Source organism: Phytophthora infestans, genomic scaffold (genome assembly GCF_000142945.1).
Source record: "Phytophthora infestans T30-4 supercont1.14 genomic scaffold, whole genome shotgun sequence".
Classification (NCBI taxonomy): domain Eukaryota; phylum Oomycota; class Peronosporomycetes; order Peronosporales; family Peronosporaceae; genus Phytophthora; species Phytophthora infestans.
Window position 1 is genome coordinate 1,326,100 of NW_003303745.1, and position 60,948 is coordinate 1,387,047.

Below are 60,948 nucleotides of genomic sequence, written 5' to 3' on the forward strand. Positions count from 1 at the left end.
TATGAAGTCGAGGCCATCCTCGACGACAGAACACCACTGTCGACGAGCACGGAGCGTGCTGTACGCGAGTTCAAAGTCAAGTGGGTTGGTTATGAAGATCCAACTTGGGAACCAGCATCCAACTTGTCATGTGGATTTGCGAGCCAAGAAGAGCGTGAATCGGCTGCAGATGGCGCAAGTGGCGGACGAAGACTAGCGTGACTGAATCACGTGTGAACTGTCCACAGGGCGAAGCAGCCTGTGGTAACAGATGAAAAACGTTACTGCAACTACAAATTGTATATGCATTTGAAGAACAACATGAACATGATTACGCTGTGAAAGTGGATTAAGAATAAGAAGACATGAATGCCGACCGGGGAGCGACCACTGAAAACGAAAACTCGCTGGACCCCTCAACAGCTAGCTAAGCTGCTGGAGAACGTCGTGGAGCATGCAGCGAAAATTCAAAGCGATTCCAATTGCCTGGCCGCGGTGGCCAAGAGTGCCAACGAAGTCGAGGCACCACTAACCTTCTCCTCTTCTTTAGGAACCTGAGCCTTGGCAGCTGGAGCTGCAGCCGGACCCTGCGAATCCTCAGCACCAGCTTCAACAGGAGCAGCAGCCAGAGCGGGACGTGGAGTAACCGGTGACGAGTCAAACAACGAACGCCAGGTCGGAATAACTTCAGTAGAATCCAGAGACGGGTCAACGAGCACGCTTCGGTACACATTCACGAAACGGGTACCACGAGGATTGAAGAGCTCCTGGTTACACTGGCACGGGAAGTACGTGGTGTTGTACGGGTGCTGATGCGGCGCATTCATCCATCCAGTACGCCAGGGTTGACGAGCATCGAGAGCCGGAACTTCGGAAAGCCAGTCGGGAGTCCGAGGTGCAAACGGCAAGTTCTCGATCGGGTACCATGGCTTTGACGGCTCCAAAAGCAACTCAGGACGAATGAACGGCGCGCCGGAGGTACCAGAGGAAACCGAGTTACGACTCCACGCCATGTACTGTTCACGGTACTTGTTACGAAGACGATCGGCACGACGGTCGCGCTCACTGAAGAGCTTCTTCAACAGAGCTTTCAGTTCCTTCAAGCGCTCCTTGTGGTGGCCAACCTTTTTGGCTTCTTCAACGAGACCTCGCTCAATGCCAGCGAACGGAAGCCAGTGGAGACGCTCCCACAACGCGAACCCGAGGTCACCTTGCTTACCGCCGTCACCCCGAAGGTTCGCCCAGATCATCTTGAGACGAGTCTAAATCGGAGCACGCTTTGAGATGGGAACGCTTGGATCGAAGCCGACAGTGTCGAAGAGACAGGCTTGAAGAGGATAGAGCTGCCGAAGCTGCTGGTACGGGTGATCAGGATGCGAATGGTCAAAGTACGCTTGGAGACCCACCAACGTTGTACGTACGGTCACCTCACCAGCTGGTTCGGGAAGGGTTAAGCTCAAGAGCCGCTCGAAACACTTCTTGGCACCTGCGTCAGTAAACTCCATGTCCAAGTACGGAAGAACCCACGGTGGCAAGGTGGACGAAGCCGGTACCGTGGGGCGAGAACCGAAAAACACCCGGTGGGGTAACGGTTCACCTGACGGTGAACCTCCACGATGCGGCACCGAAGTATAGGTAGCCGTGATCTTGCGCCCATGTCCAGCATCGAGAGTCCAAGTAGACGGACGAGGAGACACCGGAACAGGAGGTGAAGATGATGGTGCTTGGTGACGAAGCAGACTTGCCTTGTGGGACAGTTTGGTCCGACTCTTCACCTTCATCACTTGAGCCGAACATGAGTCGAAATTGCTCGGCCTCACGCAGAGCTTCTTCAGTGGCACGTATGTCGGCTGGAGAAGGAGAGATCGTTGAAGCTGGGGGCTTGGCCACATCGGGAGGACCCTGAGGCGGGGGCGAAGGCGCGTCAGGAAGACCTGGAACATCGTTGTGATCCCCAGGATCCACACCTTTACCCGAAGACACTGTGGCAGTTTCTTGACCCGAAGAGACACTGCTTGGACCAGCATCCACCATGCTCACGTCACTCTGGTCGCCGCTGAGGTCGACCACGGCGGGAGTGGAAGAAGACGCTGGTGTGGGAGCTGGCGACCATGAGCTTGGAGAAGACGGTACAGACTTGGACCGAGTCTTCATATGACGTCGGGGCGACTTGGCGGGAGAGCGAGGACGAGTCTTCTTGCGCTTCTTCTGGGCTGCTTGCTTCCACGCCTTAGGGCCGAATAGCGACCTACGAGCCGACTTGGGAGTTGAAGTGTCGGCAGGTGGCGCATCACCGAGACCAGCAGCTGCCATCGAAGTACTGGCCTTGTCCGTCGGGATGGGAGCCTTGTCTTCGTCGGAGTCGTCCGGTTCGTCGTCTGAATCCAACCTGGTCGAAGGCGCTTGTGGGACTTCCCATGAGCCACTTGGTGAGCGGCCTTGGCCAAAGCTGGAGGGAGAGCTTGAGGATCGTCTGAAGACGCGGCAGCAGACTGTATGCGCTGCAAAGCGACCAACGTCTCTTGATCCAAGTCCAGGGCGTTCAAGTCCAGCTCACCCGCAGTCAGACCTATCACGAAGGATTGCGAACGGACGTTAGTTACTGAACACACGGTGGAAAGAGCAACATTAGGAACGTACCATCAACAGCCAGACGCAGTACCTCGGGATCCATCCCGGCCAGACTCACGTGTGCACGGAGGGTGCGATTCACTTTAAGGAGGCGACTGTTACGGTCTAGCTGGTTCTCGAGGACCTTGAGCGTGTCGTTATCAACATACTTGCCCTGGGCAAGCTTTACCAGAAGGAGATGAAGCTTCCGAGTCTGCTCGGTATTTGCTCCAATGGAAGACTTGTACACCTCGCGTTCGCGTGCCAGCTTCTTGTGCAACGTTGTAATGAAAACGTTCCCAGCTTGGACCTCGCAGTGCAGACGATTCAAGTCTTCTGCGTGTCGCTCCATGGTTGCTTGAGCATTGGGGAGCATGGCGTCGTTCTTGGCGTTCTACGCGCGGAGAATTTTGACGTTGTGGTGAAGGGCTTCGATCTCAGCGTTGGCAGCCTTGAGGAACGCCTCTGCGTTCTCACGAGCCATGATTTCGGATGCCACCGAACGTACGGCGGCAGCAGCCTCGGACTGAGCAAACCGCAACTGACGCTCTAAGCTGGCAACCCATTCGGGTAATGCCGACAGCGCGTCAGGAAGAGGCTGTACAACAGCGAGGACATCATTGAAACCAACAGCAGTCTCAAGGCGACGTTGAGCGTGGGCATCGCCGTGGAGAGGAGGCGCAACGCTGAGCTGCACTTGGTGACGAGCCATGGCAGTCAAGTACGGAATTATCGAGGTCATCATGTGATCGACCGATGCCTACGTACGTTCAGCCAGCATGGCGCGCAGCGAATCCTCGGTGAGTGGTGGTGGACCACCAGCAGGCACAGGAGGAGCAGTAGGAGCCATCTCCATGGATTCAGCGGCGACAGGGAGTGCCGCAGGAGCTACCGCAGGGGGTGAAGAGTCCGGGGCAGGAAGTGCCGGAGGACCGGCTGATGACGCTGCTGTCGGAGGAAGTGCAGCAAGCTGAGGGGCGTTCGAAACCTCGGTCTTGCCCTCCTAAGAAACAAGACGAGTAATGCATGGTGATGAGCAAGGCGCCGATGATTCAAGAGGAGGATGAGCTGACGTACCTCCAGCTGTTCACGTTCGCGACGTCGGCGTGAATTGAGACGCTGAAACGCGTCGGACACGGCTGGATTCAGACACTTGGACATACGGTGACTGGATGGTGAATTGGAGAATGAAGAAATGTCACAACGGGCACCAGTACCGTGGCTTCCATTGCGACAGGGGCAGTTGTGGTGTAGTGATTTTTCCGTAGTTGCGGATTATCACCCGTCGACAAAGACGTGACACTGCCCAAGATGTTCAAGCGACGAACCCTCGGTCATGTGATGTACGGAGACGCCAAGGTGTAAGGGACTCGACGGCGTCACTTCCGAACTTCAACGAGTATTGGATACGGCCCATATGTCACTATATCCAGGCTGTCCTTATTATTAATAATGGACTGGCCGGATTCGCATTCAGCGGACCATCTACGGTACGAACCCTCAGTGGCGGTTGGGATGAGTTCGCGGAAGACTCAGCGACCCTTGGAAGGCACGTTCACCGTATGGGACAGGGCGCGGACCGTTAAAGATGCTCGTGCGACGGAGCAGACGACGCTTGGCATGCAAGAAGATCCATAACGGATCATTGTTCACTTGATATTTGTATACTTGATTAGGACTTCTTATTAGGAATAGACCCGAAAGGGTAAGCTTAAATACAGAACAGAATTTCCACTCAAGTACACAGAGCGACGTCCGGCTTCAAGGTAAGCGTCAGGTCAAGCTTGTTTGAGTGTGTTATGCCTGTCGGTGAACTCGAAGCTCTGTAGCGAGGGTTCATCCGGCAAGACCAAAAGACTTTGTGTATTGGCCGATTACTATCGGGAGGTTTTACGTGACGGCTTATTGTTGCCTATTTGCACGACTGGGATTGCTTGAATTGCATCCCTTTTATTCTTCCAACCGAGTGTTGAACACTCGGTGACCTCGTACGAGGCTTACCCCTGCCTGGTACCCTTCCGCTGTTGGAGCCACGAGTATTCTTAACACCTGCTAGCTTTGCTCGTGCTAGTAGCGTGTTCTTATTTTTACTGGTTGGCCTATATAAGTAGTTTACCAGGTCCAGTTTGTCCCGGTGCAAGGGCAGAACTGGGGTCTTCAGGTTCGCCCGAACGATCGTTTACTATCCTAGTACACGTATTAGTGTGGGAACGTCCTAACTACATTTGTAGCTAGAGTTCACGTGGGAAATCCAACACCACATTGGCACTGCTGAGCGTATTAATATAGCGTTTTCGTTTGCAGGTTTATGAATGCACGATGTCGACAAGGCTTTCGGCAGAGAACAGCAACAAATACCTTGATTTCGCTTCAAAATGCAACCGCTTGTTGTTTACCATCTAAGTCCGCTTTGTCTGTGCCATAGTGAAGCACTAGAGCAAATTCGCGTCAGTTTTAAAACCTGCTATCACGACTGCTCTCTTATAACCTGACCAAAATATACTCAGGAGTGTCAACAAACGAACTTAAGTGGGATACTATCAGAAATGTTATCTAGTGTCCAAAACCTTTAAGTATCAGCAAAAAACATGACTTAGCCCTGACCTTGTGTCCTTGCTTTCGCTGATAGCGGCGAGAATTGGATGTTATCTTCAAGAAAACACAATTAGGTCCTGACGTAATTTAACCCCTTGGACGTGGAGGCTTGCAATACTGTCTTGTGCTGTTCAGAACAGCATTAGAAACACTTGATTTCACTATGGCTTGAAATCCGCAAACCACCCTCTTCGGCACTTCGCGGTATTTAATAGGTTTGATTGGTCCATGTTTTGAAACCAACTGATTATGTTGGATACCATTTACAACCGGATTGAAGTACCGAAGTACCGCGGGTAAGCGTCAAACTATATATTCTTAAAAAAATTAAATTTCGGTCCCCTTTCGTGGTCACCGCTCATTCTTCATTCCGAGCCCAACCAGGAAGATGGAGTGCGTCAGGGATTTCAAAGTGGGTGGCCGCTACTGCGCAAGGAAGGGTGGACATGGAAGCCAGCAAAGGGTTACAGATCTAGTAAGCGTTATGATTTTGCTCCGTTTATTCAAACTAACTTTGATAATATATTGCTGTAATTTTAACTACTTGAAGCCTGGCTGCAAGATGCAGCATATAGGGAGTGGACTTCTTCAATGGTGAAGATGCGTTGCTTGCGCACGTAAAGGCGGACAAGGATCTGTGCGCCCGCCTCAATCTCTCCAACATCATGGTGCGTCCCAAATGCAGTTCCACTTGGTAAGTGTATGTGTCCTTCACCCTTGTTTCGAGCTTTATGATGCCATTTTGAGTGTTTTCGGTGCAGCGCCTTTACCATCTTCGGTCTCGAGTGCCCCAGGTACCTCGGGAAAGAGACAAGATCCTACAGATGGGAAACAGCCACCGAAGAAGCGTTCAAAGACGGTGGAGTCTCGCAAGTCTGCAGACAAGAAGAACGAAGATATGATATAACGCCCAATAATAAGAAGAAAACGAAGAAGCAAGAAGCCAAGGAAGCCACAGAGTGACGCCGCCAGTTGTCGTCGCTTACAAACATCTGGGGTGATGTCAATACTCAAGGTATGTTGCGTGGTGTCTACAGTTGATTAAAACTTGGTGAATGTATAGACATGGACGGTAGACATGTAGAGGCTCCGAATCAACCTTCAGTCGAGCAAGGGTACCACCTTAATGTTGACACGGAAGGTATAAACTGATTTATTTACGCTGACTTGAAACGTTATGTTGACGCGGGTGTGTTTCTAATCGGCAGACCGTGTTTACACCCCAAACGACGTTGACGGTCACGCCGGTGATGGCTCGGAAAGTGAATACGAAGACGATCCAAACGCTGTTGAATCTGAAGGGGATGATGAACACGAAGTGGTTCCGCATAATTTAGTAGACAAATGTGATTATCGAGAGCACGATGAGGGTGGAGAGGAGGCTGAAGACGCTCCGAGTTGGCATCCAGCTGCTGTAGAGACCCATTTCGAGCCCCTTTGGATTTGCCGATGCAGAGCCAAGGGATCCCAATCTCGTTCTCGCCGATGTCGAGAAGAGCATCGAGTCGGATAGAGAGGGCGAAGACTCAGTCGGCGTTGCAGATATGCTGGACACAGACGATGAAGCCGAATCTCTTGTTGATGAATCGGTTGTCGCCGAATCAAGTCGGATCGCCAGCTTGTTGAACGAGGTCGAGTTGGAAAGACTACATACGGCAGTGGATGGTATGTTGAAATACGTTGTGTGTCGTGATGACAAAATCAACTTATTAATCTGGATTTATGCTGACAGGGTCATCCGAACTCTTCGACGACAACCAAGTAGCTGATATGGCGGCTCGAGGCTGGACCGTGTACCCTGAAAATGGGATTGCGGACATTGGCGACGACCCGGAAGTTGACAAAATGTACGAAGGTTAGTGCGGACCGTCGAAATATGTCTTAGCATCGGCGAAATCACCACTGTCTCTGTTCTTCTACTTCCTGCCGAGGGCATTCTGGAGGCACGTAGTGCGCGAGACACATCGCTACTGGGAACAGACGTTTTTTCGACGTTCGCCTGGAAAAGGCTGTCGCGAAAGAGGCGCAAGTGACCCATCGACCACAAAAGCGTATAGACAAGTTGATTAGAAAGCTGGGGTGATTTGAGAAGATTGCGCCGCATGAAATTGTTCATGGATTGGTTTGATATCGGCGCATAATTCGAGACCTCGTAAAGGTTTTGAAATGCACGGGTCTACAATGGAAGACGGCCTGATTCCTGCTGGAACTTTCGGCAAAGTGATGTCACGAGATTGGTTTCGAGTCATTACTGATTTCTCCATTTCTCGGACAATCAGGACGCTGACGCAGCTCGAGATCGTGCATGGAAAATTAGACCAGTCTTGTCAACGGTGGAGAAGATATTCAAAGAAGGCTACGCTCTCGGCTCTCGTGTGGCTATTGACGAAGGTATGCTGTCATCAAGGAACCGCCAGAATCCGACTCGTCAATACCTGAAGCATAAACCCCACAAATGGGGTACCATGACGTGCTACGCGGAATCAGGATCTGCGAAAGGTAAGTTGACGCTGTCATCTTTTACTCTCAAGGTTATGCTGACGTGGCATGGGTACGGCAACGTGTTAGAGTGGAAGTTGATATTGGCAGGAAATACGACGTCGAGGGTGCACAGTCCGTCGATACAAAGAGCGGGCCAGTCGCGGTTGTACGAAATGTGGCGTGCGTATTCCGGGGACTTCTATATTCGGGACGCGGTGTGGTAATTGCTGATCGCTTCTACACTTCTATTCCCCTGGCCCAGCAGCTCCGTACCACGGGATTTAACTACGTAGGCCCAATGCAGACAAATCGAAAAGGCTGGTGCAAAGGCGCTCAGTATCCGTTCGAGAAGCGACCAGCCAGGTACAAGCGAGGAGCTTTCACGATGGCCGTAGCGAAGAGTAATCCGGGACTAGCTGCGGTCGGCTGGGTTAAAAACCGTTCGGTGTATTTCCTGTCGTCTCAAGTGACTGCGGCATCGACAACGGTGCAACGGAGGGAGAAGGGTTGAGCGGCGTCAACGGTGCTGTGTCCTGGTTTGGTTGATGGATATCAACGCTACATGGGTGGCGTCGATCGACACGACCAGTTGCGACTCCAGTCGTACTCTATGCAGTTGGCGACAAGGTAAGTGGGGTGTTGTTTATGTCAGTTTATTAAAAATACTTAATGCTGTCCTGAACAACATGTTCCAGAAATACTAGAAAGGCCTGTTGCTTGGAGTGGTCGACATGGCTGTGGTGAACGCCTACATTGTACACGCTCACGTCTGGGAGAAGGAACGCAAGAAGAAGATGTCACACTACTCGTTCTTGAGAGCTCTACACAGACAGCTAATTCAGGAGACGGAGTCATCCTTTACGGAGGCAGATATTTCAACTGAAAACCTACGGCTGTAGTGCGTGAGAAACCTATCGCTATCCAAGGTGACCATTCCCTCGTCCAAACTACCGACACCCGTCTAAACAATGGTGTCCATCGTTTGCGACAAAGGCAATGCAAGGTATGCTCCTACTTCAAACCGGCAGACGAGAAGAGGAGTATAACGTCTGCAACAAGGTGCGGGGACACCAAGTAAAACGAGGGCATGACATGTGCTCAGATTTGGCATAATCTGTGGCAGAATGGCTTGTTCGCCCCAAAAGCAAGTCATATTCGAGATCGTAGCCTAGCTAAGCCGTAGGGAAATACATTTAGCTGAATTGCAACGCACAGGAGAACCAAAACGTCAATCAGCTTGCTAAGAGCACCTTCTACGTAGTTGCTAATGCCCCTGTTAGTCTCTTTTGGGGGCGCATTGTCGTGTCCATCCTGCCAGCCTTCGCTCTCGTTTTGCTGTGTTGATGCGGTGGTGAATGGGTGGTCTCTCCTTCTGGTCTCTAAATATCAAAATTGCATAAATAGACTGGCAAACAGTTGATTGGAGGAATTTTATCCGCAGATCGTACTAAGCCCCTATACCAGAATAATCACCGAGGAGCTTAGCAACAAGCTCGTCAAAAAAGATGCATTTAGCTTCTTCGCTAATATATGTCTTACTTTGTTTAAGTAAACTCCTTATACCCTCCGGGGAGGTATAAGGAGTTTTTTTAGCCTATCCCTGTCACCCCTCCGCGTTTAAGGGGTTAAGGAATTCTATTGGTCATAAAACTAACTAATGTGCTCCGATAATAGAGGCATTGCAACCTGAAGATTTCTTTCCACTAAACTTTTGGCACTTGCTGCGCCAGCCGAAGCCTGAGCTCTATATTGCTGTAAAGATTCCTCAAATACAATATGGTCACGAATGCGAACAGGGAGATGCTCAAAAAGAACAGCACAGTCTTGAAAAAGCATAGCACGAAAGTGTGGAAGCAGATCTAGGAGTCCCCGAGCAGCCAAATTGGGATCCCAGTTGCCACCTCAAATTTGTTTTTGACAATTTTCGATGTAAGGGAAATCTAGTCGCTGTAAATCCAAGGGTGGTAAAACTATTGCTCTCTCAAGAAAATATAAGCGCGAACGAGCTGGGTGACCAAATAGAACGCGCATGGCCAAGAGGGCAAGAGGGGCAGAATAGACAGCCTCGTATGTATCCATACCCCATCAACCACGCCGGGTTGGAAAATATCCACATCGGCTGCTTCCAGTTGACGTACGCCCTACTGGTGATTTATGTGTGTCCTTTTATTGAATGTGAGAATGTGCTGGAACACAGCTTTATTGCTCTTTTTATGGGTGTTGCACGTAATAGACTGGGTTTTCTGTCGACCGCGTAAGAACTTAATATCATACAGTCTTTAGCTTGCTTAAGCGATGGAAATGGTTCTTGCATCACATGGAATAGATCATATAGGTACAAAGCGACGCTGCCAGCTGGACAAACGTGTACTTCCTCTGTCCGAAAAAATAAGCAGGATGGACGGGCAAAATTATTTTAAGAACAAAAAACCTTTGATCGAGCAACTAATTGGTTTAAGTTACCGTTTATATTACGGTGTTGATTTGATCGACTTTAGAAGCAAATCGGCCACCTGGTCGCAAATTTATCGTAATGCAAAAAAAGTTCGTGTGAAGATGTGAAATTTGAAAATTTGTCAAATTTTATGAAATGTTATAAGAAATTGTAGAGATGTAGCGCGTGCGATTATCTATTGAACGGCGCCGCGTAGAGTGCTTAAATATACTTAGGGCTGGTTTGTAAGTGAAATGTGACAGTACTATCAAGTGACTTGAATTTGTAACCATAACTTTTTTCGGACACGGGTTAAATAGATACCCCGCTTATATTTTCGGACGGTGGAAGTACAGCTAAGACCAACACATTTGGCAAACTACAGCATGTCGGGTATATGTGCAACATATACCCGACATGCTGTAGTTTGCCAAATGTGTTGGTCTTCTCATGCTGAATCAGCAACATAAGAGCTATGTAGGGCTGAAAGCCTTCGTGATCTAGTTTCTGCGAGAACATGGCAGCTAGCTCCAAATCGCGCACATTCTCACCACGCAACCGACCAAAATGTGAAAGAAGAAGAGCAGAGCGTCCTCGTACATCATCCATCGAAAGAACAGTATTACAAATTTGCTGGAATTGTTCGGCGAAGGAGTCGCCGTCCAATAAGGATCCAATTCCTCTATCTTCGTAATTCGCTTTTCGTGTCTTTGTCGATTGAGCTTGAGCAATCTTTATTAGCTGCTTTTTCGAGGTGGCTCTAGTATGCAGGTTAAAATTTGTGCGCGGGGTAGCTTGCTGATTGTAAATATCGACAATAGCGCTCACGTATCCACAAAACAGTGGACCCTCCGATGGTTTATCCTTGTATTTCTTCGGCTTTCGGTGTAGGATAATGCGTCCTAAGGCACGTCCTAAACTGTCCTATTTGTCCTAAATTTTACAGGGATATTTTGGAGATGTGTCCTAAAAAGCGACTAATCCTTCGTTACAGAATATTATAATTTGTGTCCTCCAGATTGTCCTAAACCTAAAATATTAACTTTTTCCGGACTATCTACGTAAATTTACGTAAGAGTTACTTAAAACTCACATTGGCTTTACTTATTGTCCTGGGGCACACCAACCATTTCTGAATCTCCACTACTGCAGCCAAGCATTATGGACCATTGCGGCTACTCCTTCTGCAGCTAGGGCGCTCGCCTATCTGGCCTCTGCTGCCACCTGTCTTGTCCGCTCTGCTCACGAGCGCGAACATTCAACAGTGCGGCACGGACCACTGAGATCCCGGACCAGGCCACCATTGACAAGATGTGCGCCTCGACTGCCTGCAACACCCTGCTCGCTGACGTGAAGGCCATGAACCTGGAGGAGTGCCAACTGCCGGTCGGTGTCGGTTCCAACCTGAAGGCCGACCTGGTAGTCTACGTGCCGTCCAACTGCCCATCGATGTCGGCTCCCAGCCCGGACTCGCCTGCCACAAACGCACCTGTTGTCGACACCCCGACGACGCCAGACAACTTGACGAACCAGGCCGAGCACACCGCCGCGCTAACCAAGACCCCCATCGCTTGCTAAAACCGCGTCTTCGGATCGACTTGCAGCCAAGTAGCCCTTGCGAGTACTTTGCTGCTTTTTGAGCCCCCCCCCCCTTTGTCGTCACGTTCTGATTATTAACCGTCGTTTGCTGTGCATGTTGAAGTCGCTCAACCGTTATTAGCGGCTATTATTACCTTCAATGACTATCATCCTTTGAAACACTTTAAAAATATTGTCACACACTTTGTAGTAGAGATGTTTTGTTGAGGTGCTTTTCGCGCACAACAAAGAATCGGCTGCTCTTGGAGAGAGGGGCTTTAAGATGTTTATTGTTTCTAGCTAGGCCAGTTGAGGATATGGCTTGAGGACAGTGCATGTTGGGCTTGGTGTTGTCCTAATAGGACAGTGGTCTGAAGTGCAGTCTGTCCTATTAGGACAGACTGAGTGTCCAGTTGTCGAGTGTTTTATTAGGACACGCGGACCCTGGCTTGTTTCATCCTAAAACTCATTGTGTTGTCCTAAATATGGGTTTGTTTATGAGCCGAATTGCTAGTTTTTATCCCAGGTTTTAGGACAATAGGACACTTTAGGACTCCTAGTAGGACGCATTCTCTCCTACCCGGCTTTCGACCTATCACAGTACTAGGAGGAGAGATGCAGTTTCTTCCCGGTCACCTTGTCATGATCACGAAAATTCCGACCAGCACACCACTGCATTAATTCGTTTTGATATCTTTCGTACTTTCGCTTCGTATTGACCGGCCATGAATTCAATGTTGTCTGTATTGTCGCTCACTCGCTTTCGTCGATCTCAAAGTGCACAGTGCAATCGTGTCCTGCTTGAGCTGGTGTCAATGCTGCTGCAGCGGCAGCACACGAGCGAATCGACATTCCCGAATTCCGGGCCATTTCTGTCTATGATTTGTGGCTGAGCTCGTCTTTCTCGAATTGATAATAAAAATGGATATTTAAATTAGGTCTACAAATTGACAGTGACTCGGGTCAGCTACAACAGACTGCCTGGTACAATACTTATCAAGCTCATATTTGGATAATAGGTTAGCTTCTAAAAACTGTAATATGCTGTCTACTTCGAGTCACAACAAGTTCTGCTTTGAAAATATGACTTCATTTTAGCGAAATTGCCGCTTTTCGTTTAGAAATTAGTAAGAGTGCAAATATTGACTCTTACCCAGATCAAATCACTTCGACAACAAATATTTAGCCGATAGAAAATTAGAGCAAACCAAATTGTGATCTCAAATTGGCTAAAATAACTGGCACGAAACGGAGTTGCACGTAACTGGCATAGCACCTGAATACAGTGTGATTCAGAGCCTGGATCACATTAGGAGTTACGGGATACAATTTAGCCCAAATCCGTGGCTCACGTCCGGCGCAATTAGTAGTCCGGATTTTTCCTATAGAAAACCGGCCTTCAAAATTCGTCCCGTCACTGAAGAAAGCGTGATACTGAAGTACATGTTTTAAATAAGCAAATCGTGAGAGCAAGCGGCTCGATCCTGTACGTACCGAAAACCCTCAAGCATACAATTCCCAGTCGTACTCGATGGCCACCAGGAGTCCAAGACTCCTGGTCGCTCAGCGATGGTAGCCCGTTCTTCTGCGTCTATGTGCCAGGACCGCTTGATACTACGTGCAGCTACGAGCTGAGTAGCGGTGTGTCCTTGTAGATTAATATATGGCGCAGACTGAGGCGTGATTTCTTAGTGAAGCTTTGTTTTATGCCAGGTCGACGTAAGGACTACGATTCGTAGTACGAAGGGCTAAATACCGGCATCGATAAGGCCGTTGAAATGCATAATCACAAAAAAGTCGTAAGCTTGTAGAATTATTCTTACCGGTAAGCCGGTTTAGTAGACCGTCTACCGGCACAATTTGCTTCGACAAGGCTCAGTTGCAACACAGACGAAGGCTGTAACGCTTTCGTATACTATTACGAGCGGGGTCCTGCACTTGAAGAAATATGAAGAAGGGTATCCGTGTCATCCTTTTCGCTGTGGTACTCGTGATCGCCAATGCTGCCTCTAACGTCGCACAGCAAAAACTCACCGGTGTATCTACAGCGATTTGTTGTTTCAACGTTTACGAACAAAAGTGCGTGTTATTATCATTTGCAGGTTGCTCGTAGACAAGATTTATCGGCTTTCAAAGCCCGCACAACAAACGTGAATGGAACCGTAGTTGCCTCATCAACTTGTTGGCATTATCCACTACAGTACTCGAGCTATAAAATCAACAATTCACTTCATGGAGTCTAAAAAATGCGGCAGCTGTCCGAACCGATTAACACTAAATAAACTTTTTACTTACGAGCTAGTGGAGTCGAAGCTACGGTTACCGCTAAAATCAGCACCAATGACACACTCGGACGACACTCGAGTATGCTCAAGCACGTTCGATACGTCCTTCAGACTGCCGAGCACCTCATAGAGAGGCGTCGCCAAGTCGATGCTCACCTCCAGACGTGAGACGCGCTCGCTGTCTTCGTCAAATAGGAAACTCAAAGAGCAGTCGCACTCCAGACGCTGACCCAAAAGACGCTGGAAGAGGAGCACGCGGTCCTCTCCACCCGCGGGCTCTTCCAAGTGAGGAAACGCATGCCGAAGCGTGAGCTCGGTCACCGTCACACTGAGCTTTGCTCGGGCAGCCATGACACCTGGAGCTACCGACTCAATCCGCTGGAGCTTCAGGTGGGGCTGTCCAAAGTACTGCGAGAACAGCAGCAGCTGCTCCATCAGCGCGTCGACACCTCGCAGCTCTCCCATGGCCGCGTCGTGGGCGAACGCTCGCTCCAGGATGGCCAAGATCTGGCGCGTCTCCGAGTGGTTCTGCATCTCCCGAGTGCTGGCCACACGCCAGGGCGAGCGGAAACTGGTCTCCAGCAGTCGGAAGACCTCAGCCACGATACTCCACGGGCTCTGGTTGCTCCTCTCGAGAGAGGCCAAGTCCCGGTATCGACGCTTTAGAGTGTCCAGCTCTGTGCGCAGTTGCTCGACACTCCGCTCGAGTTGCAGCTGGGCGTTCCTCTGCTTGTCTCGGTATCGCGCCTGGTTGGCCCGACATTGTTCTCTACGACGGGACTTGTTGGCGTCCTCCCGTTTGCGCTTATGTGTCTCTTTGAGTCTGGTTGGGCTTTGGTCCATCGTTATCTTCGGCTTTCTACTCGACTCTCTAGTTAAAGACAGAAGCGTGTTTGAGGCCTCACCCTTGGCTCGTAGTTCATCGCGCATCGGCGGGCAATCAACTTCTGGCTTCCCAGCTCTCTGGTACGTATCGTACGGACTCACTGCAGCTTCGAAAGGTGTCGTGAGCCCCACTACACCGGCGTGGTAACGGCCTCGTGGACGCACGAAGCTCGTGAGGCTCTCGCTCAGTGGTCTTGGGGCAAAAGGGTGGCTGTTCATCGAGTCTTGGAGGCGCCTTGTGATCCAGCGAGCAAATTTCGATCTGAAGTATCACGTGGCGTTGAGATTGAGCTGGGTCGTTAGGAATCCCTGAAGGCGTGAGCTCAGGGCTAATAATTCTTGCAATCAGCTTGCAGTCTCTACCGGGAAGAACCGGTAAATATTCGTATTAATGGTTTAGTCCTGGCTGTTTACCGACCGCCACTAAACGTGACCAAGCGAGGCTACTTGCTTGGTACAGCGTGCAGAATGTTTATCTACAGCTGTAACTAAACATACCACCGTTGAATGTGTACAGCGGTGTATGTACAACACTCTATCATGTCGCCCCAGCTGCCTTCTAACTAGAAGACTTCTAGTAAAAGCATTCTCTAAGAAGTTCCTAACGTTGGAGGCTGCTTTTCTTCGCTGCAATGCAAAACTTGGTTGCAAACTGCAACGCAAACCTACATGTATTATTATAATAAGGCCTCATGCCAAGTACAGTTGCTGGCTGACCACAAAATACGAGGCGAGTGGAATCAGCTCGGGAGGCTGGGGGAGAGCTCGATTGGCGTTCGTAATCGTCTTGGAGGTGCAATCGTCAACTGCCCACCAATCGACAGAGTTACGTATACCAAAGTATACGCACCGATTTAATAAATCGTACGGGCGCGTTACTGGTATAAAGTAGCATCAAAGACTTCAGCAGGGACGTGTGCATTCGAGTTTTCTTCGAGTTACTTTAAGCAGGTGGGGTTGCCAGTTATTAATACTGTAGTGCATCGTGAATGGCGCGTATTATTGATAATAGGTTTTGTACGTTACTGCGGTTTTGCGGTAAAGTAAGGTCCGTTCAGCGTTGTTTGTGTTATGGCGCGTTAACGCGGTGCCGCTCGTAAACTGTGACAGAACATGCCAAACACATGTATTTACTGTTTCAGCACACAGCAAATCATTTGACTTGACTTCTGTATACTTTTGACCTTCTTAGTGTCGCAATAAGACATAATCGACGATTAGAGGTCACAGCAGAAAAGGGACCAGCCGCGCTGGGCGCCCCTTTGGCGCCCCCGCGGTTCGCTGCGCTCGCAATATGGAGAGATAATGTTCTGGAAAGTGTAGTGCTCGGCTCGCTGGTGAGCTCAGCGCTGGGCCCGCCTCCGCAAATACCGCGCGGGTTTGCTGCGGCTATGGCACCCACGTCGCCCAGCCCCGTGTGTGTTATCCCAGCGATGGACGTGTGTTTCTCCTATTTTCTCGTAAACCAATCTCTTTGGAATATTTTGAACCGGTTTACCGGTCGCCGATGGCTAAATTTCGATGTCAGTCAGTTTTAGACAGCCCGCAAAGTCCATGGTGCAGCGTTACAAAGCTGTTTTGCAACCTGAAAAGCTCGTTTCGGTCTGAGTGGAACAGGACTAGCGTCGGAGAGCATACAACGATACCGATGTCTGCATGTGCGCCTACGATACCTCTTCGAAAGAGAGAGATACAGTTTCTTCCCGGTCACCTTGTCATGATCACGAAAATTCCGACCAGCACAACAATGCATAAACTCGTTTTGATATCTTTCGTACTTTCGCTTCGTATTGACCGGCCACGAATTCAATGTTGTATGTATTGTCGCTCTCTCGCTTTCGTCGATCTCAAAATGCACAGTGAAATCATGTCCTGCTTGAGCTGGTGTCAATGCTGATGCAGCGGCAGCACACGAGCGAATCAATATTTCCGAATTCCGGGCCATTTCTGTCTATGATCTGTGGCTGAGCTGGTGTTTCTCGAATTGATAATAAAAATGAATATTTAAATTAGGTCTAAGAAATTAACCGTGACTCGGGTCAGGACCGCTACAACAGACTGCCTGGTACAATACTTATCGAGCTGATATTTGGATAATAGGTTAGCTGCTAAAAACTGTAATGTGCTGTCTACTTCGAGACACAACAAGTTCTGCTTTGAAAATATGACTTCATTTTAGCGAAATTGCCTTTAGAAATTAGTAAGAGTGCAAATCAATTGACTCTTACCCAGATCAAATCACTTCGACAAAAAACGTTTAGCCAAAAGAAAATTAGAGCAAACCAAATTGTGACCTCTAATTGGCTAAAATATCTGGCACGAAACTGACTAAGAAATCACGCCTCATTCTGCGCTACTCCAAGGACGCACCGCTACTCAATTCGTAACTGCATGTAGTATCAAGCGGTCGACGCTACGTCAGACCTGACACATAGACGCAGAAGAACTGGCTACCATTGCTGAGCAACCAGGAGTCCTGGACTTCAGCACGACTGGGAATTGTATGCTTGAGGAATACGGTACGATTTCGGCATCGCAACCAGCGGTTGTTGACGAGCTGCTTGTTTTCACGATTTGCTTCTTTAAAACATGTACTTCAGTAAAGCGCTTTCTTCAGTGACGGGACGAATTTTGAAGGCCGGTTTTCTATAGAAATCTTTGGAACTAACTGCGCCGGACGTGAGCCACGGATTAGTCACGATGGGCTTAATTGCAGCCCGTACACCTCCTAATGTGATCCAGGCTCTGAACCACACTGTATTCATACATGTACCTTACATTGTAAGGTGCTGTGCCAGTTAGGTGCACTCGTTTGTTTTTTTGCCAGGTCGACGGTAAGGGTTAAATACCGGTATCGACAAGGCCGCTGAAATGCAAAATCACAAAAAGTCGTTTGCATGTTTTTTAAAGTACTGTTGAATAAAAATTTAACCGGGCTACCGGCTCAAAACTCACCGGATGTATCTACTGCGATTTGTTGTTTCCTGTGCCACAACGTTTACGAACAAAAGTGCATGTTACTATCATTAGACAAGATTTATCGACTTTCGAAGCCCGCACAACAAACGTGAATTTGCCTCATCATCTTGTTGGCATTATCCACTACAGTACTCGAGCTATAAAATCAACAATTCACTTCATGGAGTCTAAAAAATGCGGCAGCTGTCTGTACCGATTAACACTAAATAAACTTTTTACTTACGAGCTAGTGGAGTCGAAGCTACGGTTACCGCTAAAATCAGCACCAATGACACACTCGGACGACACTCGAGCATGCTCAAGCACGTTCAATACGTCCTTCAGACTGCCGAGCACCTCATAGAGAGGCGTCGCCAAGTCGATGCTCACCTCCAGACGTGAGACGCGCTCGCTGTCTTCGTCAAATAGGAAACTCAAAGAGCAGTCGCACTCCAGACGCTGACCCAAAAGACGCTGGAAGAGGAGCACGCGGTCCTCTCCACCCGCGGGCTCTTCCAAGTGAGGAAACGCATGCCGAAGCGTGAGCTCGGTCACCGTCACACTGAGCTTTGCTCGGGCAGCCATGACACCTGGAGCTACCGACTCAATCCGCTGGAGCTTCAGGTGGGGCTGTCCAAAGTACTGCGAGAACAGCAGCAGCTGCTCCATCAGCGCGTCGACACCTCGCAGCTCTCCCATGGCCGCGTCGTGGGCGAACGCTCGCTCCAGGATGGCCAAGATCTGGCGCGTCTCCGAGTGGCTCCGCATCTCCCGAGTGCTGGCCACACGCCAGGGGGAGCGGAAACTGGTCTCCAGCAGTCGGAAGACCTCAGCCACAATACTCCACGGGCTCTGGTTGCTCCTCTCGAGAGAGGCCAAGTCCCGGTATCGACGCTTTAGAGTGACCAGCTCTGTGTGCAGTTGCTCGACACTCCGCTCGAGTTGCAGCTGGGCGTTCCTCTGCTTGTCTCGGTATCGCGCCTGGTTGGCCCGACATTGTTCTCTACGACGGGACTTGTTGGCGTCCTCCCGTTTGCGCTTATGTGTCTCTTTGAGTCTGGTTGGGCTTTGGTCCATCGTTATCTTCGGCTTTCTACTCGACTCTCTAGTTAAAGACAGAAGCGTGTTTGAGGCCTCACCCTTGGCTCGTAGTTCATCGCGCATCGGCGGGCAATCAACTTCTGGCTTCCCAGCTCTCTGGTACGTATCGTACGGACTCACTGCGGCTTCGAAAGGTGTCGTGAGCCCCACTACACCGGCGTGGTAACGGCCTCGTGGACGCACGAAGCTCGTGAGGCTCTCGCTCAGTGGTCTTGGGGCAAAAGGGTGGCTGTTCATCGAGTCTTGGAGGCGCCTTGTGATCCAGCGAGCAAATTTCGATCTGAAGTATCACGTGGCGTTGAGATTGAGCTGGGTCGTTAGGAATCCCTGAAGGCGTGAGCTCAGGGCTAATAATTCTTGCAATCAGCTTGCAGTCTCTACCGGGAAGAACCGGTAAATATTCGTATTAATGGTTTAGTCCTGGCTGTTTACCGACCGCCACCATTGTGACTAAACGTGACCAAGCGAGGCTACTTGCTTGGTACAGGGTGCAGAATGTTTATCTACAGCTGTAACTAAACATACCACCGTTGAATGTGTACAACGGTGTATGTACAACACTCTATCATGTCGCCCCAGCTGCCTTCTAACTAGAAGACTTCTAGTAAAAGCATTCTCTAAGAAGTTCCTAACGTTGGAGGCTGCTTTTCTTCGCTGCAATGCAAAACTTGGTTGCAAACTGCAACGCAAACCTACATGTATTATTATAATAAGGCCTAATGCCAAGTACAGTTGCTGGCTGACCACAAAATACGAGGCGAGTGGAATCAGCTCGGGAGGCTGGGGGAGAGCTCGATTGGCGTTCGTAATCGTCTTGGAGGTGCAATCGTCAACTGCCCACCAATCGACAGAGTTACGTATACCAAAGTATACGCACCGATTTAATAAATCGTACGGGCGCGTTACTGGTATAAAGTAGCATCAAAGACTTCAGCAGGGACGTGTGCATTCGAGTTTTCTTCGAGTTACTTTAAGCAGGTGGGGTTGCCAGTTATTAATACTGTAGTGCATCGTGAATGGCGCGTATTATTGATAATAGGTTTTGTACGTTACTGCGGTTTTGCGGTAAAGTAAGGTCCGTTCAGCGTTGTTTGTGTTATGTCGTAAACTGTTCAATGCACAATCTTTGGAATATTTTGACCCGGTTTACCGGTCGCCGATGGCTAAATTTCGATGTCGGTCAGTTTTAGACAGCCCGCAAAGTCCATGGTGCAGCGTTACAAAGCTGTTTTGCAACCTGAAAAGCTCGTTTCGGTCTGAGTGGAACAGGACTAGCGCCGGAGAGCATACAACGATACCGATGTCTGGATACAGTTTCTTCCCGGTCACCTTGTCATGATCACGAAAATTCCGACCAGCACAACAATGCATAAACTCGTGTTGATATCTTTCGTACTTTCGCTTCGTATTGACCGGCCACGAATTCAATGTTGTATGTATTGTCGCTCTCTCGCTTTCGTCGATCTCAAAGTGCACAGTGAAATCATGTCCTGCTTGAGCTGGTGTCAATGCTGATGCAGCGGCAGCACACGAGCGAACCGATATTTCCGATTTCCGGGCCATTTCTGTCTATGATCTGTGGCTGAGCTGGTGTTTCTCGAATTGATACTAAAAATATATATTTAAATTAGGTCTAAAAAATTAACAGTGACTCGGGTCAGGACCGCTACAACAGACTGCCTGGTACAATACTTATGCTAATATTTGGATAATAGGTTAGCTGCTAAAAACTGTAATGTGCTGTCTACTTCGAGACACAACAAGTTCTGCTTTGAAAATATGACTTCATTTTAGCGAAATTGCCTCTTTTCGTTTAGAAATTAGTAAGAGTGCAAATCAATTGACTCTTACCCAGATCAAATCACTTCGACAAAAAACGTTTAGCCAAAAGAAAATTAGAGCAAACCAAATTGTGATCTCTAATTGGCTAAAATATCTGGCACGAAACTGACTAAGAAATCACGCCTCATTCTGCGCTACTCCAAGGACGCACCGCTACTCAATTCGTAACTGCATGTAGTATCAAGCGGTCGACGCTACGTCAGACCTGACACATAGACGCAGAAGAACTGGCTACCATTGCTGAGCAACCAGGAGTCCTGGACTTCAGCACGACTGGGAATTGTATGCTTGAGGAATACGGTACGATTTCGGCATCGCAACCAGCGGTTGTTGACGAGCTGCTTGTTTTCACGATTTGCTTCTTTAAAACATGTACTTCAGTAAAGCGCTTTCTTCAGTGACGGGACGAATTTTGAAGGCCGGTTTTCTATAGAAATCTTTGGAACTAACTGCGCCGGACGTGAGCCACGGATTAGTCACGATGGGCTTAATTGCAGCCCGTACACCTCCTAATGTGATCCAGGCTCTGAACCACACTGTATTCATACATGTACCTTACATTGTAAGGTGCTGTGCCAGTTAGGTGCACTCGTTTGTTTTTTTGCCAGGTCGACGGTAAGGGTTAAATACCGGTATCGACAAGGCCGCTGAAATGCAAAATCACAAAAAGTCGTTGCATGTTTTAAAAGTACTGTTGAATAAAATTTTAACCGGTCTACCGACTCAAACTCACCGGATGTATCTACTGCGATTTGTTGTTTCCTGTGCCACAACGTTTACGAACAAAAGTGCATGTTACTATCATTAGACAAGATTTATCGACTTTCGAAGCCCGCACAACAAACGTGAATTTGCCTCATCAACTTGTTGGCATTATCCACTACAGTACTCGAGCTATAAAATCAACAATTCACTTCATGGAGTCTAAAAAATGCGGCAGCTGTCTGTACCGATTAACACTAAATGAAATCTTTACGAGCTAGTGGAGTCGAAGCTACGGTTACCGCTAAAATCAGCACCAATGACACACTCGGACGACACTCGAGTATGCTCAAGCACGTTCGATACGTCCTTCAGACTGCCGAGCACCTCATAGAGAGGCGTCGCCAAGTCGATGCTCACCTCCAGACGTGCGACGCGCTCGCTGTCTTCGTCAAATAGGAAACTCAAAGAGCAGTCGCACTCCAGACGCTGACCCAAAAGACGCTGGAAGAGGAGCACGCGGTCCTCTCCACCCGCCAAGTGAGGAAACGCATGCCGAAGCGTGAGCTCGGTCACCGTCACACTGAGCTTTGCTCGGGCAGCCATGACACCTGGAGCTACCGACTCAATCCGCTGGAGCTTCAGGTGGGGCTGTCCAAAGTACTGCGAGAACAGCAGCAGCTGCTCCATCAGCGCGTCGACACCTCGCAGCTCTCCCATGGCCGCGTCGTGGGCGAACGCTCGCTCCAGGATGGCCAAGATCTGGCGCGTCTCCGAGTGGTTCCGCATCTCCCGAGTGCTGGCCACACGCCAGGGCGAGCGGAAACTGGTCTCCAGCAGTCGGAAGACCTCAGCCACAATACTCCACGGGCTCTGGTTGCTCCTCTCGAGAGAGGCCAAGTCCCGGTATCGACGCTTTAGAGTGACCAGCTCTGTGTGCAGTTGCTCGACACTCCGCTCGAGTTGCAGCTGGGCGTTCCTCTGCTTGTCTCGGTATCGCGCCTGGTTGGCCCGACATTGTTCTCTACGACGGGACTTGTTGGCGTCCTCCCGTTTGCGCTTATGTGTCTCTTTGAGTCTGGTTGGGCTTTGGTCCATCGTTATCTTCGGCTTTCTACTCGACTCACTAGATAGACACAGAAGCGAGTTTGAGGCCTCACCCTTGGCTCGAAGTTCGTCGCGCATCGGCGGGAGATCAACTTCTGGCTTCCCAGCTCTCTGGTACGTATCGTACGGACTCACTGCGGCTTCGAAAGGTGTCGTGAGCCCCACTACACCGGCGTGGTAACGGCCTCGTGGACGCACGAAGCTCGTGAGGCTCTCGCTCAGTGGTCTTGGGGCAAAAGGGTGGCTGTTCATCGAGTCTTGGAGGCGCCTTGTGATCCAGCGAGCAAATTTCGATCTGAAGTATCACGTGGCGTTGAGATTGAGCTGGGTCGTTAGGAATCCCTGAAGGCGTGAGCTCAGGGCTAATAATTCTTGCAATCAGCTTGCAGTCTCTACCGGGAAGAACCGGTAAATATTCGTATTAATGGTTTAGTCCTGGCTGTTTACCGACCGCCACCATTGTGACTAAACGTGACCAAGCGAGGCTACTTGCTTGGTACAGGGTGCAGAATGTTTATCTACAGCTGTAACTAAACATACCACCGTTGAATGTGTACAACGGTGTATGTACAACACTCTATCATGTCGCCCCAGCTGCCTTCTAGCTAGAAGACTTCTAGTAAAAGCATTCTCTAAGAAGTTTCTAACGTTGGAGGCTGCTTTTCTTCGCTGCAATGCAAAACTTGGTTGCAAACTGCAACGCAAACCTACATGTATTAATTATAATAAGGCCTCATGCCAAGTACAGTTGCTGGCTGACCACAAAATACGAGGCGAGTGGAATCAGCTCGGGAGGCTGGGGGAGAGCTCGATTGGCGTTCGTAATCGTCTTGGAGGTGCAATCGTCAACTGCCCACCAATCGACAGAGTTACGTATACCAAAGTATACGCACCGATTTAATAAGTCGTACGGGCGCGTTACTGGTATAAAGTAGCATCAAAGACTTCAGCAGGGACGTGTGCATTCGAGTTTTCTTCGAGTTACTTTAAGCAGGTGGGGTTGCCAGTTATTAATACTGTAGTGCATCGTGAATGGCGCGTATTATTGATAATAGGTTTTGTACGTTACTGCGGTTTTGCGGTAAAGTAAGGTCCGTTCACGCGTTGTTTGTGTTATGGCGCGTTGACTGACTAAGAAATCACGCCTCATTCTGCGCTACTCCAAGGACGCACCGCTACTCAATTCGTAACTGCATGTAGTATCAAGCGGTCGACGCTACGTCAGACCTGACACATAGACGCAGAAGAACTGGCTACCATTGCTGAGCAACCAGGAGTCCTGGACTTCAGAATACGGTACGATTTCGGCATCGCAACCAGCGGTTGTTGACGAGCTGCTTGTTTTCACGATTTGCTTCTTTAAAACATGTACTTCAGTAAAGCGCTTTCTTCAGTGACGGGACGAATTTTGAAGGCCGGTTTTCTATAGAAATCTTTGGAACTAACTGCGCCGGACGTGAGCCACGGATTAGTCACGATGGGCTTAATTGCAGCCCGTACACCTCCTAATGTGATCCAGGCTCTGAATCACACTGTATTCATACATGTACCTTACATTGTAAGGTGCTGTGCCAGTTAGGTGCACTCGTTTGTTTTTTTGCCAGGTCGACGGTAAGGGTTAAATACCGGTATCGACAAGGCCGCTGAAATGCAAAATCACAAAAAGTCGTTTGAATGTTTTAAAAGTACTGTTGAATAAAATTTTAACCGGTCTACCGGCTCAAAACTCACCGGATGTATCTACTGCGATTTGTTGTTTCCTGTGCCACAACGTTTACGAACAAAAGTGCATGTTACTATCATTAGACAAGATTTATCGACTTTCGAAGCCCGCACAACAAACGTGAATGGAACCGTAATTGACCGCCACCATTGTGACTAAACGTGACCAAGCGAGGCTACTTGCTTGGTACAAGGTGCAGAATGTTTATCTACAGCTGTAACTAAACATACCACCGTTGAATGTGTACAGCGGTGTATGTACAACACTCTATCATAAAGAGAGATGTCGCCCCAGCTGCCTTCTAACTACTTGAAGTAGAAGACTTCTAGTAAAAGCATTCTCTAAGAAGTTCCTAATAACGTTGGAGGCTGCTTTTCTTCGCTGCAATGCAAAACTTGGTTGCAAACTGCAACGCAAACCTACATGTATTAATTATAATAAGGCCTCATGCCAAGTACAGTTGCTGGCTGACCACAAAATACGAGGCGAGTGGAATCAGCTCGGGAGGCTGGGGGAGAGCTCGATTGGCGTTCGTAATCGTCTTGGAGGTGCAATCGTCAACTGCCCACCAAGCACTTTTGCGACAGAGTTGCGTATATACACACCGATTTAATAAATCGTATGGGTGCGTTTGTGGTATAAAGTAGCATCAAAAACTTCTGCGGGGACGAGTGCATTCGAGTTTTCTTCGAGTTACTTAATCAGATTAAAGCAGGTGTTGCCAGCTATTAATACTGTAGTGCATCGTGAATGGCGCGTAGGTTTTGTACTTTACCGCAGTACTGCGGTAAAGTGCGGTCAGATTACGCGTTTTTTGTGTTATGACGCGCTTACGCGGTGCCGCTCGTAAACTGTTCAGTGCGTAATCTCTTTGGGATCGTTTGAGCCGGTTTACCGGTCGCCGATGGTTAAATTTCGACTTTAAACAGCCCGCAAAGTCCATGGTGCAGCGTTACATGTACAAAGCTCGTTTCGGTCCCAGTGGAACAGGTCTAACATCGGAGAGCTTACAACGATACCGACGTCTGCGTGTGTACCTACGATTCAGTGTACAGTGCTATGCTGAACTATTCGTATTAATAGTACTTCGGAGATTCTCAGATCAGCCTCCGACGGATCAAAGCTGAAGCTCCTCGTGTTTTTGGCTGTTAGCGCCACTCTGAGTATTATCGTGACGAAGATTGCGACATTTGCTTAAAGGATAGCAAAAATGAACTGTGGAAGCGCCAACGATCGTCGGCTGGAGTCCAGCCTGGACTGTAGTGTTTCGATGCTCAAGCTTGATCTGGAGACCACACGATTCGTGTGGCGACCTTGGAGCACTAACATTAAACGCATGGCGGGTAGGGGGCTGGGAAGACTGTTTGTGCTACACTGCATGTACATGTATTATAGTAGGTCTGATAAAATGGCCAAAATTTTTAAGTATGAATCTCAGTACAGTTCGGAAACATAGTGAGCTGACGTAGTGTACTGACAATGCAAAGTGAGTACCGTCCGTTGCCAGCACAGTTCGGAAACAAACGATAGAGTGTACTGCCAATGCAAGTTGAGTACCGTCCGTTGCGAACCTCGTTCCTGCAGCACAACTGCAACACGACGACAGTTTTATCTGCAACACAAGACGCGCCACAACACGCAACATAAGTTCATGAATGTTATGATGTGACAGCAACACGACGACAGCTCTTACCGCAACACAAGACGCGCCACAACACGCAACATGATGTGAAGGATCGCTAATTATGAAAAAGACACCATTGTTTTTCCAAAAAAATCAATCGGCAGATTCCACCAATAAATTCACTGTAAGTAAACCAGTACGTCGGACAACCGGGCACTAGCACCAGGCCCCGACTTAAGTCTTTGCTTCGCCGCACTTACCTCCACCGCTTTGTTGCTCATAATTCAGAGTACACAGCACGGGTTTTCTCGAGGAATATTTTGATTAGCAGTAAATTACTGTAAGGCTTCAAGATGTTAAATTAATGTGAAAAAAAAAATAACGATACCATATGTGCTGACGGAGGAGTAAGAGGAAGAAATGTGCCTTTCAGCAAACTAATTCGTCTCGATGGCTGTGACGCAGCACCGAACATTGCTTGGAAAACGTTGCATCAGTGTTTTCGACACGCATTAATACAACCGAAAGAGAGTATCTACTTAAACAATACGATGATAAAGCATTCATTATTAGTTACTTCACAATGGCTGCGAGTCATTCTACATCCGTTGCTTCTACTGGCCGAGACCGTCTTTTAGTTCTGGTTGCTACCTCTAGCTGCATGAGGATCATCCACAAAATTCGTAGGCGCATGACAGCAGCATCGTCATGTGTAAAAGCGACCCTGAGCAGTTGGAAAGTATCTTTCAGATGCATACCACACCGCAAGACGTTCCATCAAGTTGCTTCGGAGCGTCGGTTTACACTCTGCGCTCCTCAGTTGGATATTCAGTCGCTGGCATTGGTTTCGCATGCCACGAATAAATGCCACGACCGTTGTGCTCTCAATGGTTGCTTGATATGTTGCGTACCACAACGACTTCCAAAAGTAAGGCGTCAAAGTCGGTACATCCGAGTTGTGCGACAAGCTCGTGATGATAGTTCCACAGTGACAGTCGTTCTTTTAATGGAAAGGCAGCACAACGTACTGGAATCTCGAAGTTCGGGTGTCGGGTGGGTTTGGGTAACCCCTCAATGGAGCGAACGAATCTATAGCGTAACAGTAACCACGTGTGCCACAAAATGCAGCAGCTGCAAAAGTCAACGATAGCGTCATTGAGCATCCGATCTCGTGTCAGTGCTCCAACCAGCTGCTCCATCTTTACTGCCCCTCACACCGAATAAGTCCTTGACTTTTTCAGACTCGAGACACGACTCTTTGAGAATTTTGAAAGCATTATGCGCAAGATCCTTGTGTTTCGCACTTGCTGTTGTAGGAAGCAAGTCATCAGAGCAGGTTTCTTCACCAAAGAGCTCAGGAGCTGTCTTTGTTTTTCCCCCACTTTGCTGACAGAAGTCACTCTGAGTAGGCTTTCCACGCTTTACACTGCTTACGGACGTTGTAGATAAGCTCCATTTCTAAGGACAGCCTCACAAAGCACACAGAACATGACGAACCAGTTGTAAATTCTAAAAGGCACCACAAAATAGCACCATAATAAAAGCAACAACGGTGCAGCACTGGCATCATCAGCAACATAGGAAGCAACACTACCTCAGGTTGCAAGGTAATCATAATTTCAAATCAAACTCTGGACAAATTCACGGTTTAATCTCCCGAACCAAAAAAGGCCCACGAATTTCCTTTTGCCCGCAATGTGGGTTCAAAACGCGAGAAACGGGTGGGCTGCACTTCATCTTCTCATCCTCCACGACAGTGTCCAGCTTTTATATCATATGCTGTGGAATTACAAAGCTGTAGTCATAGTTCTTAACATGGATGCACTCGTAGCGGCAGCGTGCAGTCCGGGCACTCATGATGGCATCATCCATAATCAGCGGGTAGCTCGAGAATAGTTCGCTAACGCGGTACACGTTCTTGGTATTGCGTGCCAACTCCAACGACCGGGCAAGCGATAGCACAAGCTTGTTTGGCAGTGTAGCAACCGCCAGTCGTTGTTGTTTTTATCGCCCCTTTGAGCTGCGTTTGTTTCATTTTCTTCCGTCGGTTGTGCCGGGGATTTGGTTGCCGGGAAGCGCAGCACCTTCACTTGGGTGTGTTTTCGCACAGCAGGCTCTGTCTTCACTGGGTTCGATTCCAATTTTGGTTGCCCAGGGTTGCGACACTGGTGGATTTCTTGTAACACATGTACTGCGCATCGGACTAGAAGGAGCTTTAAGAATGTACACATCGGATACGCTTTAAGTGTTTAGAGAAGTCTCCTTATGCTCAAAGACACGCGGACTTTTTAACCCAGCTGTGCCTGATTCCTCTTCATCGTGTCGTTCCAATGCACGAGCCATGTCCATAGTATCAATAAAGTCTGCGAGGGGTATGTCGGACGAGGTATCCTAGTCCCCTTCATCATCAACGCAATCAATCTCACCACTCTCGCTTGGAGGTCCTTCTCCATACGATTGATAGCCACTCCAATCTTTTAAATGCCGTCAAACTAATTATTTTCATGACCTCAGTGCCACACAAAAACGCTTGACTAAATAGCCCTGATAAATGCTCCATCACTGCCTCAAATACCGCTTTTGCATAGCAGTATTTCTCCTTTGAAGATAAAACCGCGACATTGGCACGCTCGCGACGGTTCATCTGCACGTAGATTACGCGGCGTCTCGGGTTTCACGATAATTTTACGCTAGATGCTTGTGTTGTGTCTTGTGGTGCGCCCTGCGCTGCTTCTAGTATTGCCTTAAAGAATAGTGTTGCATCTTGTGTTTCTCCGACATCTTCGCTTGCGTCTACAGACTTCGCTAAACCATCGTGCGCGAACAATTCGCCAGCGTCTTACATAGTGGCCTAAGAATTTCGAAGTGAAGCAACTCCCACTTTGAATTCCGCATGCATTATATTCGTCGCCACCATATCCCAGCGCGGAGGAATACTAGATACCGGAAGACTTTCGAATTTATGCGCGCGCGCTCACTGATGTACATCAAATGCTGACATGGCAGTCTGTACGTGCAGTTAAATAGAAACGAGCAAGTCCACTCGAATTCGTTGCACTGGTAGGAGTGGCCATGCACTCGCACTTCCCTTTCATCTACATCGGAACCCTTCACGCAGCTGGTTTTCGCTGTCTTTACCATGAAATAATCCCATTGATAGCGAACATTTGTCAGTATCCCGTCACTCAATCGGTTTGAAACAAGCGCAAAACAAATTAGGGACGCAATGTGGGTTCCGTGGAACAGTTTCAAGCACAATCGGTATGTGTATAGGAGAATGTCTTGCTCCAGCTAAATCATAATAATGTTGCTTTAGTCGTGCAGGAGCAACGCAACTTCCGGAAAACATGAAGCACAGCTTCAAGCGGATGTGGTGTACGGATGGGTCTGGTCAAGCTTCACGAGGAAAGGATCTTCGGGATCACGACTATCGGTATACGAGCTGTGAGGCTGGACTTCTTGCGCGCTCGGAAAAAGTTGTCTTGAATAGACAAACAAAATGGAGTGTCTGCGTTGTGCTCTGATCAGAGGTAACCGAACGCATCTTTTGTGATATTAAAATGAGTCTATTAACTTTTATGAAACGTTAGATCTCGGTGCACAACCACAAAACGAGCAAGGTCATTTTTGTTTCCTATAGGGGGGGGCATAATCAATGCCTCTTCCGCCGCAGGTCCGTCATGAATTGAAGCTTTTGACCCAGGTGAAAACCAGCACCACTGACATCAATCGGTACCTGTCGGATAAAATGGGATGGGTGTTACTGGTGAACTTTGAGAGCTGCGCACACAGCTTCTATGTGTTTTAATATGTGTCCTACTTGAGCTAGCAATTTAATGGTATGCTTCAACTTTTCTACTAAATACATATATTATACTGACACTACAACAGACAAGAAGCATGGTTCGTCAAGTCTTAGGCTCAGCAACGCTAAAACGTAGCAAGACAATCCTTGATACGTTTGCTGGCGCTAATATTCGCAGCGACGTGCTGTTAGCACAAGATCAGATGGATATTACCTGCGTTATTACGATGCAGCCGTCAACTCAAAAGACGTGTTTATCGCAAGGGGTGATACATTCGTGATGGACTGGAACTAGTATAGGAGAACGCTTACTGCTTCCGAAGTTGCAAGCGTGCTAACCGAGATTTTCGCAGGGTCGAAAATGGTCTTCGTGCTGGTGAGACGATCGCTGTCCTAGGAAGTAACTCGGATCAAAGGGATGTAAAGGTGGAGGTGACCCTAATCTGAAAAAGGCCCCCCTAACATTTGTGGCGACAAACGCAGAGATTGTCGAGGCTGACGAGAACGGATAAGAAAGAACATCGCAGTTGATTTCAGCACCTGCAAGGAAGACCGTTCTGATGCGGCTGGCAGTGTAGTCGAGATGACTGAAGACGAGAGCAGCCTACCCTCGCGCTGGCGAGTGTGGGTACGGCGAGTGGTGTATCTACTGATGAGAGAGGAGACGGAACGGAAGGGTTAGTACCCGTGTGCCACCTGTGATTCTATGCGGGGTGAGGAAGACTGTGAGCGCGGTGTCGTGATGTCTCTCGGGGCGGATTTGGGTGCCCGCGTACGCGAGAGACTCGATAGCGTAGGTGATCGACTAAGCGATCGTTTTTTTTGAACGAGTGGTGGGAGCTGTCTTAGGCGCTTACAATGACGGAGCAAAACTGACTGGGTGGGTCCTGCAAGACAAGTCGGTTGTCGAACGGAGGTGAGTGACGCCACAAGCCCGTGCGTTTTTACTGCTCATCACTGTTTGCATAACGCTCTGAGGCCTTCGGTTCGCACTGTTCGTTCGAGTCGGGGAATGGTATCGAGCCCTATGTGTACGCGATGTCCGATGCTGATGCGGTTCGGCTGACAAAGCCGAGGTTGGGTGAGACTGTTGCAACATCCAAGACAGACGACCCGAGGTGTGACGCTGACGCCGTCTTAGCGAGGTTGGGGAGCACAGTACATCGACTATTGATGCGGGTTGGTTACGCACGGTGACGGACGATGCAAGTGAGTCAAATAAACAGCTGATGGTGGCTCCGAAGAGCGTGTTCGGAATCGGTTGATCGAGGACGACAACCCTTAGGTCGAGAAGATTGTCCCGTGTCACGATTAACGGGGGCTAAGCCAGGAGGGTTGAGGTCAGGCCAAGATCCGAACGCGCAGGCCGACCGTGCACCCTGGGTGATCCTCCCACCTGCACTGATGACTTCAGCTTCGAGTGGGTACCAGGCTTAACTGTACCGTTCCTGGGGTACTGGGACGATCTCTTCGTTTAAAAGTTGGTAGGTGGCGGCTTGGTTTGCCTGACGTCAAGAGGATGGTGCGTCGCCAGGGTGATTGATGCGAGGGCGGATGGCATCCAGCGTCGAGAAACTACACACAGCAAAGGTGGAGGAGGTGTCACGCGGAGGAAGGATGGCACACCAGGGAGCTCGAGGTGACAAGTCGGCGGAGTGTCATCTATAGGAGAAGTTTGGAAGTGTTCCGACAAACACTTAAGCAGCTTTATTTTTACTTAGCGCGTCTCCCTATTACGGTCTGACTGTCACCCAAGTCGAGGTCTCTTCTCATCCAACAGCCCGCGAGTGCCCGACCCCGAACCGAGAGGGTGTGCGACACCATACTGAGTCGGTTGCTGATATTCCATCAGGTCCATCCGTGATTGACCATCGAACGCTGCGCTGGTACTGTTTGTGGTTACCGGTACGGTAATGAAATGAAGTGTAGGGAAAGTCCCCTCAACCATAGTAAATTCCTTTTTGGAAAAATTCCGATTTATTCTGCCCGAATACGACTTCATGGAGCTATTAGTCTAGCACTCAACACGATAATATTAAAATTTAGAGGTCTTACCGTCATTCATTATCTGCTACTGACCTTGAAAACGAAATTAATCAGTAATAACACTTTTCAACTGCTCGTATAGCAGCATAAAACTCGGGTCGATAAAGTATACAGCCAAACCTACTGTAAAACTGTAATCGTGCCCCGCGGGTACTCAGATAGTACATTATCAAAGGATGGGGTTCTTTACTAACCAAATGCCAAGAGTCATGTTGGCTTAGAAAACAAGCGAGTGAGGAGGGACATCAATATCTGCTATCGCTTCTACTGCCGTTATTTTCGTTACCGTCCACACTTTCAGCTGTTGCTTCATTAGCAGCTGTAACAGCTGAGCAAGCGGTTCTTTAAATGCCGCTATATACATGATGTTAGTTTGAGAATTTAACGTGAAGATGTAGAAGTGTCATTGCAATTAATTATCTACTCCTTGCCATGTACAAGGCAGCTATCCGTGCCTTCCTTCTCTGCAAATCCTAGATCCGGCGCCTGAACCGGTCAAAGAAACCGCCCAGACAATCGTTTTCCAAAACTCCTCCTCGGTCGTCGCGCTCTTGGATCGCCTTACTTCAAGTTGAAGATCTTGCGTAACTCGGTCACCCTCGACACTGGAAGCACCTTCGTAAGGAGGTCAGCCATCACCGCACGTTACTCTACGTTTTCGTGCTTAATCGCGCCCTTTCTCGCGTTGTCGCGTATGAACTTCACTCGAATATCTGCATTCGCCATGCTCTCCTCAGACCCAGCTGCTTTATGGCAGCCTGATTGTTCATCTTCATGAAGCTCCACCACCCGGAAGCGCAGCTCCCGTCCAACGTGCGATGCCGACGTGAACTCCGCCTCTATCGTTGACAACGTCACTCCAGACTGTTTCTTACAGACCCATTGCACTAAAGCGCCATCCAGCGTCACCACTTCTCCAGTAACGGGCTTCTCGTCTCATTTTGTCTGCCGCAATGTCTGCGCCGATCTAGCTTTTCATCACGACCTCGCGCTCGTTCTTTGCCGATGCCCCATCACGAGCTTCAAGGCCTTCGTCTCTTTCAAATATTGCGCAATCCTTTTTGCCAGTTTTCAGTCGCTCGTCGTAGGTTGATGCGTGCGACGTGCGGCCTTGTGGACTGCAGAGCTAGTGTCAGGTCGTGTGTAACGTGCAATCCACAGGAGACTGCCGACAAGCGACTGAAAGCTGCGCACTGTCGGGACTGCCGGTGCTCCCATCTTCGTCAGCAGCTCCGGCTCCTTGACATCAGCGTCGTTGCTCTTCTCGCCGATGGGCACCCGCACGCCGTTCGCGCATGCGAGCCTGTGCTGCTCGAGTAACTTCTGAATGATCGTTTGCAGGTTCAGCGAATATCCCTCGCTTTCGTCAGGCCCCACGCGCATCCCCAAGAACCTGCGCGCCTCACCAAGGTCCTTAATGGACAGCACGCTCATCGACTCGAAGAGCGCGTCAACCAAGGACGGTTTCGACGCCGTGACGAGTAGATCGTCGACGTACACGCCCACGAGAATCCTCTCCTTCCGATGGCACTTGTAGTACAGGCAAATGTCTGTGACGCAGCGCGTGAATCCTGCCTCCTCCAGCTTGGAGTGCAATAACTTGCTCCACAGCCAGCCTGCTTGGCGTAGACCATACAGTGACTACTTCAGACGCAGGACCAGCTTGCGCTTGCCACTAACACCCAGCTTGCGCAACCGTTTCTCGTCGATCTCCATTTCCTGCGGAATTCAAGGTAGATATCCGGGTGCTGTTCCTTGTCTAATTTCGCGTATGCATTGGGGACATTTCCGTGCCTTGCCGGCACTCCCCAACGCAACGCAAACATTGCCGCACGCGACCAGCCTCGCTTTGAAACCTCTCTTTAGCTCCGTCAGCGTCTGTCTTCGTCTTGAAGACCCATTTAGTATGCAATACATGGCTGCCTACTGGCGACACCACCACTACCCACACTCCATTTCCCTCCAGTGCTTTGAGCTCCTCTGCAATTGCTATCAGCCATGTTCTTTACAATCGGCTCCTCACTGCTTGGAGGTAACGCTTCGTATCCGCCTCGCGCACACTGTTCACCACGTTCGTTCTCTTATTCCCCTTCAGTACCTTAGCTCGCTGCCGTCTCTGCAGTCTTCCGCGTATCCGCGCGTGTCTGGTGTTTGTTGCGTGTCCAGCGGTTTCTCTCGCCTCCACGCTTCTTCTTGCCCTTCGACTTTTCTTTCGAAGTTTGTTCCCTCGATGTCTCCGAGTCCTCAACCCCCTCAGCCTCCTCGATATGTACTCGTTTAAGTTGCTCATTTTGAGCTTCACTGAGTGTCTCCACGTTGCTCATGTGCTGGGTCACTACAGCTACCTTGTCCTTGGGAATGTACACATGATAGCCATTGGTCTCGTCGCTCTTGCCCACAATCATGCCCGGTTTTCCTCGTTGAGCAAACCGGCCAGTTTGAGTATCGTATTTGAGAGGGCTCATCCTAGAAACTCAAAAGAAGACTGAAACTCAACAAAAAACAGGTTGCGAAAGGTCTCTATTAGAGACCTTTATAATAAAGAGAATGACTATTTTGCCAGACTGGAAACACTCTACTCATAGCAAATCTTTCCTATCTTCCGATTATCTGTGTATGCACTCATCCGTACTAGGTATAGCGTATAGATACTGTATACCAGTATGCCACCGTTTCCTGAACCACAAAAAAATCTCCCCCTCCAGCAAACGCGTGGCTCCAAACGCACGAAAATGGCACCACGGCCACGCAGCGCACAGAAGCGCCCCCTGGCACTGGAGGGTATCGACAGCGACAGCGCCAGCAACGACTCCGACGGCTCCGTGAGTGACTGGCAGCCAGTGTCGAGCCCGACTTCTGCTGAGGCGGAGGCGGTAACCAGTAGCGCAAGTGAAGAATCGGGTCAGATTTGTGTCCTCGCCTCGTCACCACAAGAGACACAATTTCAGTCGTGGAAGGACTTCGAGGCCTATCTAGCGCTGTACCAAGCGCAGTCACTCCAGGTACATTATTAAGTTATCTGTTGTGTTTGTCTATACCGTCTCATCACGTTTTGCTTGTCTGCTAGATATTTCGAGTGAGAACAAACACTTCAGTGGCTGTACGGAATGCTAGGATAGATGCTCAGGGCTCCGCGGCGACTAAAATCCCGGCCGAGTGGGATCAGTACGCGAAGACGTACGTGTGTACACACCACGGCACATACCGATCGCAAGCCACAAGCAAGCGGCCGCGTCAGGAGACACGGGCCCAAGGATGCTCAGCACAGGTATGCGATTACTATAGTTTTGGTTTGTAGCGAAATAAACCCAATCTGGCATAATCGGGCTCAGTTGGGATGAATCGTGCATCACCGGTGTAAGCTCAGCCACTAACGTGTTTGCTGGCATGACAAACCAAAAGATTTTGATTCCTGTCATCTGCAACAAGAATCACTGGTGTGCGGTTATGATGGATCTGTCGCTTAAAGAAGTTTTTATCTATGATCCAATGAGCTCAAGCTACGGCGTAAAAGTTCGACCTCTCGCTGAGAAGATGGTAGCATTGCTGCCAGATTTCGCTACAAGAAATTACCGAATTCGACCATACACGAGCGAGCTTGGAGTGGAGGTTGATAGCTACAATTGTGGCATGTATATGCTGTTAGCTTTTGAGATATTTGCCGGTGCTGAAAACCTATATCTGCTAAGTCGGAAGGAGCTACAGTATTTGCGCTATCGGTACCTGTGCATGTGCATTTAATGCAACTAGTTTTTCAATGATTTGGTCTTTTGTTAGTGTGTTTGATGCGTTGACTACCTCCAGGTTATTCCCCCTGCACTTTGTCTTGAGAGTTAGATGCTGAATGTCTTGCGGGTTTCAGTTTCAAAGCCAACACACTGACATCCGGTTATACGTATACTCCGAACACACGTCAACTGATGACACGTCCGGCTCTTCCTGAGTCTGGCATATTCGGGCATGCTAATCGGTTGCATTCTGGTGTAATTGTACTGTCTGTTGTTACATAGTCTGGCTAAATAACGAGTGCCTATAATAAATTATGGACACTCGGATTCCAGTCCAAAATGATTATGGGTAAAAAAACGGAGATTGTTTCCGGTTTTTTTTTAACGCACCCGCCATGTTCGCGTTTCTTGGCGCCAAAGGTACGCAATGCACCACGCTAGCAGTTCCCGGCCATTCTCCAATCTTAAGCGCCCAGGCAAGATCCATCGCGTTCTTGCTCCAGCAGATAGCTGTGGCTTACCTCTTGTTATTTCCTGTAGCTCGCTAGAATTCAAAGCGTTTTGCGCTCTGCAAAAGCCAATGCTGGACATTCACCTAGGAGTGCTCCAGTAGGAACGATATTACTTTCGAGTGCTTTTTTTAGGAAATCGAGTGCACCGTTTAGTTTTTTGCTCGAAAGGTGTGAAACCGAGTGTCCCTTGTTCAACTTGAGGGAATGACCGAGTGCACTGCTGAGGTTAAGGCTTGAGCACGGAAGAAGATGCGTCAAGGCTCTGCCTTCATTAGTTCAGACGTAGCTAATGTAAGCTACATGTTGCAGCAACGATAAGGAGGCGGAAGACATCAGCATGATTGGCACAATTCAAGCCTACTCAAGTCGGGGTGGTAGATATAGATGGCTTGTCGACTTCGAGGGAGGCAAGCAAGTCTTCCTAGAGTGCCAGGAATTGGTGCAGCTGATCGTAGAATCAAGACGTACTGGCCTCGATGTTACGAAGAGTGCTGCCGCCCACGCAAGCACACACGAGTCGCATCCCCGCAGTGTCGACCGTGACGCCGACGACGATCAGGACTTGGACAGCTAAGACGATCAGGAGTGACAGTTGGCATTGAGCATGTGAGCGTAGGACTGGACTAGCGGAGCTCAGCGTACCTTGTGTAGGAAGTGAACCAGGATCCAAGCCTCATTCATGTTTTCTTCTCACAAATACATGTATTTTTCTCCTCTTACATCCTGGTGAGCTCTGCATCCGGCCCCAAGGACAGTGTAGTAAATTCAAACAAGCATGGACCGGACAAGACAAGTATAGAGCCGACGATATCGCCATGTGTTATCTGCACTCGGCATGCCGCCATTTCGTGGCAAAAATGTCTGCACTCGAAAACCCCTCAACGTGCACTCGAATACCATCCGCGCCCGCTCCAGTACGGCATCGCCAACGTGCAGGATGAGGATGGTGCGATCGTCGCACAACGGATACAGGTGGCTCTCGTGCTGCCTTCGCGACTCAAAAAATGGCTCTACGCAATCTCGCGGTATATCCAGTCCAGATATCTCTACTCGCACTGAAAGAAACAGCCTACAATAGTCTCCGCTAACGCAGCGCCATAAAACGCTCCAATAGCGTTGAGACTATCTCATAAGTCTCGTTTAATAAGTTAGCAGATCAGATTTCTATTCACAAATGTGTATTACCAGTAAGGAATACTACACACTCTCTTCCTCGTCAGTGTCCTCTTGCAATTGCACAATAAAGAAATACGCTCCAGCGCCCATAACGCCTCCGAGAAGAGGACCAATGATAGGGACCCAGAAGTAGTGGGCGTTGGAAGAAAACACCTTGGGGCCGTAGCCAGCTAGTAGAGTGAACAAACGAGGACCAAAGTCACGTGCTGGGTTCAAAGCGTAACCGGTATTCATTCCCAATGCCATGCCGAGGGCCATGAACAGCATGGCAAATGCAAACGGAGTTCCCACGGGGCCTGCACCTCGGTTACGCTCGTCGGTGATGGCGTAGATGGCCATGAGTAGCAATGCAGTTCCCAATGTTTCACTGTAAAAAACCAGTGAGGTTCGAGATGCCGTCCTTGGGGTACGTCACGAAGTTGCCTTGTGTGGTCACTCCGTTCGGGTCGATCTCCATAAGACGCTGGCAGTGCAGCACGTAGACAAGAGCAGAGGCACAGAACGCGCCCATCGTTTGGGCTACTGCGTAGCCTGGCACTTTCCACCATGGAAGACGTCCAAACACTGCGTGTGTGAACGTGACGGCGGTGTTCAGGTGCGCACCGCTGATGCCTTCAGCGACGTAGACACCGACGAGAACGCCAATGCCCCAGCAAATGTTGACACTGAGCCACGTGCCGTTGGCGCCGTCCGAGAGATTTACTTGGTTGTTGACCCCGATACCAAAGCAGAGGAACACGAGAGTACCAGGAAACTCGGCCAGACACTCCCGCATGTGTACGCTCTTAGTCACAAACGGGATATGCTCTCGGGCGCTTCCAGTGATGTATACGTGGCTGCGGTTGGTTTCGTGCAGCATGGAGTGTGTGGAGTACGATCGTGGCATCCGGCGACGGTGCCCGACGTTTTCTCCGCCTGTTCCTACTGTCTTGATGTAGTACGGAATCTGGTATCCGGACTTGTCGGTGAGAGAGAAGATATCTCCACTGTGTGCGAAGCTTGCTTCCTCCATGTTGGTTGAGGTGTTAGCTGGTGTTCTTGGCTGCTGGAAGAAACGAATAATGAAGCGATTCCAAAGCAGTATCATGCTTTATGGATAACATGAGACGCTCACGTGGAGAGCCTCATACGTGACAAGTGAAACACGTGGCTCTCAATGTGGATCTGAAGAAATGATACGGGGCAGTTGTGTGGAGCGCATTCGACATATGAATAAACTTTGCTGCTCTAAGGACAATAAGCAACCTAACATGTAAGTTCGTCGGTGCGACAGAAGACTACAGTCTCCATTAATAAGTAAATAACGTGCATTTTTAGGTCTATAAGCAGATAGATTTATGTAAATGCATGTCATTTTTGAGCAAGTACGAAGAATTTTGTTAGTCGTCACTCAATCTAGGTTCGTCTACACGTCCTCCTCCTCATCTTCAACATCATGCTGGATTTGCACCAGCAAAATGTAGGCTCCAGCACCGATGACTCCGCCCAGCATTGGTCCGAAGATTGGGATCCAAAAGTAGTAATTTCTACTGCTAAACACCTTCGAGCCGAAACCAGCAAAGAACGTCAGCAGTCTTGGACCAAAGTCCCGCGCCGGGTTCAGCGCATAGCCAGTGTTCATACCAAAAGCCATTTCGAGCCCCATGAAGAGCAGAGAGAAAGCGAATGGCGTACCAACGGTACCAGCGCCACGGTTCCGCTGATCCGTGATAGCGTAGATTGCAATTAGCAGTAAGCCCGTGGCCAGCGCCTCGCTGTAGAACGCAGTGAGGTTGGAGATCTTCTCGTTCGGATACGTCGCAAAGTTGGCGTGCATTGCGATCTTGTCTGGGTCCTCTTCCATGATGTTTTGATACTGGTAGATGTAGATCAGCCCAGCCCCGACGAACGCGCCGAATGTTTGCGCGAAAGCGTACCCCGGCACTTTCCACCATGGAATACGGCCAAACATCGCGTGTGTGAAGGTCACGGCCGTGTTGAGGTGCGCACCGCTGACTCCTTCCGCGATGTACACGCCCATGAGTAGAGCGATGCCCCAGCAAATGTTGATACTCAACCACGATCCATTGGCCCCTTTTGACAGCGCGACTTGGTTGTTCCAGCCGAGGCCGCACGAACGTGCCTAAGAACTCGGCAAGACACTCGCGGAGGTGCACACTTTTTAGAATGATCGGCAGCTTCCTGGTCTTGTCGTCTGCGAGCCATATCTGGCTACGGTTCGTTTGGTGGAGCACTGCGTGCGTCAGGGAACCCGAAAAAATAATATGCATAAAAATGAATTATATTTTTTAATTTAATTATTAATTCTTACCCCTCAATTCATTTTTGAATTTGTTACAATTCATTCATAAATTGCTAAGGTACATGCCAACAAAGTCCACAGGGTCGCTTGCTACCAGCCATTTACAATACAGGCTGCCGGCCACGTCCAAACCTACCAAACATCCATTCAGAATTCAATCTACAGTCTTCTGGGCACCCCTCTACCGCTACAGTGCCCTCTCTACCCATCATGGTCCTAACGAGCAGCCAAATTTGCTCAATGCTCTTCACTGAGGTTGGTGACGGCTTCTACAACTGCACGACCTGCGGCAAGCAGTACAAGAAGGGCAACGGCTACACGAATCTACTAAACCACCTACGACGCAACCACGAGGACTATGAGCAAGAAGCCCAAGAAGCTGTTCGCCGCCAGAATTCCCTAAACCTTTGCCTAGTCAGCCAACGTACGCGGGATCTACACCGTTGGCTTGAATGGGTGATTCGTGAGCGCCTCCCGTTTGCATTTGTGGAGCGAAGGCTCACCCGGCTGAATGTGGCACTTTCTACCGTGTCAGAGGACACGCTACTCCGCTATATAGTATTGCTGTTCGAGGTAGTTGAGGGCCGTGTAGCCAGTGAGCTGCCCGAATCATTTGGTCTCGTATTGGACGGCTGGACAAGCAGAACCGTCACTACGTTGCAATCTTTGCGGTATTTGACAGTGCCACCGGTAATACCGGTAAAACCGGTAGCAGCGCGGCTAGTGAGTACTACGAGGACTTAGAGTGCTTATCTCGTCGCTTCGTGCTGCTAGCTTTCTCGCCCGTAGAGACGGATGAAGATCTTAGCGCACAGAGCCAGTACGACCTAATCGCTGATACGCTGTCGCGATACAACAAGCCCTGGAGCGCAGTGAAGTTCATGGTCGGCGATAACTGCTCCGTTAACCAGTACATTGGCCGGAAGGAGATGGCTATACCGCTAATCGGATGCGCTAGCCACCGCTTTAATTTAGCGGTCAAGGACTTCCTCAAGAACGAAGACGAGTTGATAATTAAGGTCCATACCTTGATGTCCAAGCTGCGTACGATCAAAGGTAGAGCCATTCTTCTCCCATCTGTCTCCTCTGCTGAGGAACGACACCAGATGGTCGAGCACGTACGAGATGGTAGAGCGCTACGCCAAACTCCAGCCGGCAATTGTTCAGCTGGGCCTCAATGTCCTCGTGGAGCATGATGTGCAACCTCTCCTACTACGGCGTGCGGAGCACGAGCGCGTCAAGGCGCTTCTTAAAGACTTAGCAGTTTTTGAAGCCGTTACCAAGGAGCTGCAGAAGTCTACGCTAACTTTGTCCGCTTCGCGACGTCTTTTTGACCAGGTTGTGAAGGAATACCCAGCCCTACAGCCTCGGCTGTCAACAACGGCATCTATAGTGAACAACCCCAATTTAGAGCAAGGTCTAGTCAAGTTACAGCGTGGGGAGGCGCTAAACGTCGCGGAAAAATTAGCCTGCGCTGAATTTAGATCCCCTGATCTCGAACGGTCGTCTTCAAGAGTCGCCGAGGAGTACTCTATTGTGAGAGCAGCGTTCAAGAAACGCAAGGTCGTGAAGCGCTCGCACTACGTTGACGTCGCGTACATCCCGCCAACGTCTAACGAGTGTAAGCGCTTCTTCTCTCTTGCTAAGCTGGTGCTGTCTGATCTACGGAAGCGAATGTCTCCAGCCAGGCTTGAGATGATAATGTTTCTGAACTACAATCGCGACTTGTGGGACCTGAGTGCGGTGGACAAGGTACGCTCGAGTATGGGCCGGAATAATGCAAATAATTGAATTATTAATTTTCTTAGCTCACATCGATGTATTAATCTTAGTATTGCATTTTCCGGTTCCCTGACATCTGGAATATACGAGCTCAACATGGATTGAAGATTTTTTAATGGAGGGTTACTGAGTCGACTGGATAGAAGTCTAGCAAAAATATCCTATGCACTTTCGAGAACTCGCTCTCGATCCGATGTAACTTTTTGCGGGAGGCCTGGGTGCTGCCTCTCAACGAAGATAATGAATAGTCCATCGCCAATAGCACCTCCAATTAGAGGCGCTACGATCGGGATCCAGAAATAGTACGAGTCTTCCGTGAACACCATGTGATACCCGATGATATAAGTGAAGAGGCGAAAGCCAAAGTCTCGGTTCGGACTCATGCCTAGACCAGAATTGGAGCTGAGCGCGCACAAAATGGCCGTAACCAGTAACGCTAAAGCGAACGGAGTTCCTCTATTCCAGGCCAGCGGTTGCGTCCGTCTTTGATTACGACTTGCACATTTGCTTCAGCATACAACCGATTACATGGGACTTCCTGAGCCAATCCGGAGTGACGGTGGCGTATAGAGCCACATCTTGTATCAGCTCCTCCACCCTGCAGCCAGCACACTTGGTGTGGTCTCTGATGGAGCATATTGAAGCAGATCGCCAACGCTATCATGATGTTAGTGGCAACGCCGTTCAACCGAATCGTAAGAAGACACGTGCGAGGTTACAGCTGCTGATGGACTACCACTTGGAAGCAAACTCCAAGGTTCCAGGCTACAGCGATCGTAAGTTAGACAGTTCTACTTTCGCAATATAATCAACACTACGACTTCGTATTAGCAGCAGCTCAAGTTTTAATCCGGCCCAGTATGGCAGTCAACGCCGCTGTTGGGTCTAACGACGCCGCCGACAGCAACGCGGATTCTATCGCGCTGAGCGATATAGACTTTTCTGATGTGGACCTCGACCATGCGGTGGAAAGTTCGAATGATTCCGCCTTCGAGCTCGAAGATGAAGTAGAAGGAATATCGACGACTGCAAACGAAGAAGTGGCTTCGCAGCGACCATACAGACGTGAAGCCACCTTCGACTCGTTTTCGGCAGCATACAGGGCGATGGTCGACAGAAGCAATGATGTCTATACCTACGAAACTCGATACGAGAGCGATCGACTACTGACTAGGGTATATCGTTGCCGTTCGCACATTAATTGTGGGGTTCGCTTCAAAATCAAAACTGCGGCTGAACCCGAAGCCCCAACACAGTATTATCTCGAACGAACCGGAAGTCACGGATCACAGCCAGCTACGGTCACCCGTCGAGGAATTCACCCCCAACTTCTAGACGAAGTGGACGCGTTGCTGGACATGGGTTGGGGAGCTAAGCAGCTCCGATCTATGCTAAATCATCGATACCACGACGAACCAAGATCCCCTCGCATGGTACCGAGCTGCAAACAGCTTGAGAATCGCAAAGCATTTCTTGTTCGTAGCTCCGCTAATGGTTGGGATATCTCAAACCATGTAACTTTTACTGCCTGGGCAAGTCAGAGAGTGTGTGATACTCGTGAAAAGTTCATGGCCGTAGACGACCCGAACGATAGACGGATGGATGAAATGATAGTGCTTGACACATTCATCTTCGATGGTCAAGCTCCTGATGAGGGTACTTCATTTGGTGTTGTGGTCACAACACGACGAGTCTTCAGGAAATGTAACCCGGTCAGTAAGAGATCAAGGTGATTCTCTCGTCTGTGCAACTGATGGAACTTATAAACTACACTTTGGAGGGTGGACTGTGGTTGACTGTGGCTCCGTCGGATTAACGTGGTCCAAAGGCAAGTACGTTCACAGGTTTATTCCGTGGGTGTATATGTTCGTCAGGACGGAGTCAAAAGCTGGATACGCCAAGATGTTTGAGGTTGTCTGCGAACGAGCTCTGTCGTTTCTAGGAGTGGAAGTACAAGTTGCCTTTGGAAGTCTCGACCATTTAGAAGCTATTGCGTCTGCTTTTTGTGAGGTATGGCCAGAGGTAACTCTTATCACGTGCTGGCCTCATATGGCTCGGAACTCGCGACAAAAAAAACTCTATTGGTGAATGCAGAGCTGTACGCCGAGATGATTAGGCCCGGAATTGACCTCCTTCGAGCCGCTCGCACTCACAAGCAGTTCGTTAAGCTTGCGGACGTAGTTACAGAACACTGGATTACTAATGGAGAGAGTGCCTACGCGAGTTGGTTCAAAGAAGCTTACCTGAGTGAGAGATGGAATAGGTGGCATGTTAACGGGGCCAAAGTTGGAGGAGTATTACAGAGTCAACAGGGGATTGAGTCGCACCACAGCGTCATTAAGAAGACCTGCGTTCCCAGCTCTCGTGCATCCGCCAATGGTGTACTAAGCGGCATTCTACCTAGAATTCTTAAGGCTGATGGAGAGGATCTTTGCCCTCTTAGGGTCGCCCACTTCAGCGAAGGTCCCGTTCCACCAGAAATGATGGTAAAAGCTGAACTTCTGGTTGCTACCCAACGTAACTACAAGCTCGTCTACAAAGGCAGAGGACGTCTACGACGCCTAAGTGCTGTCGTATTTAGCGATACAAAGCATATCGTTGGTGGTCAGGGTATGCTTGGAGCTAATGTGGACAATGAACGAGTGACTAAATTCCTGAAGTCTCTCGAAGGTCGTTTCCCCAGACGAATCACTTAATTGAAGCTAGAGTTTGAGCTGCTTTCTCTGCACAGAGTGATGGTAAAGCACCAAGAGTACCCACATCCTTTCGAACTTTTACCAACTTGGTCACACGAGACGATCGAACGACTACGGAAATTCTTGCAATGTACATGCGAGGCCTTTATCCGATCAGGATGGGTGTGTTCTCACGTACTAGCTGTACTGTCCTTGTTGGACCTTTTGGATCTACGTACTGCTATGGCTACTGTTCCAGGTCGACGTACACCAGGTCGACCTCCAGCTAGGCGTCTAGCCCTGACAACACAGAGTAACGAGGACGGGTTTTATGAGGTGAATCGACTCGTTCGACTTTTTCTCAAGCGACCGGGATAGCCACTACAATGGAGAATAGTGGGCAATTTCAACGTTGCTCCCGACCAAACAGCCGAATCCAGCTCGGTCATTGGCGACGTCATTGCTGTACGGCTCTCAGACGGAGTGTACAAATGGTCGGTGCGTTTTGGCGACGGTAGTGTTCAAGATTATGAAGCTGAACAGCTAGCCACAGCTGTCAACCGAGCCCACAACCTACACATTCGTGTTACAAACTAGGCAAAAGTGGCGAAATGATTCATGTGGCAACCATACATTTGATGATTAGAGGCTAGATGTATCGAGCGCTTCGGGTGCTGAGAACTAGGGACCTGCTAACAATTTAATCTACCTTTCGATTCGAGTACGTTAAGGTCACAACCACATTCAAAAGATGCGTGCAGCTTCAATAGTACTGATGCATACCACTGGATACATACAATGTCTCTACAAGTTGCGCTATGGAAGTACTTTATTATTTTATATGTGAGGCTTATTACTTGTCGTCAAAGCATAGGTAATAACGTAAAAATTAGTTTCATCAACGTAAAATAAAAAATAACGAAGATATTAATTATATTGTGTCTCCTTCAACATGTAACACTGCAACTCGTTGCAGTTGGTGTCCGTGTATCTCGCCTGCACCTTCCACAAAAACTATCAAAATTGTTATTCTTTATGCGGGTACTTAGAAACGAGAACAACTAACAGCTGAAAAATACTGACAACAGGCCAGTAGGGATCATAAGTACTTAACAGGTGAACAGTGCTAGAACAACAGATTATAATTAGCACCCAGACCGTGTGAGTTGAAGTCCCTACAATACATGCTACGGTACAAGTCCCGATCCTGCTCTCAATCATACGCACCTGTGCTGCACTCCGGCTTCGCGACTGCAGCGGGACCGAGTACAAACATACTGATGTTTGTATGCATCGAGACATGGTTGGCAGTGAGCCACGGCACAAGTGTTGCCGCAGTGGACGGCATCTTATTGGTGTCTACTATAGACTTACTTGAAGATACTATGAACTAATCTACTTTGCGGAACGCTGGCGCTCGGGTGTGTGGCAGTGCATCACTTCGGCTTTTGCTATCTGCAGCAAGCAACTGCCCCACACCAGAACGCCACGGTCCTGTCGATCTTTGCCCCGGCACTTACTGTGTTAAACGTACTTCTTCTACCTGCTCTTACTTCTACTGCTACTATAGTGTCAGTTGCCTCATGGCACCTACTCTAAGAAGCGATAGACAGCTCGAGAGCAGCCCGGTGACGCGCCCTGGGTCACCTCAGGTTATGAGCCCAATCAGGGCGCAGAACTCGGCTGACGTGTCAGCTGGTTTGAACAACAACGACTCGAGAGACCAAGCGGAAGTTTCGTCGAATCGAAGCCAAGGATCGCAAGGATTGGCTGGAGATGCAACTGTGGGTGGTGACACACCACTGTCGCACAACGAGATTGAGCATTTCATTCGATCATTGGTCCAAAGTACGGATGGTCAACCTTTCATCCGAAGGTTGCTTGAAGGTATGCAAGATTTTCATTCTGCGGAAGTCTCAAATTAACGGCAGCCCTAGACAGAGGAACAGCGCGACGTCTGTGGAGCAAGTGAGAACTGGCGTGAGGAAGCGGGCATGGACAACACCTTCCCCGGCGGGAGATACGACGACAAGGAACTGGCGGAGTACGCCAAGGCACTGCGGAACTCCCCGGACATCCTACTGCCCAAGCTCGTGATTAAGGCCGATTACAAGGCGTGGCGCAGCAAAGTGCCGCTACACTTCGAGCCACGCACACTCGGTGCCATTACGTACGGTGGTGAGCGCTTTGACGCTGCGCTCGGGTACCAGAGACCCAAGTACAACGAATGGTACTGCGCACGAAAGAACAAGGCATTTTCTGCACTCGCACTGTCGCTGTCAGTGGACTTGAGGTCCAAATTCAAGATCGATGAGATGAGGGACAACGTGGAGGCTGCGTCTATCCTATGGACCTACATTACCAAACACTTCGAGGCTGGCGACGGAATCAACCCTGATTACCTGATGCGAGATCTCATGACAAGGATGTTGCAAACGAACGAGTCTGTAACGGTGTACGTCGACGACATCGAGCGCAAGGTGACGATGCTGCGTCAGGCCAAGGGCGAGTTCGAGGAATGGCAGCACGCCAGCTTGCTGTTGTCGAATGTCGTGTTGGTGTTTCGTGACCTTGCTCGAGAACACGCAAACTGGATTAACAGTAATGATCGCAAATCATTGAAGCTGACAGAGGCGTTGCAGCGTCTCCGGTCGGCTGAACACCTGCGCAACCAGCTCGAGCTACAGTCGAGGCCGGCTACTGATGTGGCACGCCCTATGCAGGTGGCCCATGTCGCTGGTGGTCAAGGTGCAAGTAGGGGTAACGGCAACAATCGCAAGCGCGGCAAGCTGCAACGCAAGCAAATGAAGGCTGTGGTCGATAAGAAGCAGCGTACTCAGTGCGCCAGCTGCAGTGGTGACGGTCACTGGTACGCTGAATGCACGGATCAAACGGGCAAACCACTCAAGGCAGAACTAGCGAGAAAGCTTGCAGAGAAGAAGCAAAGCAGGAAGCCACCTGCTTCACTCGTTGGCTCTGTACGTCGTGTGCAAGTCGTTCAAGGTGAGAGTGATGCTCAAGGTCTGACTACTGGAGTGTCGTTGTGTGCGGGAAGTGACACGGAGACTGTGGACCTAACTGGCAATGCGTCACCAGATGCGGAGGCGTCACCAGTGTACTCGCCCACATCTCCTGCAAGCCCGAATGACGATGATCAAGCAGGACTGAACCTCCCCAATAGTACCATGGCTACCTCGCAACAATTGGAGTTGGAAGAGAAGCCGCCTGCAGTACCTGCTCTAGCTGATGTTGCAGTTCAACAAGCGGTGCAGACACTTGTGACGGACGCTGTGCAGCGCCAGTGGGAGGGCGTGCAGTCTCAAGGATCAGTACCTACGTGGCAGAAGATACTGCTCCATATCAGTCAAGAGCTGAAGGGCGTGTCGAATGTTGAACCTTTGCCTGAGCCGAAGCACAACAAGGGTGGATCACAAGGGGGTCCGCTCGTGCGCGGAGATGGCATTCAAGGGATCCATTTGGACATACTCAGAAGCCAAGGACATGACGAAAGTTATGGGAATCAGATGCAACTGAGTCCGTATCAGCAAGGACGTCAGTACGGACGTGAAGCACGTGGACGCTCTCCACTTCGTGATGAGCCTATGTACTTCAATCGAGGACGCAGTCGGTCACCACCTGGTATGCAAGGTTGGCGTGGCAGATCGCCACCTCGTGGACGCACTGATGCTTTGCCGTGGGGGCCACCGAGACGCAGTTCGTCACCTCCACCGAGATGGGGTGGACGTTTGAGCTCGCCACCTCGTGAACCACCCAGTCATTATGGACCTCAGCCACGACAGCAGTGGCGTAATGACCCACCAAGCCGCTATGGACCGCAGCTGCCCCAGCAGCAGCAGTGGCGTGATGGGCCACCTCGTGAGCGTGGTCCTTCACCTCCTCGTGGTGGTGGCAGAAGTTATGATGAACATGGTTACCGCGATGGTAATCGTAGACGTGATATGTCACCTCGGCGCTCTCCACGTCGATTTGCTGGTCCACCCTGCGATGGATCAACCAGATCATGGCAAGTCAATGCAGTTGCCCACAATCAAGGTATGCAATGCGATGCGGTCGAGTGGATCCTCGATTCTGGATCCCAGGCCAATGTATGTGGCGACCTTGCTCTGTTCACTACCATACGTGAGGACAGTGCAAGTCGTCTCGCCTTTGCTAACGGCACTACTGAGCATGCATCTGTCTGTGGTTCTGTACTACTGCGTGTAATGAAACAGGCAACTGGAATGATGGAGGATCGGCTACTGGACGACGTGGTGTACACTCCCAACGCTAAAGTGAACATTATCAGTCTAGGCTATCTGCAGATGACCGGGAAGTACAAGCTGACGTGCTCGCATGACCAGCGTACGGCCTGGATGTCCAAGCCTGGGACTATACTGAAGTTTGCAATGCACGAAAACATCTATCGTCTACGTACTGAGCGGGTGCCTGGTGTAATGGTGATGGCGGCACTGAAGCAGAACTTTGACAGCAAGAAAAGCATGGAGCTGCTTCACCAGCGCTTTGGCCACGCCAGTATGGACACTGTGCGAGTACTTTTAAACAAGCTCGATGTTGGAGTAAAGATGAATGCAAATGGTCTTAGCTCCTACGAATGTGTTGCATGTGCGGCTAGCAAATCGAGACGCATGACGCACTCACGAATATTGGTGAGAAAGCCCAAGCCACTAGAGAAACTCATGATGGATATCTGTACGGTGAACGAGCCTACGATTGGAGGTGCCATCATGTTTCTTCTCATCATTGACGAGTCAACTAGATACAAGTGGGCGTATTTACTTGAAAAGAAGAGTGAAGCGACATGGCATATCAAGGTGCTGTTGACTCAACTGAAGACGAAGCTACCTAAACTTGCGGTTCAGCGATTGCGGTCGGACCAAGGCGGCGAACTTGCGAGTACTGAGCTGGCCAATTACTGTGCAGAGAATGGTATCGAACAGCAATTCACGAACGCCTATTCACCACAAGAAAACGGAATTGTGGAGAGAGCAAATGGCATCGTGATGCCTCGTGTTCGGGCTATGCTAAGTGCTACGAGTCTATCAAATACGCTGTGGGGTGAGGCACTACTGCATATAGTTGCCACACTGAGCAAACTACCGACAAAGTCACTGGGGCTGGTCACTCCGATTCACAAGCTATTTCGAAGTGCACCTGATGTCGATGAGTTACGAATCTGGGAATGTATTGCACATGTGCGTGTGCCTCCGGAATCAAGACAAAAGAAAGAGAAGCTTCAACCAAGGGCAAAGTTGTCATTGTTACTCGGCTACAGTGATACTACTGTTGGCTACAAGTTTCTTGATCTGGAAACAGCTCAGGTGGTCACTGCTCGTGGGGGCAACGTGCGCTTCCATGAAGAATTCACGGCGAACGGGACGTACGTGAAGCAGCTGCTGGAAAATGCATTCCATGATGGAGACCATCAACTACCTGAGACTGTTCCGGTGACACGGATAAAGACGAGCATGGTGACATATCTGCCTGGAAAGGAGGACGTGTGCACTGCTCAACAACTTGAAGTGCTACCAATAGCAGACGCTACAGCTGAGAATGTGCAGAGTTCCAGTGGGAGAACGTCGACGGCTGACTCACCTACGACTAGTGATAATGCGATTACTAACAGTGCTGAGTTGCAGCCTGGTGTTGCTGCACCGGCTGCCGTGCAAGAGCCGGCTGAGGAGACAGAAGTGGCTACCAAAGCGAAAAAGAAGCGCAAGCGAAGAGCGCGAAAGAAACCTGCTTCAACTGAGGAAGAGGTGACCGGATTTGAGAAGCAACAGCCACCAGTCGAGCCATGCCTAAAACGCCCAAGACGAACGCAGAAACAGAGCGTACGACTACGAGATTATGTGGTAGGCCATGTGCTGGCCACTGGCATGGACATGAAGATCCCGACCACCTACAAGCAGGCGCGTCGGAGCAAGCATTGGTTGCGATGGAAAGAAGCCATGCTTGCAGAGTTGCAATCACTAAAGAGCCATAAGACATGGAAGTTGGTACCACGAGCGGTAGCCAAGGGCGTCAAAGTTATCACGTGTCGCTGGGTGTTTGCAGTCAAACGAGATGAGCGTGGGAGAATCAAGAGATTCAAAGCTCGTCTCGTCATCCACGGCTTTAAGCAGCGCCTGGGGGTGGACTATTGCGAGACTTATGCACCAGTGATACGATTCGAAACCATTCGGACTGCCATCTACTATGCAGTGCAGCGTGGCTGGGAGGTTCTACAATACGATGTGAAGACTGCATTTCTCTACGGAGATTTGGAGGAGCTCATCTTTATGGAACAACCGCCCGGCTTCCAAGTGGACGGACCAGGCTTTATCTGCAAGCTCCTCAAGAGTTTGTACGGTTTGAAGCAGGCACCGAATATCTGGAACAAGACACTACACACAAAGTTGATGACGATGGGATTCGAACGTATGGACTCTGACTATGGTCTGTACGCACTGAAAGAGAACGGTGAAGTGAAACTTTTGTTGACAGTTTACGTGGATGATCTACTGCTGATGGGACCACGTGAAGTATGCCTGGAAGTTGCTGCTTCCTTGCAGAGAGACGTTTGAGCTGACTACGATGGGAGCAGTGAAGTATCTCCTGGGAGTTGAGATTCTCATTAATCGGCCGCGCCGACAGATTATCTACAGTCAGCGGCAGTATGTACTGGAGATCCTCAAACGTTTCCACATGTCGGATTGCAATGGGTGTGCGACACCTGAGTCGGCGACCCTTCGACAATGGCTGTACCTACGAGCAAGGAATACCTGCCTTATCGAGAACTAGTAGGTGCATTGCAGTACCTAGTCAGTGCCTCGCGGCCTGACATTGCACACGCGACGCGACATCTTGGCAAGTTCCTAGCGAACTACAATCATTCACACTTTGCCCAAGCCAAAAGAGTACTACGCTACCTCAAGGCTACGAATAATTACGGACTTGTGATGGACGTGCAACTTGGAACGAGTGTTCGCATTTGCTGCTATTCTGATGCCGACTACGCAAACGATCCTGCTGATCGCCGCAGTATCAGCGGTTACGTTAGCATGCTGGATGGCAATGTGATTTCCTATGCTTCACGGAAGCAGGAGATCAACGCACTAAGCACGTGTGAAGCTGAGTATGTGGCGATGTCAGAAGCTACCAAGGATCTACTATGGTAGGCTGGTCTATGCAATGAGCTAGCCTGGAAGCACCCAACACCTTTGCTGCTGGGTGACAACGAGGGAGCAATCTCGTTGAGCACCAAGCCAGGCAAGCACTCGAAGTCGAAGCACATCGACAATAAGTACCACATGGTGCGGCGTAGCGTGGAGCTAGAAAAGCTCACTACGCAGCACGTTGGTACTAAGGACATGGTGGATGACACGATGACAAAAGCGCTTGCTGTCGTGAAATTTGCGCACTTTCGTAAGGCCATGAAGGTCTTACCGATTGTGATGAAGGACGCTAAAAACGATGAGGACGGTAAGGACAGTGAAGATGGCACCGCAACGACACGCGAGGCAAGTGCCTCAACTACGGCTGCTATGACGACTGTTCGCCATCACTAGATGCTTCTACTCAAGCTGCAACATTTGATGACCAAGGAGAAGGATACGTACTGATGCTACACTTGCGTGGCTGGCTGTACGCGTGGAGCTTTGACCTATCCTGCTTTCGAGCTTAGTACGGGTGACTTGTCCGCGATCGTAGCTACGAGTGTGATCGCGTCGACTTGACTCACGTCGCCGAGATCAAGTGGGAGTGTGAGTTGAAGTCCCTACGATACATGCTACGGTACAAGTCCCGATCCTGCTCTCAATCATACGCACCTGTGCTGCACTCCGGCTTCGCGACTGCAGCGGGACCGAGTACAAACATACTGATGTTTGTATGCATCGAGACATGGTTGGCAGTGAGCCACTGCACAAGTGTTGCCGCAGTGGACGGCATCTTATTGGTGTCTACTATAGACTTACTTGAAGATACTATGAACTAATCTACTTTGCGGAACGCTGGCGCTCGGGTGTGTGGCAGTGCATCACTTCGGCCTTTGCTATCTGCAGCAAGCAACAGCCCCACACCAGAACGCCACGGTCCTGTCGAGCTTTGCCCCGGCACTTACTGTGCTAAACGTACTTCTTCTACCTGCTCTTACTTCTACTGCTACTATAGTGTCAGTTGCCTCATGGCACCTACTCTAAGAAGCGATAGACATCTTGAGAGCAGCCCGGTGACGCGCCCTGGGTCACCCCAGACCGAAGGCGATGGCTAAGACTGTAGCCAAGAACTCGGCTAGATACTTACGCAGGTGCGCGTTGTGCGTGACGAATAGTCGTCGCTTAGTGGACTCGTGGTAATCTGTTTGAAGGTACTCGCGGTCATTGATGGGGATGTGAGTTTCGAGGGCATGACTGTAAGGCGTCGAGTCGGTGGTTTGCGACCCGTCATCACGTGGCTGTCATTAACTAGAGGTGTGCTGGCGGAATTGAAAGTGAGGGATAAAGCTAAAGGAATCGTGGTCTACAATAGTTTAAGTGGATATCAATGCCTGAGACGGATACCAAGAGATGTCGACTGATTATTGGCTGAAAACACGTTTGAAACGAAGATAGCGTTTTTTCAGCAACAACGTCAACAATGCTGATGAATTTGTCTACGTGGCACTTTTAAACGCTCTACTTGCCGTATTGCACAATCAGCTCGATCGTGTCTCCGTCCATGCTTTAGTTTTTATCGTTCCCTGAAAGTTTACGTTTGACATGAGCGGTGTGGAACCTTTTTGTGATTGATCTGAAATGTTAATAAACAATCCGTTCACTTTTCAACACAATGAATAGATACTTTATAAAGAGATATATGAGTTTACTCGTGTTCATGACATGAGCAGGGATCTAGTGGCTAATGTACCAATTGTGTTTTCTTGTCTCGTTGTTACTGATTCGCCTAAATTGTCAGATGAACTCGGACGGGTCGTGCGGGTGCTGTACCTGCACGAGGATCTCGTACGCACCCGCACCGAAAACGCCTCCAATTAGTGGTGCGAACATTGGGACCAAAAAGTAGTAGCTGTTCTCGGTGAAAACCTTCGAACCATAGCCAGCGAAGAATGTAAGCAGGCGAGGACTGAAATCGCGGGCCGGATTCATCGCGTATCCCGTGTTCATACCGAAGCTCATACCGAGCGCCATGATCATAAGTGCAAACGCGAACGGAGTGCCGACGGTACCAGGTGAACGGTTACGCTGATCCGTGATGGCGTACATGCACAGTAAGAGTATACCGGTCGCCAATGCTTCCGTGTAGAACGCCGTGAGATTGGAGATCTCCGGGTTTGGATGAGTAGCGAAGTTGCGGAACATAGTTTCTTTGTCTGGGTCCGCTTTGTGAAGACGCTGATAGTCGAGTAGGTAGATCGCGAAAGCTCCAACGAAAGCTCCGAGGAGCTGAGCGATGACGTAGCCAGGTGCTTTGCGCCATGGTAGACGACCGTATACGGCGTGAGCGAGCGTGACGGCTGGGTTCATGTGAGCACCGCTCACTCCTTCAGAGCAGTAGACGCCCATGAGCACGCCGATACCCCACGCCATGTTGATACTGAGCCACGTGCCTTCCCTTTTCTTTGAGAGAACGACTTGGTTGTTGACACCCATGCCGAAGGAGATCATGACGAAGGTGCCGAGGAATTCTGCGTAGCATTCACGTAAGTGGGCGTTACTGGTCACGAACCACTGCGTGTCGTGATCTTCGTCTCTCGAGTACTGACTGCGGTTGGTGTGGTGCAGTGAACGCTCGCAACGGTCGATCTGGCGCGGAGAGTCGGGCGTGTCAGGGTAATTACCGTACGTGCCGGACTTGTTCGTGATGTCGATGACTGGCGGGGTCGTGGAAGTGGTGTATCCTGACTCCATCCTGTAAAGATCGGCTTGTTATTTTGGTACAGTTGTTAGGAAGGTGGTAAAATGGAAAATAATACAGACGACGGGCTGAAGATCCAGACTAAAGCAGGTCTCCAATGTACCGCACCATTGCGTAGCCACGCACTGCTGGCTACTTGAACCGGTCTGATAAGCTAGTAATAAGCTCGTGTCTATCTCTGGTTGACCCTACTATCGAAACAGTTTCAAGCACGCTGCAGTTCCAAAGTACCAATCACCGTGAACCAGCGACGACAGCAACAGTAGAATATAGATGCTTATTAATAAGCTGGGCTGAAGTGAAACCACTCGCTCTATCTTAGCATTATTTATGTCAAAGCTACATTGTCGTTCCATGCAATAAATGAAAGATATTGGCTATTTTTCTGTGTCCTAGGAGCGAAGCTTGAGGAATGTTCGCTTTAGGACCCGAGCCTGTGCATGAAAACATCGTAAAAATACAAATGTAATTTGCCGACAATTATACGCGCAACGTACCTCGTAGCTGATCGTGTGCTGGATGGCGTTGCTCCCAGATACGTTTGCACTCTTCTGATCCGCTTCCGTTGTCGTGAAAATGTCCTTGCCATGTTGGTCAGCGCAGTCCAAGAATTCGAGAATATCATCCATCGTCGAGTCTCGAATGGTGGTCATGTGCTTGGCCAGAGTAAGCGCCAGCCCGAGGAAGCAGCGCTTGGCATAGTACCACGTGTCCGGCCCAAGTTTGCGATGATACGGCTCCATGCTCTTCATGACTCGACAGATACCAAAGTCGTAGTTGTTCTTCGAGCAGTAGAGCGTGCCGATAACGAGGTTCACGATACAGAGGTGGAAGAGTCTTTTCTCAGGGTCGCGACTCGATTCCTCCTCCTCTTCTCGCTCGATGGAGCGCAGTAATTCCTCCGCTTTCTCGTTGTCAGTGTTCATGACGTAGCACACGCACAGGTTGGCCAAGATTATGGCCTGCACATCCAACAAGTTGTCCTGATGCTTCTTCACGAACGGCTCGTAGTACTGAATAGCCTGTTCGTACTTGTTGCCTTGGAGGAAGAAGACATGCGCGACGTTGAGCTTCCAGGCCTCGTGCTCCGAGCAGAACTCGGCCGTCTGGCGGAAAATCTTCTCCACTTGCGTGTAGTTGCCACGCTCCCAGTAGATATTCGCCTGAGCCATGAGCACGGGCATAAAGTCTTCCAGTGCGTCATCGTAGGCTTTCAAGGAGGCTTTGATGTCCTCGTTCGACTGCGCCAAGCGCGCGTCCTGGATCTTCTTGGTCAGTTTCCGCAGCCCTTCAACGTGTTTGGTTGCCAGCTCGTCATACGTGCGATAGGCGTCTTCGGGTGACGTCTGTAGTGTCACGGTGGCGTCCATGAAGTCGTAGAACTCCTTCGACAGTAACTGAAACGTCAGATGCGCATTTTCGGCCAATACATCGGCCATGAGGTCGTGGAAGCCGTGCTTCGTGTACAGGATCAACAAGTTGGAGAAGGTTTCAACGGGAAATGGAGGGTTTTGCAGTAAGAAATTGAGCTTCTTGAAGCCGCCGTTCGGGTCCACGTCCATGTTCATGAGTCCGAAGTTGTGGAGCGATACCGGGTCCAGCTCTTCTTCCTGTCGCGGTGGCATATCCAGTAGAGCGTCTCGAGCTCCTTTGTAGTTCTTCATCTCGTACTCGATGGCTGCTTTGAGGTTAAAGGCCTCGACGAGCGCAGTCTCGCGTAGTACCGTCGAGTTCCGGACGGACTTGACGTCGGCGTTTTGCTCGCTTTTACTACCGACGCTGAGTTCCGGATGGTCTCGTACCCCCTTTTCAATGATCTCGGCTATTTGCCGCATGGCGTTGCCGTATTGTTTCATCTTGAAGAAACAGAGGGCGATGTTATAGGACAAATCTGGTTGGTAACCTAAAATATTGAGGGCGTCAGCGAACTTAACACGAGCAGCCTCGTAGCGACCTTCCTTGTACTCAATAGCCCCGTCGAACACGATCGTGGTCGGGTCGTCGGGTAGACACTCTTCCAGTACGGACCGCGTGGCTTTTATGTCGTTCTGCTCGTAGTAGGAGGCGGCTCTTAGTAGATGCACGCGTTGTGCGAACTGTTCGCTCTCCAGTTGACTCGCTCGTCTGGAAGCTGCGTCGTATTGACCGGATTTGTACAGTGATTGCGCTAGATAGAGCTGGTATTCGTCCACTTCTGGGTAGTTTGCACACAGTTGCTCGTACATGCCCACGGCCTGATGAAAGAGCTGCATGTGGTAGTAGCAGTAACCGAGAAGTGATAGAGCTGCTCGACTGTGCGGGTGGTTCTCTAGCTCGATCTGAAGGACTCGCACAGCTTCCTCGTACTTTTGGTCACGGATAAACCCGTAGATCGTCGACGTGTAGCTGCTCCCAGCACCATCTTGCGTCTGATACATCGGTATCGATAGAAATGCTCACGTCTCGGAATGACCGACTTTTCCGAACCGGCACTTCCGAAGATTTCGTGAATTTCTAAAGGGGGGGCGCGCTTTTAATGAATTTGGGCGAACGTTTTGGGTTGATTTTGACAACAGCGTCAAACATGATTACATCACCGGGTTCCGATATGAACTCCATAAGTTGTCGCGGTCTCCTTCTCTCGTCGGGGTCGTGTATCTTATGTAAGCCGGCGACGTAGGAACTTATACGGAAAAGTAAAGCAAATGTATTAACTTGTTTCTTGTTTCTGTTTCTTGAGCACTTCTGTTGAAAGAAGGAAAATCACGACTGAGAGCTTCCCTACCTGCTCTCCTACCTCCGAAAGTATCTCCTAATAGTCCCCATCCTGACCGACATCACTCTCAACTTCACTACCCTCCCACTGTCTGGATTCCTTGGTTCCACGTCAGACTTGGAACGAGGCCGTCTGAGTAGTAGAGACGGGATAGTCAGACGAGGCACTAAGCTTCTGCCGTGCACTAAACTGTCGGAAACACTCGTCCAGAATAGCCAGTCCTTCTGCCAGCCGTAGACCGTGACAATTCTCCCCGACTGACGCTCGGAGTCCTCGCCGAGCCTCGTTCCCTTCAGCATGTCCGACGGCAGTGGTGGTCGTCGAATCCGGAACGACAGGTGTCGCTCCAATCGAAGCTCCGCTTGAATCTCTTTCCACCGACGACGTTCCACTTCTCGGACTACCACGCAAAAGGTCGAGGCTGGCCTTCTCTCTCCCTTCCCGGCGCTCTTTCTTATTCCCGAGCTTAGTCCACCCTTGTTGAGCCGTTGAAATGCCAGATCGATCGACTCCACCTGCTTGCGAGGCCCAATAATACCTCGTAGCGTGACTATAGCAACCCAGCGTCAGCACCGACGCGTTCCAATAGAGACAAGCGATCGAGAATTCCAGCACCACGTCAACTAGTAGCGAAACAAATGCGACGCCCATCCATCCGCATAGTACGCCCTCCACGCCCTCATACAGCATGCGTGGCAAGTAGAACATGAGAGACATAAGCAGTTGCATCACGAGATAGACACCAGTTAGATATTCGCCCACACGATCAATCGAGGCAACCACAGCTTCAGCCATAGCCCTCAAGTAACGACAGGAAGACGTCCAGATAAGCTGCACCACATCAGGAACGAAGAGGCAGAACGAGTGATGCCACGCCTCGCACCACCTAAGGCACAATCGTCCGAATATTCCAAATCGAGATTCGTAGTTCCGGAGTACCGCCATAGGAACGAGGAACAACAACGTGACCAAAATACACGCGTATTCCCTGGGAGGCAGTGCCTTCGCGTTCGCGCCACGCACCGTAGTTTCAAATCTGTCACTACAAGTGTACCAAAAGAAACAGATAGTAGTACCGCAATCCAGCGCACTAGCACCTAATGCCCATCCCACGTTCCGTAAAGGAGTCGTGACAACCCACACCGCGATACCAGCCACAGCACAGCCCAACATCGCTCCAGTCTCCATCTCGGGGAGCTTAACAGTCGACCACACCACATCCTTCCAGTGAAACCACTTCTCCAGCACTTCCGCCATTCTCAAATGACGCCGCTTAAGACTGAGAGATCCAGCCAGTGTTGTCCGTTAGCATCCTCGTCCCAACTGTCGTCACGAGTCACCCAAATCGTTATTTCTCACGTCGTTCCATTTCTACACCCAGTCGCTAACGTCTTTTTCTCCGACGTGTCCCTTCCGTCAGCCACTAACCTTTCGAGAGAAACTTATCCGTCAGTTTCCAACTATCCCAGCAGCGAGCATTTTTCGACGACAATAGCCTCTCTTTCGCCATGTCCAAGCGTCTGTCAGCAGCAGAGCACACGCGTTTCAAGGCCTTCTTCGACGCAGCACTCGACTACGACGAACATGGAACGCCAGGCGACGACGCCAAGGCCATCAAGCGGGAGTTCTGGACCGAGTTACGAGGACACTTGGAAGGCAACGGCCTATCTACAGGTCTAGCACATCTGGACCAACTCGTGGATGACTTGTTAGAGGAACGGTCTCCAGTTTCTCTGCACGGTCCCGTAGTCGCTCTGCCTTCGCAGCCCGGAGTCTCAGCTCCAGCACCGTCGCCTGCCAAGTCGTCCACCGCTTCAGCCACTTCGTCTGCGAAGAAGACCACCCGTAGCAAGCGAAAAACCCGTAGCGGACCACCACCTGTCAAGACGACCAAGAAACTACGCAGTAGTGACAAGCCTGCTCCGTCACCATCTCCACTCGTTCCGTCCGCGGAGTATAAGGCGTTGATCGACTTGAATCCCGACGCACCCGACTCTGTGAAGGCTGCCGTTTACTCGATCCTCGCCAAGGCCGAAGCAGCAGGAAAGAAGCCTTGGTGTATCGCCTTCCCGTGGACCGGACGACCTCAATGGTACAATCCTATCCGTTTCCGCGCTGTGTATCGTGCCCATTGGCGTTTCTGGATGATGCATCGGCGTGCCTTTTGGGAGTGGGCTCTGTACGCGCCTTTGGCATCGGAGACGGCGCAGAATAACCGCCGGAAGGCAAAGATGCGAGCTGTTCAAGCCCGAGTCGCCTTCATGAGCTTGTGCATTGAGACTTGGGGCTTCTATGTCTTTCTCACGCTCCTCGATAAGTGCCCGTTGATGTTCTGGATGGGCGGCCAGCCCGGCCGAGACAATAAGAAGACGCTGCACTACGATGGACCTCTAGCCGACGCTCTCACCTCCCTCGAAGACAAGGATCCGGAACGATACGAAGCCACGATCGCTAATGCACTGGAACCCGTGCAGATCGACGCCTACGTCTACCCAAGCATTCGCGCCCTCCTGGAGACGACGGAGGCTCTGGTCCCTACCGCTAAGCCGGCCAATCGGCTGTCCATGGTGGCTCTGGCACGCGTTCGTCTCGACCTCCAATCGTTAGTGACGCCCAAGGACACGTGGGTAGGGTCGAAGAGTGACGAACCTTGGAGGACCCTCATCAGCGACGCTACCGTGAAGCAGACCCAGCTTACCGTCGCGACAGAGTTGAAGAATGGCACGTACCAACTTCCCGAAGTCCGTGGTCCGACCAAGACGGAGGTCAAGCGTGCCGAATGGTCCGATCTCGAAGAGGAGGACGAAGACGAGACTAAAGCCGCCGATCCTGCCGCTGCTGTCGAGACCTCCACTGTTACCGACTCTAAGGAAGTCAAAGCCGACGCTGACGACGGAGAAGATGGAGACGAAGCGGTTGAGGACGACGAAGAGGCCGAGGAGGACGAGGACGAAGAGGACGAAGACAACAAGGCGGAGGCTGACGACGAAGGAGACAACGAGAAAGCTGTTCCCGAGAAAGCTCCAGCCGCCAAAGAGAAAGCCACCAAAAAGTAGTCTTCCAGCTAACGCGAGTAGTAGTCGTCCGACTATCAGTTCATTGCCTCAGAATAATTTTGCGTCCCTAAACTTCTTATAGTTCCACAATCTTTCACAAATCACCATCGTTCCATCAATGTTAGACGCGCCGTTCCAAATTATTCGTTCCAACCTTGTCTCGTTCCAGACAATCTCGTCTCGTAACAACTCTTCCAAATTGGAACCCAAAGTATCCATGCTCATCTCGTTCTCATATGTAAAATGCAGCAATACAGCCCAGCATCTTGAGATTCTCTCGTTCTCAAATACCGATTAGAGTGAAGTCATCACACTCCACTCGTTCCAACCGGTCAAGTGACCAGCTAGAACAACACATCCGCGTCGTCCACGTCAGCGTTGGCTTCGACCAACCTGGCGCTCCGACGTAACTCCGGCAAACCCTTCTTCTTACGATCTGCATCTTCAAAGGCAGTGATTAACGTTCCGAACTCCGGAGCTAGAGCAGCTCGTGACAGCCAAAACGTCTCGTAGGTAGCTGTCAGTACCAGGTACTGAAGCTCGCCCTTTTCCATTTTCTTCGCAAGAATATCCACAATAGGCGACGAGACACCAGCAAAAGCAGTCTCTTCACCTCCAATAGACAAACGTTCCACAAAACTCGATGGAGGTAGATCATCCTCCTGCAATGGTCCTGGTTCCGTACGCATGTCGCTTCCAGTCACGTTCTCTGTTGTCACGTTCTCATCAGTCACGTTCTCGGTAGTCACGTTCTCATCAGTCACGTTCTCGGTAGTCACGTTCTCGGTCGAACCTTCAGGAATATCATCAGCGAACGGTCGACTCCAACGACCACGGAAGCGCTTCAACCGATTCACATTCACCGTAACAACCTTGTCAGGATGTCTGGGTATCGCAATCTTGTAGGCGTTCTCCCCGACTTGGCCGACAATACGGTACGGACCGTGCCAAGAGAACGCCAACTTCTTCGTCTTGTTTTCACCGACTTTCGCTCTGAAATACTGATAGACCCAAACGGGATCCCCCACTTCATATGTGACCTTGACTTGCTTACCCAAACGCTGCTCGTGCCGATCTTGAGCCTTTAGTAGCTGTCGTTCCACTAGACGCCTTGAGTCACGTAACGACAAGTACAACTTCCTCCTGTACGCAGCAACCTCGTTGCTTTTCCAGTCTTTTCCAGTGTTGAGAAAGGCTAAGTCGATAGGTAGAACCGGGTCACGTCCATATAGACTGAAGAAAGGAGTGTCTCCCAGACCCTCGTGATACGCAGTCCGGTATGCCAACAAGAC

At 49.9% G+C, this 60,948-nt stretch overlaps 9 protein-coding genes and 1 pseudogene across 9 annotated transcripts; 3 read left to right on the forward strand and 7 right to left on the reverse strand.

Annotated features, from left to right (window-relative positions):
- Window positions 1–11,275: 11,275 nt before the first annotated feature.
- On the forward strand, window positions 11,276–11,671 carry PITG_22883 (annotated as a pseudogene; the record flags this gene model as incomplete).
- A 2,254-nt stretch (window positions 11,672–13,925) lies between these two features.
- Window positions 13,926–15,088, reverse strand: PITG_09199 (bzip transcription factor; the record flags this gene model as incomplete). Its single annotated transcript, XM_002903452.1, has 1 exon — window positions 13,926–15,088. The coding sequence occupies one exon, from the start codon at window positions 15,064–15,066 to the stop codon at window positions 13,969–13,971; it is 1,098 nt and encodes a 365-aa protein (XP_002903498.1).
- A 2,897-nt stretch (window positions 15,089–17,985) lies between these two features.
- Window positions 17,986–19,172, reverse strand: PITG_09200 (bzip transcription factor; the record flags this gene model as incomplete). Its single annotated transcript, XM_002903453.1, has 1 exon — window positions 17,986–19,172. The coding sequence occupies one exon, from the start codon at window positions 19,141–19,143 to the stop codon at window positions 18,046–18,048; it is 1,098 nt and encodes a 365-aa protein (XP_002903499.1).
- Window positions 19,173–21,720: 2,548 nt separating this feature from the next.
- Window positions 21,721–22,809, reverse strand: PITG_09201 (bzip transcription factor; the record flags this gene model as incomplete). Its single annotated transcript, XM_002903454.1, has 1 exon — window positions 21,721–22,809. The coding sequence occupies one exon, from the start codon at window positions 22,807–22,809 to the stop codon at window positions 21,721–21,723; it is 1,089 nt and encodes a 362-aa protein (XP_002903500.1).
- A 14,383-nt stretch (window positions 22,810–37,192) lies between these two features.
- On the reverse strand, window positions 37,193–38,183 carry PITG_09203 (Major Intrinsic Protein (MIP) Family; the record flags this gene model as incomplete). Its single annotated transcript, XM_002903455.1, has 3 exons — window positions 37,193–37,538; window positions 37,587–37,594; window positions 37,650–38,183. The coding sequence occupies 3 exons, from the start codon at window positions 38,181–38,183 to the stop codon at window positions 37,193–37,195; spliced, it is 888 nt and encodes a 295-aa protein (XP_002903501.1).
- Window positions 38,184–38,576: 393 nt separating this feature from the next.
- Window positions 38,577–39,441, reverse strand: PITG_09204 (aquaporin, putative; the record flags this gene model as incomplete). The annotated part of the gene is made up of 2 exons (XM_002903456.1): window positions 38,577–39,259; window positions 39,312–39,441. The coding sequence occupies 2 exons, from the start codon at window positions 39,439–39,441 to the stop codon at window positions 38,577–38,579; spliced, it is 813 nt and encodes a 270-aa protein (XP_002903502.1).
- A 2,623-nt stretch (window positions 39,442–42,064) lies between these two features.
- PITG_09206 (uncharacterized protein) lies at window positions 42,065–43,264 on the forward strand (the record flags this gene model as incomplete). Its single annotated transcript, XM_002903457.1, has 3 exons — window positions 42,065–42,923; window positions 42,973–43,135; window positions 43,183–43,264. 3 exons carry the CDS (start codon window positions 42,644–42,646, stop codon window positions 43,262–43,264), a joined length of 525 nt encoding a protein of 174 aa, XP_002903503.1.
- Window positions 43,265–43,363: 99 nt separating this feature from the next.
- On the forward strand, window positions 43,364–44,527 carry PITG_09207 (uncharacterized protein; the record flags this gene model as incomplete). Its single annotated transcript, XM_002903458.1, has 3 exons — window positions 43,364–43,897; window positions 43,958–44,256; window positions 44,371–44,527. The coding sequence occupies 3 exons, from the start codon at window positions 43,364–43,366 to the stop codon at window positions 44,525–44,527; spliced, it is 990 nt and encodes a 329-aa protein (XP_002903504.1).
- An 8,354-nt stretch (window positions 44,528–52,881) lies between these two features.
- Window positions 52,882–53,626, reverse strand: PITG_09208 (aquaporin, putative; the record flags this gene model as incomplete). Its single annotated transcript, XM_002903459.1, has 2 exons — window positions 52,882–53,524; window positions 53,577–53,626. 2 exons carry the CDS (start codon window positions 53,624–53,626, stop codon window positions 52,882–52,884), a joined length of 693 nt encoding a protein of 230 aa, XP_002903505.1.
- A 611-nt stretch (window positions 53,627–54,237) lies between these two features.
- Window positions 54,238–56,262, reverse strand: PITG_09209 (uncharacterized protein; the record flags this gene model as incomplete). Its single annotated transcript, XM_002903460.1, has 2 exons — window positions 54,238–54,279; window positions 54,343–56,262. 2 exons carry the CDS (start codon window positions 56,260–56,262, stop codon window positions 54,238–54,240), a joined length of 1,962 nt encoding a protein of 653 aa, XP_002903506.1.
- Window positions 56,263–60,948: the final 4,686 nt, after the last annotated feature.